General features: G+C 37.1%; 2 protein-coding genes and 1 pseudogene across 6 annotated transcripts in view; 1 reads left to right on the plus strand and 2 right to left on the minus strand.

Annotated features, from left to right (window-relative positions):
• Positions 1–334: 334 nt before the first annotated feature.
• On the minus strand, positions 335–2338 carry LOC144656331 (manganese-dependent ADP-ribose/CDP-alcohol diphosphatase pseudogene; annotated as a pseudogene).
• A 904-nt stretch (positions 2339–3242) lies between these two features.
• LOC144656323 (uncharacterized) lies at positions 3243–30086 on the minus strand. Of its 4 annotated transcripts, none has more exons than XM_078516551.1 (11): positions 29880–30086; positions 18175–18506; positions 16013–16732; positions 12416–13544; positions 11638–11805; positions 10853–10998; positions 9898–10039; positions 8763–9106; positions 6950–7154; positions 5217–5827; positions 3243–4563 (listed from the first exon to the last, which is right to left on the minus strand). In XM_078516551.1, exons 1-11 carry the CDS (start codon positions 29995–29997, stop codon positions 4528–4530), a joined length of 3951 nt encoding a protein of 1316 aa, XP_078372677.1. In that variant the 5' UTR covers positions 29998–30086; the 3' UTR covers positions 3243–4527. The 4 variants fall into 4 exon arrangements, with proteins under 4 accessions (XP_078372677.1, XP_078372678.1, XP_078372679.1 ...); XM_078516552.1 differs by lacking the exon at positions 29880–30086 and adding an exon at positions 23342–23568; XM_078516553.1 differs by lacking the exon at positions 29880–30086 and adding an exon at positions 18893–18909.
• Positions 30087–38293: 8207 nt separating this feature from the next.
• The window catches only part of LOC144656322 (uncharacterized), a 36337-nt gene continuing 18640 nt past the window's right edge, over positions 38294–55990 (plus strand). The window contains exons 1-6 of one of the 2 annotated variants that reach the window (XM_078516550.1): positions 38294–38573; positions 38831–39231; positions 42794–43047; positions 44041–44530; positions 47979–48700; positions 50784–51078. In XM_078516550.1, coding sequence (XP_078372676.1) covers positions 38549–38573; positions 38831–39231; positions 42794–43047; positions 44041–44530; positions 47979–48700; positions 50784–51078 — 2187 coding nt within the window. In that variant the 5' untranslated portion in view covers positions 38294–38548. The remainder of the gene's footprint in view (positions 38574–38830; positions 39232–42793; positions 43048–44040; positions 44531–47978; positions 48701–50783; positions 51079–55990) is intronic. The other variant, XM_078516549.1, reaches the window with a different exon arrangement.

The raw sequence follows: 55990 nt of genomic DNA on the forward strand, positions 1-55990 counted from the left end.
AGGTAACTTCCTGTGATTTATTTTAATTTTAAGGAGCCAATAATTTTTATAAACAGCACTTATCACTGATGTAAATTTTTATTGTTAATTCCATTTGTTATAATATTTTAGCACCATGAGCCATGGATATGGCGCTATATAAATCTTTTATTATATTATTAATATATAACAAAGAAAATTGAGAAGACTAGCATAGACTTCTTTTTTTTAGACTTCTGTTAGCAGTATATAAATCAGGCTTACCGTCATGAACTATCACATAAACAGAATGTTGCAGATTTATGAACATTCCCTATAATGAATCAACTAAAAAAAAAAAAAAAAGGGGCATCAGCACATGCATTTTACTGATAATTATCAGTCATCACTTTCTGCCAGAGCTTTTTAGACACACAAAAAAACATGCTCAATCAACAGCCCCTCATAGGGTCCTCACTTGATAATATGTCAAAAAGAAGGTATGCTGATATAACCTCCTCCCCACACAACTCTAATGGGAGTCTGGGTACCAGGAATCAGACCAAAGGGGGCTTATGGAAATGGTTAGCAGTCAGCTTTAATCTACCTCGTCTACTTACCCAACCAGAAATTAAGGAAAATCAAATTCACCTTTCCCTTGAAAAACACTTAGTGACTTCCAGATACATCTTGATTGTGATGTTCTTGGAAATATCCTTACCCTACCTGGACCCCACTGGAACTTTAGTTTAATGCGTTTGTTAAAAAGCTTTGGCTTTTAAAATCCCTCTTCTGTTGGAACTTCCAAGGAACTTCTTTGGAGTGCATGGTACGGATATTTCCTGGAACCATGCAATACAGGTTATTATACTTTAAAATTCTGGTTATAACCCCCCCCCCCCCCCCCCCCCCGCAACCCAGTAATAGGCGCATCTACATGGAAACCAAAGAAATATATCCAATATAAGCCCCCCTCTGCTGGATGACAGTACTGAACAGGGCTAAATGTTGCTTTAATTTGACTTTTTAACTTATAAACGTATAACGTACAACAATGCCGTGGCTCATTTCAAAACATTTTTTTAAAACCACTTTTAAGCTAGATATAAGATATAAGCCCTTGCGTTTATAAGCCCACTCAAAACCCCCTTACAAAGTTGTATAAGCTCAGGGCTTATAACCGGAATTTTACAGTGTATGACAAGAGTACACTCAGCTGCCCTTGGACAATGGTCATCCACAGAAACAAACAAGTATGTATATCCATGTCAGTGAGAGAATTTTAACTCACGACTCTCTATTACACCAAAACCCTCAATGACAATAGAATCATCTTTGACGTGCAGTGTGGCAAATGCATTGGAATATAGTGGTGCTTCAATCACTGCATCAAAAACATAGTGATGAATGCCATTTTTATCCACAGTATAGTCAGATTCGTGACAATGACCATGGAAACAGGCAACAACACAGCGACACTGCCATAACACTTCAAGGACATCCTGGTAGTTCCACAAAAGGTCCATTGGGTCTCTGTTTCCTGGGTGGATTGGGACATGACTAAACACCACAGCTTTCTGGCCATTTTCTTGAGCCTGTTTAAGAACAGTGTTGAGCCATGATAGCTGTGCAGTGCCAATTGCACCATTGATGTCAACAAAACGTCTTTCTAAGCCATTGAGCCCTTCAGTGCTCTCCAGATCTTCATTCGTGTTGTACTTGCACACTATTTCAATGGCTCTCTTATACCGGGGGCTACTTTTATCAACACCAAGGAGGCTTATGTCATAGCTATCTAAGTAAACAAAGCAAAATTTGGGATGAGGTGTGAACGAGAAATAAAATGGCCTGGTTTCCTCTTCGTTGACTGTTGGATGACTTTGATGCTTGCTGAGGTAAGAGGCACTTCGACAGCTGTTAAAAGGATGAAGAACTGATCTTGCAAGTTCCTCGCGCGAGAAATTGTAATGCTCGTGATTTCCTAAGTTATGTAGAACGGGTATTTCATAAGGAAGCTCTGAGAATTCGTTTATCACGGCGTCCAGAGCTTCTTTCGAGAAATTTCGCTTGCTATCATTCTCATCGACTTTACTTGAATTATGTTCGTCGATAATATCTCCCAGCTGAACTATAAATGATGGTGAATACTTCGATCCATTCCAATGTGCGACAGCTTCTTGGAGGCAAGGCAGAGCGTTTCGGTATCGTCGCCATTTTGTGTTTGAAGAGTTTCGCCGATCATTGATGTCAGCATATTGGATGTCGGTGATTAAACCAAAGGAAAACAAAATATCCCTCTCGACATTTACTTCACGGCTCATGGTGAGCTTATTTCCGACTAAAAGAATTAGAAACAAACCGGCATGTTATATAACCTTTCGTTGTACTCTTGTTTATAGCAAGAAATGGCAGAGCGGGCCTTGGGCACGAAAACGGCCGTGGTTGAACATTTTTCCCGCCACAGTTTGCGGGGTCGCACTTTCAGGTCGCACTCGGGATGTAAAACTTTCTCATTCTTCCTTCAACTATTCACAGCTTGTTCGATCCATGGAAAGTGTTGCCGATTGAATTCTGAAGAAAGAAGCTGTAATAACACACCGTTGTTATCGTGTATCTTGATTTTTCGCTGAATGCCCCAAAAGCATACCTTTGCCATTTCGCAAGGTAGGTAGCCTGAGGAAATCAGTCAGTTGTCCTGAAATTTTAATACCGGTTTCTTGTCATTCCAATGTTAATTTCCGAGGAATTGAAAAAGTTAATTCTGATACAAACAATAATTCCTTAAGTCTAGAGAATAACTTCCCGTGCATGATTTTGTAAGCATTTAATTGCGAGAAAGAGCTAGAAAGGCTTTCGGCGAGTCAAAGTGAACTCACTTTTTGATACCTTGCTTCTTTGCGACGTGCTTGGGGGGTTTGCTGGCTAGTCGTTTCTCATTCTGCACTAATATACACTTTTATATCTTACATTTTTATTTAATTGGTCAGGGATATTTTATGTTTATCTGGGAAAAGTCTATTCTACGAATACAGCCGCCTCTCCGAACGCAACAAGCGGGTCGGAGCGCGGAGATGCTGCTGTATGCGCAGGCTAGAAAAAGTCAGGGAATTTTGAAAACTGATGTCTGTGGCCACCATGTTACTCTGAGAATTCTGATTCGCCATTCTAGCTTGTACCCTCTTTACTGAGTATATAATGAAGTTACAGCTTGTTCAACGCAGTGGTTTAGAAACAAACTTGAACCGTTTTTCAAACCAAGAGTAATGATTCTACAAGTAAACCAGTTTTTAAATGTTACTTTATTGTAGCTTTAAAACAAACAAACGTCTGTATCTGCTCTTGCTCTATAAAGTAAAAGTCCTGTGACAGAACACTTCCCAAACCAGAAATAAATTGACACATTGTAACACAATTACAACAAAAATCTTTGGTTGTAAAACCGTTGTAATATTATCACTAAATAAACTTGCAACACCAAAGAAAATAGGTAATTAAAGAAAACTAGTTTAGTATCACTTTGACCATCAGTATTATTCTAACTATCAGTAAGAACCAATTTTATGCTTAATTTAAGCAAAAATTAAAATGAAGTAACTTACTACTTGAATTACTAAGATACAATTGCAATGAGATAACAAATTTCCTTCTATATATAAACTTCGGTATGAAAAGAAAATATACAACTTAAAAATGGGCTGAAGGAATGGTAGTTTAACTTCTATTATATACACATCATATATTAGCTATTTTCAGTTGTGCGGTAACTAAAAGAAGAAGCTTTTCTTATTAAAAGTAACTGAAATAAAACTCTCAGTTACATATTACCTTGATAAACTAAATAGAGAAAAATGAATTCTCTGACAAACAAAAGAGTCGTCACATGGTTAAATATTACGTTAAACGCCATTTTTGGCAGGCAAAACAAAGTTACATAAAATATAATGTGGATACAAAACCCTTACATTAAAAAGGAAATATCTTATAATTGTATACATTACGTTTTGAGTAAAAAAGCTTTTCATTTTTCCATTTAGACATAGGTGAATTATTGCTTAGGAACATTAATAAAATGTGGTAACAATGCTTGTTATTTGATTATAAACATATATATTGAACACGTAATATCTTCTATCCTTTGTAAGCCACAGTTAAATTTGTTCACGACACAACAGTTTAAAACCACTAACGAGGAGCTAACTTCCAGGATTTTTTACAACGCATCTCAAACCAAAATCGTTTAATGTAAATCGAAATAACAGATGGTTACGCATGTCATTAACACAATAATGTGTAAATCAATTGGAAACTTTGTCACACCATTTCCACCAAGAAGTGTTCAATCAAAAACATTTGACCTGATAATTTGATTAATGTTGATTAGTGCATTCCCCTATAATGGAAATTTTAGCTTTTGTTTTGGAATTCCAATTTGGAAGTCTAAATATCCGAACGTCTGGTTTAAAAATCTAGGAGAAAAGGTGTGACAATTGCAGTTGCAAATTGATTGACAAAATAAATTTGAAACGGAATTATTTCGCACTCCAGCAGGTGTCTTGGAAGTAATTGGCATTACTTTTCACTTGTTTTCTTCATCTGCTCAAATGCCTGAAAAATAAAAAGCATTAACAGATCTTGTTAGTTCGGGTCAGTTTAGTCCATGCGGTTAACATTTGACGCCGAAATTTCACTTTACATTATTGAATGAGTATTTCTGTATCATTTCTATGTTTGGAGCTGCTATTGACAGAACACTCCCCAAATGAAGTGTCCTTTAAGTGAAACGCTTTGAGTACCCTAATGTTTTTAATTATCATTCGTGACTCGCGTGCTATAAGAACATTAAAAGAATGATAAATTTCCATTAATCTCGCATCTCTTTGAATTTCTGTAAAACAGAAAAATTTTATGGTGCAAATAAAGTGGCAGTACACAAAGTGAACAGGGCAGTTGCTAGCTGTGTGTGCCTGACTGAAGGGACTGCAGGTAATTTTTTTTAGTTAAAAGACTAATCTGGTTGTTACTGGTTAAGGGACTAGAAGTGGACGTGTTGTATCTCTTTATTGATGATTTACTGCTAATTTGCCTCTGAAAAATTGTTACACATCGTGCACATGTCACATATTCAATGTTCCTGCTGGTTTTAACCACCAGTAACACTGGACAGTAGAACAAATGCATTACAATTTACGAATACATGATATGTTATGACTAATACGTTTAATATTGTAATGTTGAGAGCGTCTCAATTTATTTCCTACCTTGATCTGCGACAAAACGCTTCCTTTCTGGGCAAGGTCTTTTTCTGCCTCCGAAGGCGCTGCTGAAGAAACAAGCTTAGGTGCAGGGATGTCTGCTGATCCAAGCTTACATTCTCTGCTATTTTTTCGTAGAAAAGGCTTGTTTGGGTTTGGCGATGAGCTCTTTTCAGGTGTCTTTTGGTATCTTAACTCCATGACTTTCAGATTTTTTGTTTCACTCTCAATTTCCAACAGTCTTTTCTTTGTTTTTGCTAAGTCACATTGGGACTCGTGGAATTCTGCATCAGCATCTGCAGTAGCTTTTGACCTGGTGGTGGACAAACTAAAAAAGATTTTCCTGTCCTTGGCAACTCCGATCCTCTTTTTCAGGTTTTCCATCTTTTTCAAGAGCTCTTCTTTTTCTTTTAGCAAACTTTCCATTTTGGCTGGATAACTTGCATTCTCATTAGTTTTCGTAACAGTGCGAGGATCTTCGAAATTCAGTCTGCTTAGAGCGACTAAAGAAGGTTTCTTTTCTCTAACACTTTGGCTACCCTCTTTTTTAAGCTGTTTGGCGTAGTTTTGAAAAGCTTGTTCCGTTTTTTCCAACACTTCCCTTTCTCTATCAGGATCTGGAAAAGAAAGTTACTAACTTTAGTTATAAGTAGTTTTAACATGATGTAACACGATCGGTTGACACTTTTAAAACTAAGCTTAAAACGTTTTTATTCAATAATGATCTTTAGTATTTTTCTTTTTTAATGAATTTTAGTATTTTATAATGAACTTCAGTATTTTTTATGAATTTTAGTATTTTTAATGAATTTAGATTTTACGAATTTAGTATTTTATCCTATTGTAATTTTAAATATTTTTACTTGTAAGGGCATTGAGATTTTTAATGTAATGCACTAGAAATAAATTATTATTATTATTATTATTAATGGAATCAGCTATCAGCTTGATAGTCTCTATAAAACGCATATCAGCTTACACAAAAAGAAAAAAAAAACATTTTACCAAAGTTTTGGGCATAAGATTGTACTGACACGTGTTTCATAGGCCACAGTAGAAAATACTGGGTATACGCAGGGCTCGACAAACGTTCCGTCCGGGCCGCCCAGGACAAGCACATTTTCTCCTGTCAAGCAATTAATTAGCTTTCATACTCACTTGCTGCTGAGCAAAGGCCCAGGCAGGCAAGTCGTCTGCCGACTAAATTATGACTTTTAAAAAAGTAAACTAAGGCAAGCAAACTTGGGGAGTTGTTTGCCCTACGGGCAAATTCAAGTAAACAAGCCCTGTATACGAACACCAGTAATTGCGATTACCTAACAAAGTGTTGTTGTTTTTTAACGAAATATAACAAACAAAAGCCGCTGTTGTAACAACTTGTAAGAAAACTTTTGCTTCGTTATCAAGAACTTGTCCAGCAAACTAGCTATTTGTTAGTCATCAGCAGGTCTTTACTCGTCCACAATAGCTTTTAAAAGAATTCGTAAACTGGCCAAGGCAAGCTGTGATAATTTTATTAGCAATACCGCAAGATAAATAGGGGAAAAGAAGAACATGAATAAAGTACTGCATTTTTTTTGTTCACCTGGCTATTGGGACAAGTTATTGGGGAATGCAACAAGCAAAATTATCGTTACGTGACAGAACACTTGAAAAAACATTCTGAAGTTTTTATCTATGAAGCAACTAAATTTTATTGTTTTGCCTAACTACTTTGCCAATCGCTACAAATTGTTTACCTTGACTTGAATTTGATTCCTTTCTTTCTCGTTCCTCAACATCCCTCTTCTCCACAACAACTTCTTTCTTTGTTATTACCACAGTTTCTTTTGTAACCTTTGTTACACTAGTTGTCTTTTGCTCAGTGTTCGACCCGCTTTGTTGACTGCTTTCATACAAACTCTTCTTAGCCAAGATGCTTTGTGATACCTCGTGTTTCCCAATCTTAAACAGAACAAGAAGAGAAATCGATGAGTTAAAATTCAAGATAAAATGAAAACTTAAATTTGTCTTCACAAAATAAACCACCCGGTTACTAACAATTATGTAACGACACGTATTATTTATAGACACAGGCATGGTAATGTCATCCAAAACAAAGGCCCTTAAAATACACAAACAGTATTCTCTCGGATTGTTTTCTAGGAATAGGTTCCTAATATGCATGAAGAGAAAACAGAATCTTGTCTTTCGTTCGCAACAACAAAAGTTGCATATTTAATCATTAATTAACACTTAATACAAGGTAGCACATCTTTTGGTAGAGCGGTTTTCACTTGAGTGTCGAAAGTAAATTGCGTTTGCTTTGGTTTTGCATTGCTACGCTTAGTGATTGGCTTAAAAATCTCGCGCCACTTTCTCAGCCAATCAGAACTAAAACCAAAACCAATCGTGACTCGCTCGCGCACGTTTTCCCGCGCTTCGTGCCAGCTACATGTATTTGCTTCGAGTTTTGATTGGTTCACTGGATTGTCCGTGTCTTTTGTGATTGGCCGAAGTAATTACATTGGTTTTGGTTTTACGACACTCAATTGAAAACTGCTCTATGCGTGTTAAGCAATTAGGTACATGTTTAGATATCTCAGGAAGCCCACTAAAACAATGCTAAAAAAAAATATTGGGTTAGCAAGTAAATGATTAGTGTTAGCAGCTGGGTTGCCCTGTGCTAACTTTAAAAACTAATATAAAAAATTACAAGGCTGATTACTATTAAATCCGTTCACTATTACACTTACTGGCCTGCAAAAAATTTCTTGCCTCTAATAAAGTTTGACGCTTATTTTACATGTAAATGCGTATATTATGATCAATAAAAATTGTGCTCACATGATAATTATGAAAATAAATTACAAATTAATTAACAGCTGTAAAATGTAAAGCCGTCATTTACACATTATCCTAAATGCGTTTCTTTTATATATATCACTTTGTTATAAATGAAAAATTGCATACATGTGTACAGTATAGTCTTAGTAGAGCGGAGCGGTTAGGTTTCACGTAATCACACACATATGACGGTTTCATAAGTTGTTTGCATGTACTTTGTGGTTTAAATTCGATTTTGGTTTGAATTTTTTTTAACCCGTTTGATTTTTACTTTCCTTTGCTTCATATTCATTATCATTACCTGAAACAAAGGAAAATAAACATCAAACTGCAGAACATTAACAAAGCTTCAAACAGACCTCTCAAGTCACATGATTTTGTCGTGAGACTCACGGTTTTCACTTCAATCTCACGATGAGACACAAATACCACGGTAAACAGTCACAAGTCACTTGATAAGCACCTGGTTTGTAGGTATTTTTGTCCTTCAGTCCATCAATCTCCTGCTTTTTACTGAAATCTCCAGATTCAAGTGCTTTGAGGTTGAGAGGTCTGCTTCAAACTAAAAGCAACTTTAATTTACGATACCATAACCCACATCGCTCATAGAAAGCTTAAACAATAATATATAGCAATTCAGTATTCATGCTGTCGAAATAAATCATATGCTCCCTACTCAACAACTTTAAATGTGTGCTGCAGCGTATAATGCAGATGCTTACTAACCGGCTGAGAACCTTCCTCTCCTTTTTTAAGTGCCTCTATTTTCTGTTGAACTTTTAATTCAACTTCCTTCTCCTCACTGCTGGGTTCTCTAACCAACTGAAGGTAATCATCTGGCTCTTCATCATTTTCAACACCAACTTCCTGCTCTTCTGTTTTCTTTTCACCATCTCCATTCAAAAGATTTTCTGTTGCGGAGTGTCGATCAACATAACTGGCTTTGGTGTCGTCTTCATCCTGGTTTTCTGTTGGAGAGGTTGGAGTATTTTGCCTGTCAAATGATTTCTTTTTGGTTGATTTGGCGAGGGAGCCAGCAAGTTTGTGGATTCCAGCTGTCAGCTTAGAACCTATAAAGCAAAACGAAAACAAATCAATGATTTTAAAAAAACCAAGTCTTGTTTAATTATATTTTACTTATTGATGAATTCCCTTTTTTTCTAAAGAGGACTAAGTGTGATTTTAAATTAAGAGCAAAATTAAAAATTTAAGTGTGATCAAAATCTTTCTCCCAAATTAGACACTGTCAAGCAGACAGTATTTTCTTGATGTAGCACAAACTTCCGACAAGTTGCAATAAAAAAAGTGTCAGTATAACAATGTTGTAAAGAAAATTAAACTAAAATTAGCGCAAATTGACAGGCAATCCTGCAGTTAAATGAAATCATACATACAGCTATTTTGAGAAACGTTGTCGGAAAAAAGCACAAAACTGCACAAGCCAATCCCTAAAGGTAGTATGGGTAGACGTATTGAGCTACTGCACGTGTTAAGTACTAATGAGATATAACCAAATAAGCGCAATTTTCAGGTTTTCTTTCTTTTCAGACATGTAGACACAAGGTACGTTTAGACCCCTGAAGTTCAGAAGAATTTTTCCTCACTCAAAGGCATGCGAGAGTAAAAGTAAAGCTACAGATATAGGCCTCCTGAGAAGAAAAACAAATTCTCTACGTGCAAAAATACAACTTGTAAATTTCCTCTAGGCCAATATGCAAAATTCCAGTGAATACCCAGACCACCTTTCGGTCTTGTCGCGTGCACTTTGATGTTTTTTTCCGACAAACTTTCTCGAAATAGCTGTATATAAAGAAAAATAAACTTAATTGACTATTTTTAACTAAATTTAAGGTATACTTACTGGCTTCTCCTTTGTAGACCTCAACACGCATTGCTATATGGTTGTGCCATGACTGGGGCTTAATTCTTACGTAATGAGCATTTACAGCCATCTTAAGCATGTTAGTCACCACTGTGTCAGGATCGTTATTACCCTGAAAAACCTGTAACCAGACACAATAAAAAACTAAGAGAAACTACATAAACACCAAATCTTTAATGGGGTTACCATGGCAACCAGCGTGTTTTTGAGAAACTTAAAAAAAATTAATTGATAGTAAATACCCAATATACACTTTCTAGTACTGCCTGAGTTCATGATATATAACCAAATGCTCAACAAAATATTGCACTTTGGTTACAGTGTATGTTACGAAAATTGCCTTGTCTCACAGTCCCTAGAGAATACCACTCCTGTATATTTTATAACACTGAGTTGTTGTTATTAAGTTACTATGCAATGGTACTAAAAACAGATCTTATGGAAGGTTCCAAAATATTGTATGTTTTTCTATAAGTAAGTGCTTAGAATGGCTCGTGTAACGAATATTAAGATGCGTATACAAGTAGCGGTGTGCTGAATACATTAAAAAGTGTGTCAAATTAAAAAAATGCCAAGTATAGCCAAGTGCCTGTATGCTGGGCAGGGAAAAGAATCTAACACAAGTTACCATGACTTGTGAAGTGAGAATAAATCTGCTTGTTGTTGTTTATAACAATCTTGAATTATGTCTTCAAAGATCCTCTTTGGACTTAGTTTAAGATGAACATGTACATGTACCAGCAGACCATACCAGTTACAGTTGCTTCCAATCTACTTTCCAAGTTCATTTACAATTACAATAGTAACAATTTTTAGAGTGTATCTATTGACATGCAATGCCCTTCAATGGTTAACTCTGTTCTGACAACACAGATCTCATCTGTACTTGTTTAATAACAGTCAATGCCCACAAACAAACAAAATTTTTTTTTACCTTGGCTATCCCAAATTCTTTGTAATTTGTCCAGTTTTCACCATCCTTGCTGTACGCCAGAGTATAAGTCTTTACAAACCAGCCTCCTTGGTCTATGAATCCTGGTCTCCCTTGTGAAGCCACTCCACATACCTTGGTTACCTCACCTGAAGACAGAGCATAATGGTACATGAATTTTACCTTACTGAATGACTTCTTTTACTGCTGGCTCACTCAGGCACAAAGATACATGTAGGTAAGTAACAGGCAAGGATGGCATACAATGCATGATATACAATGCAGCGCTGACAATACAATGCAGGAGTATAAGCCTACAATCCTAGACAAAAGTCCTTGGGACAATTACAGGAATAGTGCTCAGTGACAAATCTTTTAGCGTTAAGAATTAACTCATTGTTTAATTTTACGAGCCCCCCTTCCCCCTAAACAATGTTGAGATATTGTCACCAGTATGGTGGATGGAAATCAACATTGAATTGGGGGTGGGGAGGGGGAAGTCAGTACAATGTCAATTTTTTGTCGAATTGGTTAAGTGTTCCAAGACTTTTGTCTACGATTGTAATTCAAACTTGCAACTTCTGGATCAAAAAGCTTACAACACTCCCATTTCTGGTGGATTTCCAACAGTCATTCAATCAAGCAATTAATCAATCAAAAAACAAAAACTGTACTTTTTATTGATCGTTTCTTGTTAAGAAAAGTTGTTTACTTTTATTCCAGTGTTTTATGTGGTAAGCCTGACCAATCTCTGAAAAAAAAAAACATATATTTTGCTGTACTGTTACCTAAGTCAATCTGAAGATACTGCTGCTTGTCATTGGTTTTTGCACACCAAGCTCCATCTGACAAATTGAGTCTTCCAGCACAGGGCTTTGAAGAACTGTCCAGAAATGATGATGCTGTGATGGCACTGTCCTCTATACTGCCATCTGATACACCAGCTGGCATGGGACCTATAAGAAGAGTGAATGTGTTCAGGTTGGTCTTAGGTTTATTTCACAGTCATATATTTTAACCTGTTACTTGTTATTACCTCCCTGTAAAATAGCTACAGGAATTCAAGATATACCAGTAGTAATAGTTTTAACCTCCACTTATGGACAGTTCCTGAAGGTGGACATTTCCTGAAAGCAGACACTTAGTCATGGTCCCAGCCATGTACAAACACTGCATGTGTGACTGCCTGCAGCACTGGGCAAACATCGATGAAACTAAATTTTGTCAAAAAATATAATATTGTTGCCTGGTATTTGTGTAGTCCTCATCTGGTAGGTTAACAGTTTAACTGTCAAGCTTGTCCATATACTTCTTGTATTTTACACCAAAATATGTAATTTACACACATTCATGCATATAAAGGTTACATGTTGTCCCAACTGGTAAATAAAGGTAACTGGATTTAATAAGGCACTACCCCGCATGACTGTACAGGTACTTCCATATTAAAAGATGCCACATCTCAAGTTTCTACAGTTGTACATGTATTTCCCAAATGTGGTAGAAACTGCAGTCCTCTAATGTGACAATTAATGTGACTACAAAAATAGTGCTTGGTGCACTGACCTTTGCTTGCTTTATCTGTATGCTTGTTTTGAACACCAGCAGTGGTTCCCTCCAACTTGCCACTAGTAACACCATCCCATTTGATAACTTTGTCTGCATGTGCTACTGAACTGGTCACCTCTTCATAAATTTCATCCTCATACTCCCCTGAATTATCGCCACTCTCCCCATCAGCTTCCGCCTTTGCTCCTTCTGGGCTTCTTGGAGGTGGTAGATCAGGCGGGACAGGCGGGAGAGGTCCCAACTCCAACTGACTTGACGATGGAGATACTTGCTTTAAATCGCCAGCAACAGTGGTTGAGGGTACAACCTCCATGTAAAGATCTTCATCCTCTGTATCCATGCTTTGATTGTTATTTTCTAGCTGAATTTGAATATTAGGCTTCTCCGTTGCTGTTGGTGACTTCTCTAAACCTGGAGAAACTATAGGAGTCACATAATCATCTTCATCTTCTTGATCAAAAACCCCAGAACTTGTATCTGTTGGCGATACAGCAAGCTTTATAAATCCAGATTCTATCAGGAAAGCTTTCTTCCATCGCTCCCAGTCTTTTGCACTCTTGGCAACAAGAGTAAACTGTGTTGAACCATCTCTGACTACCTGAATGGCAAGCTTGTTTCTTTCTTCCTCTCCTGCTTTAATTTCACATCCATCCAAGTCCACCGTTGTCTCAGGGTCATCATCTTTTATTGTCTTATAACAATGCAGCTTTTGTTCTCTGATCAAGAACCAGCGTTTGGTGCTATCATTTAACTTGTGCGCATACCCTGCCAAGGCAACTCCATCCTTGGGGCTGGAGAAGAGCTTGCCCTTTTTCGATTTTTTCTTAAGCCAGTGAAAGAACTGTTTCTTCTTTTTAGCTTTCTGTTGTACTGGTTGTGTTTGAGGACTTGGTGATACACCACCTTCGTCTGAAGAGCCTGAATCAAATTCATCTGTAGCAAAGCCATCATCTTGAAACCCTTCACCTCCAGTCTTTAAGTTTACCACTGCTTCATAAATATCATTGCCAAATTGCTCACCATCAACTTCATCTGGTCTCTTTGGTAATTCAGGAAACTCTTTTTTCACAGGTCCATTTTCCAAAGGCTCTGCATTCACATAACTTACAGGTGGATTATCTTCACTCTGGAAAACCAAGCAAAATAATTATGTTCATGAGCTTATTCTAACAAGCAGAACACAAAGGAAAGAAAGTTACTTATTTGACCATTTTAATTACAAATGTTAAATTTTGTTCATACAATTTAGTGCAATACAATGATTTTAAACAAAAACTGGTTTGCAGTTTAAGAAGTTTAAATGTACGTCTGTACACAAACATAATACACAAATAGTACAAATGAATGTGAAACAGGAAATAGCTGAACAAATTAATTGTACAATTTCTGATAGGCATGCACAACAAGAATACTGATAATTCTGTCAAGAAAAGACAAAAAACAGCTTGGCTTCATAAACTTGGGTTAGAGAAAATTGATTTACATGATATCACAACATCCGCTTTGAAATTTGCTTCTTTCATCCACTTATAGGCAAGTTGATCAAATTTTCTGATACAAGGAAAAACTTGCTCCTTACAAAACAACAGACTTCTTTCCACCAAGCACGCACCATCTTCTTTTCTCTAAAATTTACCATAACAACTGCAGTAATGTTGCGAAAATACACTGTAGTTTGGTGACATAAGTCTTATCAATACATTTCATACGAACTGCAATATTTCCAAATATCACTTTTAAGATCTGGTAAATTCAATTAATGCACGTACACGTATCCTGATAATGAACCTCTGGAAATAAGCAACAAACTTCAATTAAACCAGCCATTCCCAAAGACGATGGTTGACCTTTGAAAAAGTAATGTATAAAACAAATCCTTATATTTAACAAATTCCTTCTCGTGCCAACAACATTTTGCAATTTCCAAAGTGCCACATTTGCATATTATTTATCCCAATATAGAAACTCGATATTGAAATTGCTTTACTTAGAAACTTGATATTGAAATTGCTTTACTTCAGACATGTGGCTGGACGATGTGGCAACAAATTGATTCTTGGAATCTGAAGATCTGTGACACTAAGAACTTTTGGTTTGTGGGCAGGCCAGTAGGAATTTATCCCAATATCACATGCAGGAACATTTTGCTCATTTAATTGCGACAAATCGAAAGTTTGTTATATTGTTAGTAGTTTTGTGCATACAATGAACAAAAGTTTTGAACCAATTATAATAGCGTTCACTTCAGGTAGTAAATATTACATTTATTCTTGATTCAGTATCTGTTGCTAACAATCATAATTTTAAGCAAAATATTGCATTAAGTGTATTTTGACCTACAGTGTAAATTCATCTTAATATAAAGGTAAGAGTTATTTTGATGATATCATTATATTGTCAACTTATTGATAACAGTGATATACTTAATATGCTATTAAAGAGTAACCAACTCTTTTCCGGTGTAGTGCTGATTAGGCTATCACTGTTTTAATTGGTAAATGATTAGAGCTGCTTGGTAAAAAAATTTAGGAGAAACGGAAGAGTATAAGGTGAACCTGAGGTAGGGCATGCCTTTTATCCAAGTTGGTTTGCAATTTAGAAGTTTTGTGGATAATTCAGATTTTAACACTTGCCAGAAAATAAATCTTAGTACAGTTTATCCATTATTAAAGGAGCTCATTCCTGAAACTTGAATCTTAATAAGTCATTATGTATTTTTTGCTAAGAGCACATTTGCTTGGGATCTATCTGGAAAAAGAATTATTGGAACAACGCCAGTATAACTAAGCAGTTGTTTGAGAGTAATATTTCTAAACTGTCAGCTTTTCAATCTGCGACTGGGAGCACAAATTAATACCACTGAATATACATGTATTCTTATTGTGAGTTTGCCAGAAAATATCCATACCCAACCCACAGAAGGTAAATTCCAAGGGCCAACTTTTTTAAAGGAAAGTATCAAAAGGTAAGTGCAGGCAGTTCAAAACAAAAAACCTTACATGGGGGACGTATGGATATTTTCTGGAACAACACATTCAAAAAAACATATTGTAAGAACATAGTCTTATTCTGGAATATCCCAAACAACACACCCTAAAATAAGTCCAAATAAACACCTCCATGTATATTAATCATTTGGAATGCAATCTTGGATCACGCTTTGATCCATAATGGTCAATACAGAAAATCAAACTTTTGATTGCAAGGCCAAAATTTAGACTGGTTAAAAAGAATGCTCTACACAGATAGAATTTATAAGTGAGACTGTTAATAAAAGAGGGATTTACATGTAACTTTAATAAATATTATTTAAAGTTTTAAAGGGGTTATAAGACTATCAATTTTGATTCCTTTAAAAAGCCACAGCAATTTTATAACAAAGCCTTAAGTTCTTCCCTAAAATGATCAAATTCTTTACTCTCACAACTTGTCAACTTTAAGAAAAGTTAGGAATAAATCATTACAAGCATTCCAGTAGGTTAAAACGTCTATAGTTATAAACAGTTGAGACAAAGAAGAATTAAATTCAATTTAAATCATCATTAGTCATGGTTATCAAAGATTTTAAGCATTTATACAGTTAGATCCCTTTACCTCATTTACCCCAGAAGAATTCTTGTACAACTGAGATGAATCGGGATTAACATCTGATTTTAAAAGGCAAAGAGGTGCTTGATCCTCTTCGTCCACCGGCTCTTCCTCCTCCTCCATTATTGATTGCATTAGAGGTGCTTGTGGGGCAACAGAGAGTTGTTTTTCATCCGAATGTGAAGCCTGAGTGGAAGAGTGTTTACCAGCAGAAGCTGCTATTGTAAGAACTTTCATCCACTCTTTCAGTTCATCATTATTAGAAGCAACAAAAACCCATGGTGCCATGCCAGACTGTGTCAGTCTAAACACGGGCGTGCGCATAAGTCGGTCGTCCAATGCAATCTGACAACAAGGCATGATGATAACATCATATGCTACTTCATCTGGATCTTGTGAAGGAAATATGCACAGGTGTTGATCAATAAGAACACACCACCATAATTTTTCACTGTGCTTTTCTTTAAGAATGCCTGCAAAGTCTGGCTCAGTCAGATCCTCAAGGGAAATGTCAAACAACGCTGCACTGTCTCTCTTGCGACTTTTCCGTTTATTGACAGGGGATCGATTAGATGTGTTTAATCCACCCGACACATTTAGGGCTAAATTACTTTGATCATCATCATTATCATTGTCTGATTCATCGTCCTCTTCTTCAATTGGGTGATAAATAACAAGTTCACGTAAGTCATTTAGGTTTAATTCCTCATGATCCAAATAAGAACCCTGTTTACGTTAGAAGTTAGAAGGAAGAAGAGTAAGTTAGTGTTAATCAGTTTAAGTTTTAAACTTTAGATTGGAAGTAATGTCATAAAACAATTACTTAAATCATTTCTTTACAATTTTTGTGTTCAATTTAAAATCAGTTAGCAGGGTACCCGTAAGTCTGCTCCAAGTGTAATGTTTAGTGTTTTTGGTTATATTTTTTTTGTTTTTTAAAATTTTCATTGCTTCCAGCCTGGAGTACCGATAGGAAGATAAAAGAAGGCGCATGTAATTAGCTTTGAAATTGACATCTCTTTTGTTAATTTGTTTTAAATGAACATCGCTTTTAAATTGTTTATGGTTTGAATATACTGCACTGGTTTCGGATTAGTGACTTTCTTACTTGAAAACTGATGCATAGCTGCCAAAAACCATTTTTTATAATTGCCATGGTGACTAAATTATGGTTGCAGTCTGGAGCAACAAAATTTATTTGCATTACAGAATTAATTAAGGGTTTATTGCAGGTGAACCTTATTTCTTAGGGAACACTTAAATATGTTTTAATTGTGATGTTATTGCACTTTATAATTTGAACAGATTCTAGTTCACCTAATATTTAGTTTAAGAAGGATTTTCCAATAATTTATCATATTAGGTGGCTTAAAACTTAGTACAAAGCACTTTGTTTAAGATTAGTTAGAATGAATTAAAGCAGAATCGATTCCATAAATTTGATTGACTCAATACCTCAAGTTATAGTGACCACTGGTAAACATTACTCAAACATTTAATACCATTGATAAATAACCCTCTTTTCGATTCTCAGAAGATAAGTAACAAGTAATGGCCACAAACGCCTTTTTTGGAGCCTGTTGTAGCTCAATAGGCTAGTGCTTAACTCTGGTCTCCATAGCTTTAAGCAGCCAGCTAGGGTTATTGATGCTCTCCCTGAATGGGATACAAGTTTTATGGTTCACCCCCAGCATTTTGCCAAGTTTCCTTAACATTTTGCCAATACCCATTTTATACTCTAAGATGTAGAGAGACACTGCAAGAGTAATCCCGCAGAACACAACCCAGTGACTCTAGCCAGCACTGACCAACCCAGGCCACTTGCAGATGCTGAGCCGAGGCAGTAACTATTGGCCACCCCATCTCCCAACAGGGGTCCTTACATACAGAAAATGAATTGCAATTGAATTAAGCCCTTCTCCAAGTCATATGAGTACAAGCTACAGTAGTTATAAATATATGTAATATTTTTGTGCTATCACAACATAAAGAAGTTGAGAGTTTTCAACAAAAAAAGTCCTATTCTGAATATAAATTAAGGCTAATGGACATCAGCTGAAGACAGATTCTACTTCTTCCTAAAATTATTGATTACCTCATATAATTATTATTACAGTAACTGTTCATATGAAGTACAGTTGTAACAAAGCAAACCTAAAAATGCACACCTTTTTTGTTCTGCCTGTTTGCCAGGATTCTGAATTCTCAGATTGTCCATAACTGGACATATCTGGAAGAGAACCACTACGAGGAATCCCCTCTTCGCCAATGCCATTGAACTCACTTGTTTCATTCAGGGATTGACTTGAGAGTGACAGCCCAGCATTAAGAAGACTATCATCCCTCAGATTGTTGTTCTTCATGTTGTTTAGAGAATTATTCATTCCTTCCACAAGGGTGATACATTCTTTTCTATGCGTGTCAGCTTCATAGCTGAGTGATTCCTTTGGCAGAATGTTCTGAAGAAAAGTACTTAATTTGGAAAGCCCTGTATGAAATTCTGTGAAATAGAAAGCAATAACTGGATTAGTTAAATTTTCTGTCAGATGATTGCAATTTAAAATCAGTTCCCAATAGGAGAGAAGGTAGAAATTGAGTCACACTTTCTAAAATTTTATGACTGTATGGTTGGCCATCCATATAATTTACCAATCATGCAGTTTAGACCATATATTAAAGAAATGTCATTGTATTCAGTGGTTATTGGTAAGAGGTTTTCCAAAGTCAGCTGACCAATTGGCCAACAAATTACCATTTACAAGTCATTTCAATGTCAAAACAAATTAATTATAGGAAAAATAAATTTAACTTAATTAAATAAAATAATTAAATAAAAATTAAAGTAGAAATTTAACAAAATAAATCTAAATTATAGGAAATTTTAACCTCAATCCTCTAGCTATCCACTGATTCCACATTACACTCATCTGAACAAAATATTAACCTCAGCAATGGATATCCACAACAATGACTGATTGCTTTGATGTTAGTATTTTACAGTATAAAAAAGCTGTTGAATTATATTTAACAACATCCCTTTGAGATTCACAATCTTTTAAATATTACGATGTAGGAATATAATTATTAAATAAAATAACATTTATTGGGAACTTTAAGTGTTTCTTTTTTCTATTAATTATTCCAGTCGATCACCTAATTTATAACAATTTTGTTGCACCAAGCAGAAGATTCCGTAGTCTTTAAGTAACCAAAAAAATACACAACTCTTTGTTTTGGTTAAAATATTAAAAACTAGAGATTTTTATCAAATATAAAATTTATTAGCTCCTGAAAGTATAGAAGCAAGGGTTTAGAACATAAATTTAATAAAGTCATAAAAATTCCATATTCAAAAGATATTCCAGTTGACAAGTCTATGTTGAAAGAACACAACAGGATAATAATATTTTAAGGAATTAGCATATTTCCCCTTTAAAAGTAAAATAAATATATGCATGAATAAACCGACTAAGCGTGAGAGATTTAAGAGCCAAGCAGCAATTTTTGAAACTGAAATCTACATATGGGAAAGAAATAATACAATGTACTGAATTACCAAATTGCTTGCAGCCACGTTACCATTTCACATCTTACATGTTTGAATGTGAGAAGATTTATGCTTGCAAACACATTAATTATTAATCGCCTCCAGTTCTATGTCTCTGAAAAAAACTATTCAATTGTTAATACTTGTGAATTATTAAAGGATAATAAAATTGAATTCTCTTTTAATTGGGATAAATTTTCACAAAATAACTTTTTTTTTCCAAATGAAAAAAAAGAAAAAGAAAAACAGACTGAAACATATATACAAAATAAATATTAAAAACGTATAGTGCTAATCTTTTCAAAAACAATATTCACAAATTAAAGTGAAATGACGAGACATAGTCATAATAACTTGAAGTAAATATACAGGTCCCTGTGAATTTATTGTAAACAGAAGCTTAATACCCTAAAGCATCTTTTTATAACTATTATTAGACCCTGCCAATTTTTACAAACCAATCAAAATTGATTTCTCGTAGGAGACCCGTCTCCGGCACCATAGGAAAAACTGAAACAAAAAACGAACCCACAAAAAGTGTGCCATGAATGTGACTATGTTGTGGTCTAAATTTATCTTTGGGTTTAGACTCATCCAAGTGTTGTAAATAATGATCCACAAATACATCTATTTTTGGCCAGCAATATGGCATTGTTTTAAAACAGTAAACAAAAAAGTGGATTTGAATCCCACAAAACTAAGAGCTGCCATCCATATGACTATATTGTGGTCTAAATTTATCTTTAGTTTAAAATTTTTCAAACCAGTTTGATTTTGATTTTTCATTGCGTCTTATATTATTAACTGCAATCATAATCTCAAACAAAGGGAAATAAAAATACAACTGAATTGAAATGTTTTAAACCAGAGGGGGGCACAACAACTGCAGTAATTTCACTTTATGATGTTATTTAATTAAGGTTTCACTTTTGACAAGAGCATAGCCAGGGGGATCCTGGGATTCCTATGACCACCAACACCCCTCCCCCCTTTGTGAGATATATTTTTTTAAGTCAACAATATACATACAGAAACCTTACAATTCAGGTGGCAAAAACATGCGGAATCCGAAGAATCAACATGGCATTAAACCTTTCTTTTTCAGTGCTAGATACTCCATCAATGCAGCTGATTTTGTTAGCTTGTACCCTCACCCCAAGACTCACTAGCTCATCCAAAAAATGTCACTTTTAGTAAAACACAGCGTGGATGTTAACACAGTGTGACACCCTTGTAAGTACCCTCCTAGCTACTCCCCTGTTTCAGTTTGATGCAGAATCTGAGAGGACTAAAAAAATTGCTGAATTTTGCTTAGATTACAACGTCGCTAGGTAAGCGAAACAGAGTATGAGGTGATGAAATCTGAGACATGAAAGATCTGATGAAATTGATTGAGATAATAATTAACTACTTTGTTCCCTGATCAAAACAATACAATTTGTCAATTCAAGTTGATAATTAACGTGAAAGATTGAACATTTTTTCGCCATTATTGTTCAGTGAGCTACAAGAAAAAAAGAAATAGTTCACAAACTTTATAATTTTTGTGCTTTGGTTAACACCATTGGCTTTAATTTACATTATTGAGTTAAAATTTAATTAAATTGTAGTATTTCATTTATATGCTTGTTTATAATTACAAGAGGAAATATAATTTCGAAAACCATCAAACCCATTACTTAAAGCATAAAAGTGTGCCTAGTTTTAAATCTATTACAACAAAAAAAAAACAATAATAATATTACCATTAACAAACACCTATAGGGGGATTTGAGTGTAAAAGATTATCTCTAATCTGGAATATCTAGTTGGATTTTCTAACTTATCTAAAGTAAAATCTTCAAAAATGAAACAGCATAAGGAAAAGCTCAGAGCCAAACAAGCATGTTAATTTCTATTTTACTAAATAAAGATTTAATTAGTCAAAAATACAAAACCTTTTTGAAAATTGATATTCACCGCTTTATGTTGCTAGGAGACAAGAAACAACAAACCCAACCCCATCTGCAGATTTCCCATATTACACAATTGATATTCTAATAAGCTTGAAAAAGTATTACTGTTTAAAAACCAAATGTCAATATTTTCCTTCATAACTGCATTGCAGAAACACTTCTTTCAATACACAGCAGAGCTTAAAACTGTGTTAATATATCTTAGTTTTTTTTTTAAAAAAAAGAAACATTTTCTGAATGGCAGCAATTTGGTTTGGCAGTCAGCCATCCAATTTTGCATTTTACTTGTTCCTGTTTACATTCCCTTAGTTTGAAATTTTTCAAAAGTTTCCAAAAATATAGTTTTTTTAAAAACTAAATTATTATTTTCTTTTTAATTTTATATTCAGAAATTTGAATTGAGTGCCACTTAGATTTCTTTTGGTATCTTTTCCCTCTAAGGCACATTGGCCTTTTCACATTAATTTACCAGATGAATGAACGAATGAAAATCTGATAATTAAATTTTATGTATTTCAATATGACTGTATATCCGACGTCAAATTGACAATACAGAAAACGTTTCTTCAAATAATATTCTCTTTTACACTAAAGATACACATTTCATATAGTGGCCTTGAATTTTGACGAGACAAAAGGAAACTAATTCTGTTTATATTTTATTCAGATATTGATTCACAGTGCTGCCGCATATCTCATTCTTAATATCATAAAATAATATTTTAGGCCTTAGGGAGTCCAGCGATTAATAAAGCAGAACTTTTCGTGGAAAAAGAACTTATGCTTTCAGCTGGCAATTTTGGCTAAAAACAAATGAAAGACGCTTGTCTGGCGAAGAGGCGTGAAAAATTATAAGAAGGACGCTAATGTAGGTTTTTCGTCTGTGACCATGAAGAAATCTCAAAAATATATACACAATTATATTTTCGATTTCGGGTTTATAAATAAAAATACGTTTTTATACGAAAATGAAACAGATTTTTAGAATATGGAAAGCAAAAAAAGTAGTTACTTACTATTTAAAGAAGCCAATGATATGCAAATAAACTGATTTCATATTCAATACAAGCAAAGGACACGAACATTGTTATGTCTTTGAGGATAAAACACCGTGCGAGTTCCGAAATAAATTACTCAGTTTTGTTTCTGTAGATCTTGGCGGGTGTCACAAACCAAATTGTGGGTTAAGTTCGCAAAAGAAAGCTTGTCTATTCCTTATTATACTAGCAACTTGTGCATTCATGCTTGCTTTAGAACTAAACTGAAATATTTCCTCATTGGTTTGACAATTCGTAATATAAACTGTGAAAGAGAGATTTTAGTTTTCGAATTTGCACGTGTGGCGAAATCGCAACAAGCTAAGATGCATAGATCACACATCAAAAAGTCGAACCTGAAACTTTTTATAAAAGAAACCTCCCGTTATTCAATCGGTAAAGCTTAACGCCGTCGAAGTTTACGAAAAAAGAGAATCAAGTCCTTCGCTTCGGTTCAATGATATATAAACAACCGTTTGTGAATAGAAGACAATATTAATAAGTTTAGGCATCCTACTATTTCTTAGTTTTGATGCTTGAATAAAAACCCTGTTGGAATCCCGCAAACATTCAAGAGCGATGCCGCACAAACCAAGAAAAAACCTACTTAAAACTAAATGATGTATCTAATTTTGTAATGCTCAAGTGCGTTCGCTCGCATTCTGTATGTTCACACTTCCAAAATCCAACTAGCGAATGTTATACGGGTCATGTCAACACATCAAATAGTGTATTCCAGGCCAAAATTCCAATGCTTCGCATTGAAAAATAGTGCTACACAACTACGACAACTTACCGACAAGTACATCCGCAGATAGTTCTGCCATAACTGCAAACTCTTTCAACGACTGTGGCTTTAGGGATGGCTGATTTCGAACAACACAAAACGTTGTATATCGCGCCCGCCGCTACGATGCAATCAATAGTGACGTTCGCATCAAAAATTTCACCGTAAATTTACCTGGCTATACAAATCTGAGAATCTGATTCACGCGTACCGTTCATTCAGCTTAATACCCGATCAGACAAATCAAGCAGGCAAAGCTGACCTTCAAGATTGAGTATTTCGATTGATTTACAGCAGGGGTGTTACTTGCGCCATTAATTAACCCCTGAGAGAATGAGCGACATTCTTGAGGGCTTTTATTATGTTCTGTCCAACGTGATTGGTCGTCAATGACGTTAAAGAAGATAACTGTCACACCACAGGCGAGAACATGACGTCACGGTCACTTAGCGTGACAGACGTTGACTATATTAAGTTCGACGTTTCTGCAAATTTATTAAAAGAACTCTTTTTATTGCGCGTGAAAACCACTGAGAAGCGGGAAGTTGCGATTATGCAAATGCAAACGTGACTATTGCGGACGTCCTTGTGAACTTAGGAAGCCATATAAGGGATGTTATGTTTATACACACTGAATCGGGAACAAGAATAAACAAATAAACAGGAATTACGCATTGATGTCTTTCTTTGCGGAATTTTTGTTAAGTAATCGTATTACATTCCTTTTACTAAAAAGATTTGCAACTACAAATCACGGTTAAAATCAAATATCCCACAACTCGATTTATTTACTGTAGATCATTACGCAAGCCGGTAAAGCTAATATCAAATTTGTAATACGCGAAGTGCAGTTTCCTGAAAGGTGGATTTAGTTCGTTCACGACAAATGCAAAACGTCCGCTTTAAGTGATTTTACTTGAAACTTGATATCTTTACACAATTCTATTCGCATGGTTCAGTATACATCTCATCACGCAATTTCTTATCGCCAGATTTCGCAGAACTTCGACACATTCTCAAACACGATTGTGTATGTAAGGCTTGTGTGTGTTGCATTAATTTCATGGATTATTGGCAGTTGAATTAACCCCTGATTAGTGCTTTGACCCGTTTCCTGACATTTAAACATTCAACAATCCATCAATCAACATAAACATCCACCCGCGTCCATTTATTAACAGCAAGTATCAAGTTCAGGTCACCGCCGGCAAAGCTGACCCGCAAATGCGCAAAAGCAGCTTGGCGCAGAAAAGAAAACTATTATGCTTCATAGTTTATGTCAACATTGTTTAAGTCTGGCCTGGTTAACCAGACTGAAAAAATGAAATCTAATAGTGTCCACGGGCGCGGCACATTCAGTACAACCGACTTGACGTATGGTGCAAGTATATGACGTCATAAAATCCATAGTCAGTTGAAATCAGTTGAAGGGGTTAGACAACAGTTAGTGTAACAGCTACAGATACAGTGGTAACCTTGTCGAATATTGCAAAATCCACGAGTGCTAATCTGTCATAAAGATATGGGCAATGATAATCTCAACTGCGTTGTCAGGGACTTTCTGAAATGCCTTTTGAGATCTGGCCTTGTTGAGATCGAGATTCCAAATAACAATTTTCCATTACAAATATTTTCACATAAAAGATAAATCAATCTTATCGCAGTTCATCTATTCGACGTTCTATTGTAAAACGTAATATATTGTGAGCGACACCTTAAACAACCATATGGATACACAAGGTTTATTATGCAACAACCAATGGGGATTTCGAAAAAATTATTCAACTGAGAGCCTTTACTTCATTTAACAGAGTCTTGGAGAAATGCACTGGACAAGGGCCAGAAAGTGGGTGTCCATCGATCGGAAAGCTTGACACTGGAACCATACTATCCTAAAGAAAAGCTAAAAGCCATGGTGTATCAGGTGACCTGCTCCTGGCTTGATGATTATATGTCTGCACGTAAGCAGTTTGTCCAATATCAGAATCAGTCCGAGCCCACCATACGTTTGGAGTCCCCCAAGGCTCAATATTAGGGCCCAAATTTCAATCTCGTAACGACCTTCCTGAACGATAAAAGTGTTATTCATGTTTGCGATGATACCACAATTACACAAGGCAAGGACACGACAATATCATCCACACTCAATCTAGACCAGGCACCTGTGTCTAACAGAATAGCCCACGAGAAGAGGAGCCCTGACAAGACAGAGTTATTGTCCCCTGCGACTTTGACTAGCAGTAGCACATAGTACAAAAACATCCAAATGTCTTGGTTACAGACAAGCAAGTATGACACGGGACGTTGTCCTCGCGGAAGTTCCTACCAAAACCAGTCTTGAACAAAACTCATCCCCAGTTCTATATGTATCAGTGGACCCCAGCTTCAGCGGCCCAGCCCTATCAGATACCTTTGGACGTGACTCTGCTACGAGCGGTGTTTGTACAAGACATAAGGGTTTATGGAAAAACCAAAAAAAAAAAAATTTTAAAGTTACTACCCTATTTCGTGCGTCACTCTACAGTACAGCGGAACGAGAGGGGAGAGAGAGGAGCTACGACAAGGACGCGAACTGAGACTCAGCGCACAGGGACCCTAGGACAGTGCCCTAGGACCACCCCAACCGATCCTCTCAGTAGCCCTCCTCCTCTCCTTCCACCCATTTTTATAGGTCAGAGGAGCCACAGGACTTACGCTTGCCAATTTTTTGTAACCTGCTTTATCAAATAAACCATGTATGTATGTATGTATGTAAGAACTGAGCCTATTGTTCTGTTGCTTTTTGGTTCTATGCCGCGGTTTTTGTGTAATTGATGGTTGGCTATCATACTCTCTTCAGAAGATGTTGTATGATACAGTTGAATGTTAATTTGTGGCTTCCTTTTTGTTTACATGTTTCTTGTTTTCTTTTTCCTTTTTTTTTTTTTTGCCTCGATGTCAGTAAAGTGTGCTCCTTTTCTTGGCAACACCCAAGCTGGAGAGCCTTGTTTAGTCGAAATGATCCGAAATCCTCCCTTCCCCACGACAAGTACCGGTGCTAGAACCGGTTATCATGGGGTAGACTGGGTATGCAGAGCAAAGGCCGCCTCGCCGCTCAAGGGACAGTCTGCTCAGTGAGTTAGCATGGTTAGGGAAGCTGGCACCAAGAATATGACGTCATGGTCGTTAAGCGAGACGACCATTTTGTTTGGGGTTTGACGTCTTCCACTAATATCCATAAAAAAAGTTTTAAATCTAACGTGAAAACTACTTATGGTCTTTTAGGAATTACATTGTAACCTAACCACATCATTACCTGACCGTTTGCATTTCCGGACACTTCCTGAAACTGAATCACGTAATTGTGCCATGTAATACTAGGGAAGTTAATGTTTATACAGTGAATAGAGGAGCTAAATAAACAAGAATTAAACATTGCTGTTCAGCTTTGCGGTTTCGTTGCTAAATACACGTGTTACATTCTTTTCATTGAAAAGTTCTGCGACTATAAAACACGGTTTGAATCAATTACCAAGAACTCGATTTATGTTAAGATTGTTACAAAGGTACAGCTGATATCAAACTTGCCGACAATTTTAAATACTCGATATTCTACAGTGCTGACAAATTATCACTTTTTATTAGATAATTAGGAATGTCGTCTCCATCACGGTTTAGGGTGTGGCGGATTTTACAGCTTAGTGCATGGATTAAGTCTGGCTATATCTAACGATTAACACTTTTTAAGTACCGTACAACATTCACGGAATTAAGAATACCCTTTTGCTAAACAAAATTGAAAAACAAAAATAACTTTGTCGGCTCAGATCAATCAACTGCAATGCCGTCGCAGAATTCCAAACGAAGCTTAGTAGATGACGTCAAACAATGTTCGCTCTCATTGGTGTTGACGTCATATTTATTTATAGCCGATGGTCAGGAGATGAACTAAACAAATTACTAAACGGACGATTATCTTGCTTGCCACTGACAATCAAATGAAAATGTGATTTTTTAAAAAAAGCTTCGGAATTCCGGCTTCAAGTTACTTCTGTCACTGTGTAAGCTTATGTGGTTATTTGAAAGAAAGGGAGGAAAAATATGTATTGAAATGTTTTCTTTTAACTGAAAATAACTTGCATGTCCAATATTAAATGTAAGTTCATATTTTTAGCATCCTACTATTAGAATCATTACAAAGAGTTAAACTATTTCACGATATATATTTCATCTCTTGCAGAATGCTAAATCAACTTCACTTCAAGGAAATCAAAAGATAGCTAGTAGTTTATTAATAGCGGAAAAGCACCAAAGCAATAATATTTTTACCGGGAAGGATGGTTAGAACTGAGAAAGTTCGACCTATAAGGAAAAAAGAATTTGAAAATGAAAAACGATGTTCCAAGATGATGACATTATTCAAGTGGATACTGCTAGGTGGGAATTTTTACAAAAGGTGTCCACCCGATTCTCTAAGTCCTCAATCAACCTATTTCAGGCATTACCTCTAAATTTTAATCCTGTGTGAAAAGAAATGCAATGGAAGGCATTTGATTGTAATTTATCAATTGTAATAGCCTTTAGTTCCTTGTTCTTTTGCGGTTCGAGGGTGACGTTTAAAACTATATTGGTCTTGTAGAACTGTACAAAAACTACGCCCTATTTCAGACCAAAGGCTATACAGGGGAGTACCACACCTAGGGCTTTCCACAAGTTGCTCGAAATTTTTCAAAACGTTGCTCGCAATTTCTGAAAAAAAAATCCAAAACGCTGCTTCTATTCAAGAAATTTTTCTCCAAATATATGCTAATTTCCCTTTGAAGGTAAGATTTGTAAGCAGTTTCATGCAATTTCAATGCAACAGAAGTATCTAAATAACATTTTAAGGAAAGAAATTGTTGAATTTTATACAAGGATTTCTTTCACTGAGAAAAATCGCGAAGATATCGGTAACGTCTGTTACTGACTAATTTTGTAATGTTTTAATGCGCAATGAGTCGAAAGTCGAAAAGTCTTCGGATATTCCTCGAAAATCTTCGGCAAACTTCGTTAATCTTCCGAAACGTTTGTATGGCCTTCGAACAATACTTGGACAATTTTCGGAGATCTTTGGTCTAGAAATTGCTCAAAATGCAACAAGTTGCTCGAAAGGAACAAAGTTGCTTAAGGTATGAATTGTCAGCGTGGAGTTGTGAGTAAACTAGCTATACACATTTTTCTTATAAAGCTTATTAATAACGTCATTCTTTTGATGCCGAAAGGATTAACACACAGACTTGAAAGAGCAGGACTTTTTCGATATTTGTGGGTTTACAACGTTTGCGTATTTGAGGTTTATTTTTTTCTTTTATATAAAATTAAAAAGACTAATCTTGTTATTTGTTTGCTTGTTTATTTGTTTTTTGGATCGGTCGGGATCCCGGGATTTTAGATCGGTCAGGATTGCACAGCAGAAGTTGATGAATTTAAAAAAGGCCGGTTGTGCGTGATTACACGATAGATCCATTTCCTTGCGTTCATGAAGACTATTTTTCTTGATTTTATGGCACGACTTTTGGTTTCTATTTGTCTGGATCAGACAAATATAGAAAAGGAGTTTTCAACACGATTACAATCGCATCCGTTTACAGTCGCGTATAGATCGACTCTTCCTAATCAGTTTTGCGCCGCAAATTTTTTTTGTTTATATGAAAGTACGCCCGCATCAGACAACAATCCAAAATTTATTTTATAAACATTCTGAAAAACGAAAGAAGAAGCACGCGGTGTAAATATTCATTGAAAATGCAAAACAAGAAACACATTACGTGCTCTTGGGTAATAAACGACTGAAAGCCATTTCAGCATTAACATAAGCTAACCACAAACAACCTTTTAAGGTTATAGTTTATTATTTCTATATTTAAGACTACCCGATTCAGTAGCAATTACTAAAAGCAACAAGTTCTAGTATTCCTTTTATGGGTGATTTTTCCTCTATTACTCAGAGAGCCATTCCCTTAGGCAAGCAGATGTTTACAGCACATAATCTTTCGACTTCTGTATTAAATGGCCTTCGACCTCATTTTACGAATTTTAAATGTCCAGGCGAGGCTTTTAGTTTTGTCTTTTACTACAGAATCATTCCGAGTTTAATAAGCGACAAGCTGATGCGTGAAAGGAGACTGAAAATGAAACTCTTTGAGTATTTAGCATCAGAATTAAACCTAGACAATATATTTCAACGATAAAAAGAAAACAATTTTCATCTGCGGCAGTGTTTGGGGGATTTGTCGGAATGAAAAGCAGAAGCAAGCCGGAAAATTAAATGAACTCAGAGAATGAATGAAAAAGCATCACCGCATCGAAGCAATTACAACTTCCTGAGGTAACTAAATAAGAATTTTTTATCATTTGCTAAAAATCTAGTTTGTTTTTCCGATTTATGCAAAGCTTGGTTAGCAGACACAAAACTTTGTTTCCGCTCATAGAAAACAACCGATCGAACGTCTTTCGTTCTTTGTGTTTAGCGAGACCCCGTGCGAAGATGGTGGTCGTTTTAAGCAATTCTAAACCATTTTTATCTTACCTTTTATCTTTTCTCTTCCCTTTCTGCCACCTACTGGAATTTTTTCTTTGAGCTTTCCACTAGAATTTCTGTATTTGTTCGATGAATGACGCTCGTTATTAATCCATTTCACCTGCATCTAGCTGAGCTAAGGCTGATGGGATTGAATCTTGCCGTGACATCTGCGCCGCGGCTGACGTTTGGCGGGAAATATGTTGTTTTGTTTTGTTTTCCTTTATTTCATAGTCACATACTGTTTTATGACTATATCTTTCCATTTTAAAATATTAACACATGGCAATATCTCCACGGCAAGTCCATCATCATTTTCTATTTTATTTTATTTTCTACACGCACGGTACGGATCGGGTTGCACTGTTTGTATTGTGAATATAAAGTTGTTCAGTTTTTTGGTTAAAAATCGAAGATAAAAAAAGTATGTTTTATTTGGAGGGGAGCAAGTAAAACTTTACGGTCTGTCAGGTCTAGTGTTACTCTATTAGTGAGACTCGACTATATCAAGAAATCTTAGAAACAGAAAGCTTGACTTATTATTCCAAGTAAATGGCCGAAAAAGTAGTTACCGTATATAATTTACTCCAATAAGCGCCGCGGCGCTTATTTAATTTTTCACGCCTCAAATGCGGCTCTTATTTAAAATTTGGGCGCCACAAAAAATCTAATCTTTTACAGTAGCTGAAAATAGCGTCTTTTGATTGTTAGTATTCATCTCTTGCTGAAGAAAGAAGTGGCGCTAGCTGTCCTGGCAAAGTTTGCAGCCTTCACAACATTTACAAAACTACGTGTTGTGAGAATGTTCGATAGAAGAACAAATGGGCGAGCGGTAAAACAATCACTTTCAACTGCAAAACATCGCCTTTGATAAAAAAGAAATGTCCCAAGTTTGTTTTAGAGTTGCTTTGTAGAGCTGTTTTTAGTTAAACGGTATTCCTCGAATACGCGCCGCATCGGGACTGCGGCGCTTATTCGGGGGCGGCGCTTATCAACTTTTTTGTCACAAATGCGGCGCTTATTCGAGGGCGGCGCTTATCAAGTAAATATGGTAGGCACTGATCATAGAGATCCAAAGACGGTCATCGTAGAACAAGGGGGTTTCCCCGAAGACTATGGGCAAGACTACGGGGAAGGTATATTATACTCTGGCGGTCGGGCGGATTAAACCGATTTTGAGTGTCTTTATTATCTGGCGGTTTACAGTCAAGAAAATTCTGGTGGCTGTCTTAGTTTTCAGAAATAACTAAAAGAAATTTGCGGTCTGGGAATAAAAAAAATATGACGATCTGCAGACTGAACGATCCCCTATAATAGACCCTCTATGGGAAGACTATGGGCAAGACTATCCGGCAAGAGTATGGGAAGACTACGGCAAGACTATGCGAAAACTATGGGGAGACTATGGGAAGCTAAGACTATGGCAAGTCTATGAGCAAGACTATGGGAAGACTATGGGCAAGACTGTGGAAAGACTATGGGCAAGACTATGGGAAGACTATGGCAAGACTATGGGAGAACTATGGGAAAACTATGGCAAGACTATGGGAAGGCTATGGGAAGACTATGGCAAGACTATGGGAGAACTATGGGAAAACTATGGCAAGACTATGGGAAGGCTATGGGCAAACTATGATAAGACTATGGGGAAGACTGTGGGAAGACTATGGAAAGACTATCGGGAAGACTGTGGGAAGACTATGGAAAGACTAATCTATGGGGAAGACTATGGCAAGACTATGACAAGACTATGGGCAAGACTATGGGGAAGACTATGGGAAGGCTATAGAAAGACTAATCTATGGGGAAGACTATGGAAAGACTATGGGAAGACATGGAAGATATGGGGAAGACAGGGAAAGAGGGAAGGCTATGGAAAGACTATGGGAAGACTATGGGAAGGCTTTGAAAAGACTATGGGGACGACTATGGGAAGGCTATGGAAAGACTGTGGGGAAGACTATGGGAAGGCTATGGGAAGACTATGGGGAAGACCATGGCAAGACTATGGCAAGGCTATGGGGAAGACTACGGTAAGACTATGAGCATACCTATAGGAAGACTTAGGGCAAGACTATGGGGAAGACTATGGCAAGACTATGAGCAAGCCTATCGGCAAGACTATGGGCAAGACTATGGGCAAGACTATGGGGAAGACTATGGCAAGACTATGAGCAAGCCTATGGGCAAGACTATGGGCAAGACTATGGGGAAGACTACGGCAAGACTATGAGCAAGCCTATAGGCAAGACTGGTAGGGCAAGACTATGGGGAAGACTATGGCAAGACTATGAGCAAGCCTATGGGCAAGACTATGGGGAAAACTACGGCAAGACTATGAGCAAGCCTATAGGAAGACTATGGGCTAAGACTATGGGGAAGACTATGGCAAGACTATGAGCAAGCCTATGGGCAAGACTATGGGCAAGACTATGGGTGTTTGGGCAAGACTATGGGGAAGACTATGGCAAGACTATGAGCAAGCCTATGGCAAGGCTATGGGCAAGACTATGGCAAGGCTATGGGGAAGCCTACGGCAAGACTATGAGCAAGCCTATAGGAAGACTTAGGGCAAGACTATGGGAGGACTATGGGCAAGACTATGAGCAAGCCTAATGGAAGTCTATGACAAGACTACGGGAATACTATGGGAAGACTATGGGAAGACTATGGCAAGACTATGGGAAGGCTATTGGGAGACTATGGGAAGACTATGAGAAGACTATGGGAAGGCTATTGGGAGACTATGGCAAGACTATGGGAAGGCTATTGGGAGACTATGAGCAAGCCTATGGGAAGACTATGAGAAGACTATGGGAAGACTATGGCAAGACTACGGGAAGGCTATGGGAAGACTATGGGCAAGACTTTTGTCAACTGAAAAAGGCCCCAGCGTACACTTAATAATGGGTGAATTGCTAACGATAGAAGCAACCACTCGGTAAAGCCAGCATTGTCGAGCTAAAAAAAAGGGGATCAAATCAAGCGAATATGGGAGTGTAGCTGTTTAGGAACAAAGCGTTTAATTTTGCTTCATCCCAAGAGCTGCAAGAGTTTTCTTGTGCGCATCGAAGAGCTTGGCTGACATTGAAAGACGTTACAGTGAGACGGAGAAAGAGACACTGGCTCTGGTCTGGGCGCCCGAGCAGTTCAACATACACGTATCTGGGCAAATCTTTGAGCTGGAAACGGATCAAAAGCCCTTAGAACGCATTTATCACTCACATCAAAGCTTTGCGTCCGAATTGAGAGATGGGTGATGCAGTTACAAGGGTACGATTTTAAAGTGGTGCACCGGCCTATAAATACGAACATTGCTGATGCTTTATCCCGGTTAAACTCTGTGGAACAGTTTACCACGGCGAAGAGTATGATGCCATCAAAGCCATTGTGGAGAGTGCGTGCGTGTATCGTTATCACCGAAATTGGAAAATTGAAATTGAAGGGGCAACACACAATGACGAGGAACTGTGCCTAGTGTTGAACTGTGTTAGGTCTGGGAGCTGTGAACGGTGCACCCTAACGTTATATGCACATTTCAAGGATCGGACGAATGTTGTACCTATGGCGAGCTTTTCTTTCGTGACACACGGACAGTGGTACCCAGGGTCTTGCGAGACAAGATGGTGAAGTTGGCGCATGAGAGTCATCATGGTATCGTGAAGATCAAATATCGACTTCGAAATAAGGTTGTTAGCCAGGTGTGTAGAGGAAAAATGTAGAGAAGATTTAGAGAAGGCGTGCAAGGTTTGCCATGGCTGTCGGTTTTTTCAAGCTGCGATCCACCTCATACAAAGTCTCGCGTATTGCCTCCAAGTGCTCCTTGGCAAAATTGCAGTGCAGATTTGTTAAGATCCCTGCCCGAAAGAGAGTAGCCTGCGAGCAGGCTCACGTTGGGGCACGCGCGAATCGCTGTCGCGGCTTCGCCGCTCTCGTGTACCTCTCGTGCGTGCCCCAAGGTGAGCCTGCTCGCAGGCTAGAAAGAGAGAGTCTTCTGGTTGTGGTCGATTGTTTCAGCAGATTTTTAAAGGTTGCCATTTTGAAGCGTGCTACAAGTATTAGGGTTATCGAGGCAGTCGCTCCCATGTCTTGCCAGAATTGGCGTACCGTTCTCTTTGAGAACAGATAATGGTCGCCAGTTAGTGTTCGATGAATTTGAGTCGTTTCGACAAACACATGGCGTTGAGCACAGGAGGACGACGCCCTGTGGTGTCAGGCTCATGGCGAGGTCGAGCGCTAGGATCGTCCCTTGCTTAAGAATCTTCAGATTGCAAATTTTGAAGGAAAGAACTGGTGAGCCGAGTTAGTTACCTGGTTGACAGTGTAAAGAGCCACATGACAAGCAGCCACAGACGCCACAAACTTTTACCTGATGTTTTGTCGAGAGATGAGATCAAAGGTGCCGGAGGCCCCTAGCTGAGGAAAGAGACCGTCCAGGTACCAAGGGAAGAAGTTCGTGATCAAGATTGTTCGAACAAGTTGAAGGAGAGAGTTAAGGCAGATACTACAAGAAGAGTTGTCACACCCAAGTCCATTCGAAACGGGGCAAAGTGTTGCTGAAAGCGGAAACGTCAATAAAGGCTTATCTCAATCTTCTTTCGTCCGAGTTCTTTCAGTGTTTGAGAAGACGGAGAGTGAAGTAACAGTCAGACACTGAGCTGGTGTGGAATTTTGCTAAACCGAACGCGGCGTTTGTTAAGAAGTACATCGCGCAGCGACCAAAATAGCGTATCTGGAGAAGGTGGAGACGGAAACCTTACGGCAGATAAAGATTCGCAGAGACAGGACGTTGTACTACCTACACTGACTGGAGTACCTGGAAATTTCCCAGTGTCCCCCGAGAGTTCAGTGGAAAAGTAGGACTGAGTACAAGCGAAAGGTCACATGTCGGTGGCAAGTCAGGGAAAGTGTCCGAAAGTCGTCGCCAATTGTCAGGAAGCCTTCCACAAAGCTCACTCTGGTGGCCTTAGTATGAGAGTTCTCCACTGAAGTCCAGGAAATGAAGATGGCTAGATTCGCCAAATAATGGCCGGCGGCGAGTGAAGTAACATCATTCCGCGTGATCGTTCCTACGGTTTTCCTGAACATTGTCTTACTCAAAGATTTCGAAATTTGTTCAAGGGACTACATATTCAACAGATGATAACATCAAAGACAATGACTAGTGGAATGAGTATGAGTATAGTTTGTTTTGTCAACACTTATCCACTGAAAAAAGATTTATCGGGTGGACAGCGTTATCAATCTTTTGAATAACTGCGCCTTGGTCGCTTCATCCCAAGAGCTGCAAGAGAGTAAGGAACCTGAGTTGGTGGGTGAATACAGTAAAAACCCGCGAGTAAGAACCTATTATTTTTCAGGTTAGCCTAAACAGGTTCTTACATAAAGGATTATTAACACAAATTTAGGCTAATTAGTTTCTTAATTTCTGACGAAAAAAAATTCAATATTGTTATTGAATTTAGAGTATCCTTTTTGTATTGTTTAGATCTGTTTAAACCATTTATATATTTTAAGCTATGACCACAGATCGCAGATCGCTAGAGGTTTTAGTGATATTCGGCGCTCTGCCAGTGCCGCTTATTCAAGGCAACTGAGTTCATTCTTTAACCAATTCGGGCCGGGCTTATACACCTTGTTGAAGCTGTTGTTCCTACTTCAGTTCATTATGGATCTGAGCCTGACATAGACCACTACTATGCATTTTACAGGTGCACGTGGTTCTAAGACCCTTGGCTTGAACGTTCATCAAGTGTCCTATGTTAACGCCGCCGCATCCCATAGCATGATAATGATGACGTGCTTATTAGGTCTGAGTTTTCTTGAATTGTATGATTAAACTGATCGCAAGGAGGACATCCGTGTGCACGCAGCCGCTCCTAGGCTACATCATTGAACAAAAATACCCTGAAGGATCAGCTATAAAGGGTAAATCCGGCTCCAACAATGTAAGATTATAGGCCATCATGATGGGAAACACTATTCTAGGCAGAATCTTGTGTCATTTCTGGGGAATCAGTTCTGCATTTAATTATAGAATAAAGAAGTACTGACTACATCTGCATCAACTAAACTGAAAAGTATCTAAGATACTTTGTTGAGAATTTGTCTCGTTTGAGGGAGCACCAAGGTTCCGTCAACCAAGTGATTTCAAAGTGAAATTTTTGGAACGTCAATGGCTTATGACTGCATTATGTCGAACCGGCGCGCGGCTACGTATCGTTTATACAGTTATTTAATAATATTAAAAAGTGAAAGAAGGATCGATTTCATTTCTTTAAAGTGTGCACTAAACGAATCCCAAAAGGTTGTTTGGAGCCCTCTGGTCTTGATTTTTCGATGTCAAATTCGCTTCTCTTTTGAGGTTTTTCGCTTCATGTCAGATGGTTATGAGGAATAGGAGTGGACAGCAGAGTACGCGGGAAGCGGCTACTGAAGCGCAAGCTACTAAGAATAATAACGTGGGCGAGGCGAGGAGAAACCGGAAAGAGTTTTCCCGCCTTACGAAGTCACGCGATTCTCGCACGCGAATCACGCGATCGTCTTGTTCATATTTCATAGAAAAGGAAGTAAATCGACGGACTGCTCGCGTGCTATTTCCGTCAGTAAACACTTCGAGCTAGACTGTATCGCTTTAGATAAGGTTTACTGTGGTTATAAAGACCATATATCGATTATAAATTGATCCCATGCCGTTCAAATTCCTGAGCCCACAGAACTGAAAATCAAGGCAGCCAGTTTTCATCTTTATAGGGAACTATCTTTTCCAGAAACGGATATTAACAGTTTCATATTGACAGTTTCCTTCCTCAAATATAATATGTTCAGTACATCGTTTAAGATAAAGCAGATCCTCAATTGAGGCAGGACAGGAAAAAAAACCTCCTTAATAGAGCTAGAGGAGGGCGGGCTTACGCGACAGGAAAAGTGAAAAGATGATTCAACAGTCGCCTTGTTAACCAAGTGGCCGGAAGCAGATATATTCTGTTGCCAAAGAGAACAGTTTATTTTCGTACATTGAGGCCAGACAAAAAGTATTATGTTACGGCTTACCACTGACCGCAGAAGAAGACTGAGTTTCGCGGTTAACAAAACTACCCTGCGACCCAAAAGTTTTCTGGGTTTTTATGGCGCGCACGCCCAGTCAGTTCTGTGTGCCTTATAAAAGGAACTTGGCTTTCTGCTCCATTAGTAAAGGGGTTGGAGCGCGTCCTGCGCCAACGTAATTTGGGCTCGTCACGCCTCTAGACACGAAAAGCGGAATGTATAAATTACATGCTGACGTAGCCACTTACTGCCTTGAAAGTGATACCCAACGTCAAAGTCAACGTTTTCTAGTCATGATACAAGATTTTTTATTCAGAATTTTAAAATCCTTTACATCATCGTTGACGTTAATTTGATGACATCATTTAGTGCTAATTTGTCTAATTTCTTAGTGGAAAATGCTTTTAAAATGCTCCAAATGATTTCGACGGGCTTCTCTCGTTCAAGTAGGTGATTAAAGGGTTTACATGATTCTTGCGTTCTTGGGTTAGCCAATGTCAAACGAAAGTCTTTCGATAATTTCAAACTTGTAGGGATTGTTCGGGGCGTGCCGCCTACTCGACTTCCGGCCTAGATGGGCACGCCAATAAAACAATATTCTGTTAGCCTGCGTAGCAAGCGTTCCCGTGCTACGCAGGCTAATATTCTGTGGGATAAAAAGAGAGAAAGGAAAAAATAATCATTAAAAGAACGTGCCGAAAAAATAAAGAATTTCGTCATGCCAATTGCCGATAAGCTATTTCTGATAATATATTGAACACAATAAGTTGACCTGACTCGACCGGGACCTATATCATACCATTATTGATCATGCATTCCATTTCGCCTGAAGTCAAAATTTATGACAAGCCTTTAAAATCTAATCAATCTTGCCTTTGTGTATGTACGGGTGTTGTGATTTATCGGGGAGAAAACGCTTCGCCTGAAAACAGTAAAATCAGAGCCAAAAGTGAGCAAGAAGTTTCCTGCAACCGTTTCTTTGCCTGTTTGTAAGATAAACTTTTGTTTTTTCCTTTCAATTTATTTTCTCTGTAAGCAATTTATAAGTTGACATCAGTTCCGGTGATTTTAATTTCAAATTCAGTTCCACCTCGTCTCCTTTCTAATCTGTTATGTTTTCTACAATTTAATTTTTCCATTTTCGCTTTCTTTGCACCTTTGTGACAGCTGGATAATTTCTCTGCTATTGTTGCTACCAAAATATTGCCAAAATAAACAGAATATAAAAAAGGCGCTAACAGCCGCTTTTCAAAACCACAAACCCGCTTTATTTTTACGTGAAAAAGCACTGCAATAAAGCATTTGAGCTTTGGTAGATACATTTTACATGTTCTAGAAAACCAGTTTTCTGCCATTTGTGATTGTGTAATATAGGAAATCCGTCAGTTCTGATCAGTCGTTCCAGGCAGCGGCGAGCCGTCAATAAGCAACGACCAATCAGATCGCGAGTTGTCGGTCATCTGATCGCAAAGTCAACACTCGACAGTTTCCTTTCGAACAAGAAAAACATGGCGGTGAAATTGATGACTCGTTTGTTTTTTAAGTAGAATTTTTAACGTTGTAGCCGTGGAAAAAGAAAAATATGGGTTGATTTGTACGATGCAGTGTATGGTTTGGCTAACTAGACCAGAATGGATAAACATGACCGCTTCATCGGTAAGATTTTCGTCTGCGAATTTGTGCCTATTTACAGCGAATACGTGTTTTGAATCGTCCCCTTCGCTTGTGATTTCCATATTTCTTATTTGTCTTCATAATCTTCAAGGCTTGGGCTTGTTTATGTTACTATATTGAAAACATCTAATACTCAAGCGATCTTTTAATCTACATTGTTTTTTGGAGGCTTTTTAAGCGCCATCCATCGTGTGTAAACTGTATTCTCACCATACCACTCTCGCCCTCTCTCTCAACAGCAATCAACCAAACTCTACCAGGGCTGGAAGATTTTCTCAAAACGGTCCTAGGTAGCGAGCCATTGAGTGAAGAAGCTAACAGACAACGAATCGAATTTCTTAGGAGGTTAGAAAGTGTATCAAGGCCGCCATCACTGCCCCCAAGACCTGCAAATTTGAGTGAAATTTATCGCGCGCGTATCCAGCAAAGTGAAGCCCCCTCCGGAAGCGGCTCACAAGATGAAAGCAATGTGTACAAAAACGACAGAACAAGAGATCCAGTTGAATTTGCCTCACAGCAACGTGAACTATCCAGAGTTGCTACCTTGTATAAGACCTATGTTCCACAAACAGTGATTTTCGGTGAGAAGGGAAGTCGAAATGGAGGCTTGTTTGTTCCAAGACCGGGAAACACAACAAGGGTAAGTTGAGGTTTCTGTGAAGTATTAGAGATTAAGACTTTCTTGAAGTTTCTTGATGTGTGTGTCTACGCATAACCTTATAGATTCGTCTGTATTTTGAGTTTATCGCTTGTACGTGACTATATTTATTATTCAAAGAAATATACTAGTCCTCCCTGCGGCGAATTGCAGTACAGGGACATGAATAATTTCGTTAAGGTTTCCTCGCGTAACGAAAGCCTATTGAACTTCACTTCGAGTGCGGCGTGAATTAGAGACTCTGTGTACGGTGTGAATATCGCTTTTTTACGCATAAATTCATTTAAGATTAATTTAACGCAGTGTGTCGAATCGCCTCGGGGATTAGCATATTTTGTATCTGATGAAGTTATCGCGTGAAAATAACCGATCACCTCAACATTCAAGTGTAGATTTCGTTGCTGATAAAGGAATCGAAACCAACAAGGTCAATTTGGTGTGGATTCCTTCTATGCAATTTCTACATTGAATTTTAAATCGTTTTCTTTGTCGAGTTAAAACTCTATTTATACAATTAGGTGTTTTAAATAGAACTTTTAGTCATAGTTTTCTCTTCAAAAGAGACAAAAGATCTTTTGTTTAGTGCATGCGAAATTAACAATAACGGTCCTAAACCTTGAAATTTCCAGTGGTTTTGTGAATAGAAAAAAAGTTTTGTTTCAGCAGGATGTTACAGTCACCTCCAGAAAATTCTATTCTAATTCAATTTTTAACCTTTCGGGAATTCTTTGTATACCAGGTTAATTTTAATTTGCAGTTTAGATAAAATACCACTGCAATACATTTCTATGATTGGATTCCAGTGCTTAACAATTTTTCTTGTTGATGTTTTAGTCCATTAAGAACCAGTTAGTTAAAAAAGCAGTATTTTTTTTAGTGAAAATCAGTTTAGAAACTGAAATCGAAAATGTTTGTCATTGAGTTGCTTAAACCTGTAAATTGAGGTTTTATTAATTTGACTTAAACTTATTAAATCTGTGTTTTCCAATGAATGCAGTGATGTTTTTGGCAACTGTCTGTGTATGATTTCAAGCACATCCCTCAGATCAGTGTCTAAATGTAATACTGGAATCTTCATAACATTAACAAAGATTATCTGCAACCACGAACTTAAGAGGCTTAAAAATTCCTCAGGTCTTGTTTCAAGTATGGAGCTGAAACGTCTGTAGAAACATCTTATTACTCATATGTATACAGTTGAAACCTGTTATTTTGAACCATCAGAGGAAACAAAAAATAATTTGAAACTAGCGGGATTTCGAAATAGCCGATAGTAATTGACTGAAGGGCTAATCTAAGGGAAATGGGTTTTAGTTAGAAATAACGGGGAATTCTAAATAACCAAGTTCGAATTGGAGAGATTCAACTGTATATTCTTTTCTGTCTGAAACTGTTGTTTGTAATCTTTGGCTGAACCATTATTGTGTAATTAATTAACTTAAAAAAATGCCTTATATATTTTTCAGTTGAATTTGTACACAAAGTGTGTGTAAGGCCAATGTTTATAGATAGGAAATATTCTTTACTGCATATTTATTTGTTGACGTGTGTTACACTGTATCTTGCTCAAGAGTGACATTTAAATCTTGAGAATTTTTGGAAATGTTTCTTGAGCAAGAGATCCTATGCAAATAATTTTATGATTTGAAGTGTGTATTGTCACAATGTCATCAGACCATGTCATTGAGGTAGACTTTTCAGCCTAGTTACTAAAAGCTTTGAGTGGTAAATTTAGAAACTGTGAATATTTACCAGTAGTCTTACTTAGTAACAAGATGTGAACATCAGCCATTCTTTTACACATGAAATTTATTTATTAAATTATTAGCACTCAAACATTCTAATTGCCGGGGGTTTTTTTGCCTTTGTGGATTTTTTACGTGAAGAGTAAAGGCTCCCAGTCTTCCAGAGTAATTAAGATGCCACACTCTTATAGCCCAAGATAACTATGATGTCATAGCAAACAAACGTCCAGTTTCAAGTTACCATAGCCTTAAAAAAAATTATCTTATAGAGTGGCTGGTAAAATGTGTAACCTTTCAACTTGGAAAAGGTTGTGGATGATTTTCTGACATTTCTTCAATTAGCTGTGTTTGCTTGTGGTGTAAACCACTGTCTTTGCCATTGTGTGTGTGTTGACCTTGTTTGACGTAATTAGCATTTTTGACAAGCCTTCTTGAACTGCGGCAATTAATACCACATTTGAATTTTTTAGTGACTGTCTATCGCCTGTAGTCGATTCTCCTAATGATTGAACTATGTTTTTTTTTGCTCTGCGTCATCATAAACTGTCAAATCTGTTTTTCCCAAGTTTTCTTTGAACTGTAGGATATTGCAATTTTTTTTAGGGATCCAAGAAGTTCAATTTGTAACAAATAAATACTTGATTTTGGTGCCAAAAGGTTTAACTTTGTGATCTGCAAGTGATATCTTGAGAGACAAAGTGGTGCCAAATAATCCTACAGAAACAAGTTAATCTTAGTGTGGATTAACCTGCCGGCAGTGAGAAAGCTGAAATTACATATACCAAATCATCTAACAATAATCCCAGAGCTATAATTTGCAATCGTAATAGAAATTAACAGAATTCTTTCTTGGAATAATCTGGAAGGGAATTTTTATTGAAATTGTTATTTGTAACTTTATTGATAGTTCTCCTGTAACTTGTCCTTTAGATTCTTTCCATGTAATTATCTGAGGTCTGTGTGATAAATAATTATGTTGACTTGTAGAACTCTTTATCTAGAATTTCTAAGAATTAAGTAATGATCCTGGAAATTGCATTACTTTGTGTTTAACTGATAAGGTAGATTCATTCCTTAAAAGATTTAAAATAGCCATTGGAATTGAAATGCAATTAAAATATTGGTCCTGTAATTTTTGATGGCAACCTGGAGGGGGGGATATGTACCGGTAACTAAATTATATACTCAGGTTATCTAGATAATAAACATACAAACTTTTGTGCTTGTTCTTAATTGCATTTTGTGGCACTGATCATGTAGTGGGTGATTTGAGCTGTAACAACAAATTAGCATGTTCCTTTAATTGCCAATTGGCTTTCAAATGAAATAGCAAAAGGTCAGTCACGCACCTTTTTATAAAATAGTTACTGCCATCAAAAGAAAAAAAAGCCTCTCAGTGAAGTAAAATCCAGCCCCTTTTCCATTTCCCTGAGAAGAATTATAATATTATAAACTGTAATGCAGATTTTTCATCAATATCTTTGTGATAAATCTGTTGTTAACCTGGGGGAATATCAATTCAAAGACTGTTCTGTTTAATTTATAGCTCACTGCACTGTCGTTACTGTTAAGATGGCGAGTGTGAGCCCCTTTATCTCTCAGCAAAACCTTTATGGTGCATTGTACATGTATTTGATGACTATGTGATACTTTTGCATGGTTTTCATTTGGTTTTGGATAAACCCTATTTTGAGAATTTAGACAATTTCCTGTGACAAGGTACATGTACTGTATGTTCCATTATCTTGCTTGCACAAGTACTGCTTTGATTATATGGTACCTGATATTTGACATTGCAGGATGGTGGTCGAGACTCCATCGTGAGTTCAAGCAGTGCTGAAGATGACATCTATGAACATCTTAGTTTAAAGAGTGTTTCTCCCAGTGATCCCGTCAGCACACAAGATGGTAGTGGAAGCACTAAAACAGAAGACTCGTTTGTGTTTCCCAGCCCTCCTAAGACCCCTCAGGAACATTCCACTTCTATTTATCTGCCAGCACGGTCAGGCAGTGTAAGGAGCTCTGGAGGCAAAGGCAAGCTCTCCACAGGATGGTAAGTAAAGTGCACTATTTTGACTCGTGTTTACCATAGTTTTTAAATTACTAGAGTTGTAAAACCGCTGTTAGGAATATGAACCGGCGGCAGCACAATTCATATCACATAATCAAAAAAAGTTGTCACATGGACACTACTTACCTGTATTCATCGGGAAGCCAACATACATACGTACATACATAGACTTTATTTCCTCGAATTTAATATATAATATAATAGAATATAATATTTATATAAATTGTAGCTAATATCTTCGAGAATTATAATAAAATTAATAATAATAATAATAATAATAATAATAATAATAATAATAATAATAATAATAATAAAGTGAAAATGTAACATGTGAAAATAATAGTAAATGTGTCTACACAAAAGTCATTCCCTGAATTCCCCAAAAAAGCTTCATGATTTTCGGACTGCAAAACAGCATGGAACCTTTTAAAATTAAAAAAAAAACTGTTTTTCTTAAAGGTTGAATACATGTTGATTTTTCTGACCCTGTTGCCTTGATAGTGTCATTATTGATCATACAAATTCTGGTAAAACGATGTTTACATGGCCATGGAGCGACCGTTAAAAGTCACATTATGGCTGACAAGACGCTTGCAAACATGAACCACGTGATCAGTTTTTTTGGACCAATGACACTTTTTTGATCGCGTGATAAGAATTGTGCCACCACCAGTTCAAATTCCTAACCGTCAGTGGTTTTACAACTTTTTTAAGATTTATATGTAGTCAGCAAATGACCTGCCTAGTCCCTTGCCCATCAGGCAAGCGAGCATAAAACGTTACTTGCCTGAGAGAAAATTCTACCCTTCCTGGATAATCTGACCCTAACCCTAAGTCCTGCTTCAATAGTAGTACTGTTCAAGTAAATATAACTATATGTCTGCAATCAGTGGGCATTTATTCTTTTTATCAGTTTTGTTGTGATTATTGTAATTGTCTTTTATACTGTTATAAAGCCCCTATGTTTTCTTTCAGGTTTAAGAAAGAAACAAAGTTAAATGAAGAAGTGTATGTGTCAAATTTGAGGGAACCAGTAATCAAAGGTTATCTTAAAGATATCAAAGCGAACAAAAGACGCTGGTGTGTTTTACATGGTAATCGCTTGCATATCTTTAAGAATCAAGAAGATCCTGCAATCATGATTTTGTACTTGCCAGAATGCAACATTGGTGTGGATGACAAGAAGAAGATAAGCTATAGTTTTCGACTGATCCCACCTGATGGGCCAAGTGTGACATTAGCTATAGAAGATGGCCATGACCTTTCTCCTTGGATGAGTGCAATTATGGCCGCAGCTGTACGACGAAGCAGTATTGACCGGCCTGTCAGTCCGCTGGAAGCGTTATTTACTTTAGAGCAAGCTAGAGCAGAAAGGATGCGTGGAGCTGAAGTGGATGGTGGAATAGAAGAGGAAGAAGAAGAGGAAGAAGAAGACTTTTATGAAAGACCTGTGGATCTTAGTGTGGTAAGTCTTCGCAATAAATGCAAATTAATTCCTCTTTAAAGGGACATTGTCACCAGCAGGCTTTTAGCCAAGTTTTAAAAAGTGGGAGTCCAATATTTTTATAAGGCCTGACTTTTATCAGCATGCAAGGTGTTTTTCTGCAGTTATGAGTGCAAAGGTATCGGAAGCCTGGTCACCAGTTTCACTTCAAAAACTCACGAACCTCAGTAAAGACATATGGAAACTACGAAATACTGGTCCAATTTGTATACGTAATTGGACTACATGCTGTCCAATTTGGAAATAATTTGATGAAAAAAATTCCGAGGGCAGCCAAAATTGGACGAGGCTGTAGGCCGAGTCCAATTTGGCTGTCAGAGGAATTTTTTGAATCTAATTATTTCCAAAATTGGACAAGCATGTAGTCCGGTTACATATTAATTATATAGCTTGTAGTCAGTGAATCCAGCATAAACAATAAACTTATGTCCAGAACGGGAAAAGCATTCAACAATAGTAGGCATAACACAGCACATGCAACTCACTCAGAGCAATTTTATTCACCTGAGTTTGCGAAGCTTGCTACAAAGTGAGTGAAAACACTGCATCAATCAATGAAAGTCGTAAACAAAGTGTCCGAAGAGCTTAACAACTTCTTGAATGTGACATACTCCTTTCCACTATATCGTTCGTACTTCATCGCCGTCTTTTCTTTTCGAATTTCAGCAAAAAACGACAAAGAATTGCATCTAGCTCATGCCTCATGGCGATGAATATCTGACAGATTTCTTGCTTCGCTTCGCTGCACTCACGTTCACCCAAGTTTTGTACTATTGGAGGTGTTTTGCTCTTGGTTTTTGCTTCTTAGTGTAGCTAGCTCCTCTTCTGACAACGTAGAAAATTTCTCTTTGTTGTTTCTATTGCTGAAAAGCTCAAAAGGAATAGAAAAACGTAGCAAACTTGCTCCATAAAATTCCGCCATTGTCGACTCACAATGCGACCACTTTACAGCGCTGACGCTATGCTTTGTGCTAATTGGCTAATATCCATCACATGTTGTGTTTTCTTCGATTTGATTGGCCGAGACGAAACTGTCCAATTTATCTTAAATTGGACAGATTGTGAATTTTACCAAAAAATCCTAATTGAAACTATCCAAATTTAATCCCAAATTGGACAGTTCCCAGAAATTAAGGAAAAATAGCTGTGCTGACAATATAGGATTTACTGACGGCTATATAATTATGGTAAAAATCACCCTGCAAGTGTACTGAAGCGATAAACAAGTGATATTATTGATGCCATCAGGAACTTCAAATCTTAACTTGAAAAAATCAGCCTGATTTTTTTCAAGTTTTGTCCTTGTGGAATGGAAAAACACCTAAAAATTATTATCAATAATGGCTCCCTTCTTCCTTCAACAACAATTAACTTAATACCATATTTTCTCGATTAAACGCCAGGCCCCGAATAAACGCCGGGTCTCCAAGGTAAAGTTGTAAATAAGCCCCTCAAGCATTTATTCGGGGTGTAGAATGGTTTAGGAAAAGTGGCAACATATATGGCTGTCAAAACTAAAGAACGGAAACCCTTGGTTACAAACATCCGGCTTGAATAAGCTGCAGGATTCGAATAAACGCCGGCTCCATGAGGCCAAGTTTGAAATAAACGCCGGGGGCGTTTAATTGGGAAAATACCGTATCTCCATCTTGATGTCCTAGGTACATTTCATGTACGATAAGACCTTTGCCAATTTTAGTACTTTTTACCAAAAAGCATCAAAATCCCTGTGACAGTGTCCCTTTAATTAAATAGAAAGGCTACTATTCTTGTTCATAATGAGTTGGGATACTTCTGAAAGCAACTAGCCAATTGTATTTATAGTGAGGGTTTTTAAAATGTTTTCAAAGCATAACTGACAGAAATTAAACTCTTGGCTATCCATTGTAACATACCAGTACTACTTGTAGAAGTTTGCTTAAAACAGAAACAGATTAAACCTGAAAACTAATGTGACCTACATGTACAACATCATATCAGGGTTTTTAGTGATATGCGAACTCTGAAGTTCAATCCTCAACTAATGGTTGACGCTTTTTGCTGCCATCAATCATCTTAGCGAGCCTCTCAGGAAACAGAAGTTCACTTCTATCAGTTGTAATTGGTTGATTTGGATCTATTTAGTTTGTTTCTGTTTTTCATGTTTCGTTGGCTGTCACCATAATTAAGATTGATGGCAGCGAAAAACGCAATCGTTAGTTGGATTTTGAATATCATAGTTGGCATATCACTGAAAAATGCAATAACAAGTTATGATAATGTTTGAACAGTCATTAGTAAAAGTAATTGGACTGAGTGGAGTACAATTCAGGAAGTAATCAGGCGAGTAATTTTAAAAAATCGGCCGAGCACATAGCGCGAGGACGATTTGAAATTACGAACACGATTTCTCCCTGAATTGTTCGACACAAGGTCCACTTACTAATTAATCGTATCAATAACAAAATTCGAGGTTAGGAAGTCTTGGAGAATCTTTGTTAGTGTGAAAAGGTCAATGGTAAATTCAACTGGTTAAACAAACAGTGGAAAAACAGCAAAAAAGAACCCATTTATATGCCCGTGATTGACACGCGAATGGGGTAGGTGTCCAATTACAGGTATTCAATTTGAAGTTGTTCAAATTGGATACCTGTAATTGGACACCCACATGATCGCGTGCCGATTACGCGACAAATAGGCGCGCGCAGAACCAATCAAAATCGAGAATTTTGTTATAGATATTTTTTTTTTTTTTGAAGATAAACACACTTTATTGATACACTTAAAAAAAAAAAACACGTACATTACTTACAATTACATACACTATTGGAGATTATACAATGTAACTTTTCTTAAAAAAAAAAAAACAACAACAACAAAAGTACGAAAAGGAGTCCATGCATTACCTTAAAGTATTACAAGTTAAAAAAATTATATATACTTCGTTTTTGAGAGCAATTTTTCTAAAGTAATTCGCTACGGTGACCTTGTATTATTATTATTATTATTATTATTATTATTATTATTATTATTATTATTATTATTATTATTATTATTATTATTATTAAGATAAACAGCCGTTACGTTTGAGTACATTTTTCTAGTTTCCATTGTACAATTAGTTTATTGGCAAGTTCATCTAGAGACATTTCTTTCTGAAGATATTTTGAAGAATAGATATAATGTTTGGCCAAGATGATGAGCAAATCTTTGTTATAGATATGATAAGCTGAGAAATTGGAAAACCATTGGCGATACCTCTAAATTTGACATCTGAGTAAAAATTAAATTGGTGTAGAGATTAGGACTGGTGCAACGCTTTGTACCCTGGAAACAAATTATTGTGAAGAAACAATTCCTGTAATGCCTAATTTATCCTTCCTTTGCTGAGATTTTCTTGACTGTAGCATCTCTGTTTCTGTCCTGATAGAGTGGAACACCATCTGCTCACAGTACTCCTGCGACAACAGAATCTAAGGGGGAGGAGGATGAAGGCTATGATGCACCCCTCCCTCCCCTCCCTATTGATGATGATGACTCTTCTTCAGAAAGCAGTTCAGATGAAAATGAAAGCATGGAGAAAAAAGAGGAAAAGGCTGCGGCAAAGAAGAAAATTTATGATCAAATTCCTCCTGATCTGCTGGCAGAACTTACAGCAGGGCAACACAAAGGAGGCAAGGAAACAAACAAAAGCCAAGATTCTATTTGCGGTGATGGATCAACTAATGACCAATCATTGGATTTTACAGACAGTCATAGTGAACACAGCGGGAATATTAGCAACAGGCATAGCTACATTGAGCCTATAGCGAGTGATGATACTGGTAGCTCTGAACCTAAGGAGGAAAACATAGAAAGTGGGTCACGGAAGAGAACTTCCACCGTACTCAGTATTAGCATGGAGTCAGTGTGTTCTGATACAGAAGACCCTACATGTAGAACTACTTCAGTTACCTCTGAGACAAGTGTAACTTCTAAAGGTTTAGGTCCCAAAGTGAAAAGGAGAAGAAAACTTGTTCCTGCTGAAGCCGAGCTGCAATTTCTTCAAGATCCCACTGCAATGCACAGTGGGATCTTGTATCAGAAGCGGAGATTAGGAGTCTGGTCAAAACGCTACTGCAAGATTATTGATAGCAGATTCAAGTGTTATCGGTAAGTGGCAAATCCTAGTATCTTTATTAATTACAGCAAAAGGTTAATTTGAAATTTGGAAACCTGCACACTGTAGTTAAATGGCAAAATGTGGATTGAACATCTTAAGTAGATGCATGATTGTCAAGCGAGATCATATGATTTCAACTAGGGCACGCGAATCTTTGATAGTGCCGCGTTTCAACACGCGATACATGAAAGACTCATTAAAATACCGAGGATCCGTGCTCTGGAACACGCTATCAACAAAACACAAAGATCTGGCTTATGTAACACGTCGAAAGGACCTTGTCCGCATGCTGAAAACTTCGGATGCTTTTATTGATTTCAATTTTAATGTTTTATCTGTATCAACCACGAACTTTAAACAAAAAGATTTTACCTACTTTTAGCGCTAGTTTTTAAATTAATTCAAATGTAAATAGTTTTATAAGTTTAAATATTTTTAACTTTTAATAATTTTAAAATCAAATACAAATGTAAATGGCCTAATTAATTGTAAGTAAATATTTTTAACTTTAAATACTTAATTTACACGACCCCACAAGCTGTAAGCTTTTATCCATATCGTGTTTTTAAATAAAGGCAACTACTACTACTGCAGAATTGAGTAATACCCCAAAAGGAGAAAACCCAAAAGGAGATTCAAATGCATGACTTTCCGAATAAGGGGGTGGCGCTTTATCCACTAAGCTAAGGAGAGAATTAATGTGAGCACTTGAACACTTGAAAGATACAGTACTGTGCAAAAGTAGTGCAAATTAAATTCGTTCTTTGTTCTCGTGAAGTTTCGCTCCACACGAAAAAATTGTGAACTTCGTTGAAAATTCGAAATAGCCAATTTTCGAGGAAGACAAACAATGACTTACATGTATCGAAATTTGAAGCAGTGAATTCGATGCATGTAGCTTAGGTTCAACATAATAATAAGCTTACGCGAAGCACGTTCCGCCAAGTTCATAACATTTAAATAATTTATTTAAGCCGCAACAAAGTAAAATATAACTGAAACATTGCTAGAGGCAAATGAAAGATGCTAAAACTTTAAAGTATAGGACTGTAGAGGCTATATTTGCAATATAAACAAGCACGATACCAATGTTTTCAAAAGGTGACTTCAAAAAACAAGACAGGTTATTCCGTTAAAAAGTAAAAGGTTTACTACTGAAAACATTTCAGCCTCTTGGAGATGAGCAAACTTTATTTGTACCTCTACATAATTCAACCTAACGATTTGTCTCGAGTAAGATTCTTGTTTACATGTCGAACATCTTACCTTGTAAAATAAGTCGTACTTTGTACCCAAAAATATTGAGAAAGTAAAAATCTTTCACCGCCTCCATATCTACACTTTCCTTTTAATCAAATGGCTCAAACAAATGGTGTAACATATGCCACACACGTTCACCATGTGACTTGTCTGCCATGTTTGATACACTTGCTTTGGGCACAGGAAAGTCTGGGTCCCTACTTCTTGTATCGCGGATTCAATATGGCAGATATGTTTATATGTGTGATTGAAAAGAAGGTTATGAACTTCGCCACTTAAACAGAGAAAAACAGGAATCAAGTTTTATCTTTATTACAGACTAAGGTAGGGGGCTAATTGCTTGGTCGAGTTTTAAAAGGCTTTCTCCGATAAAACGATCTGGTCATCGTCTTTTAGTTTTAATAGCAGCACCTCAAAGAGCCATTCTTTATAGTCATGAAGCAGTGCAGAGCCATAGTTTTATAAATGGCCGAAAAAATTTGAACACAGCGAAAACAGAGCTTGAAATTTCGAAGGGAGTATTTCAAACACAGCAAATTTTCGTTCAAATTTTCGAAGTCAATTTTGAAGCAGGTGAATTATCATGCGGAGTTTCGTGAGGTTTAAAACGATAGGAGTGAAAAAAAGCCACTTTTTCGCCATAAATTTCGCTCTAAGCAAAATACCGCAATTTTTTCATCAAAAAGCCCCGAAAAGTTACAAATTTCGACAAATTTCGTTTGCATTACTTTTGCACAGTACTGTAGCTGCAGATGTTTTGAGTCCAGATGCAGGTTCAGAATCTGTTAATTTTGTGCACTCTTGTCTTCTCAGGAATCCAGCTGACCAGAAACCATCCCTAAACTTCCTAATCCTTGGTTACGATGTTAGTTTGATTGACAACAAAGAGTCTAAGAAAAGTTACTGCATCAAGATCTCGCACCCTACCCAGGAGACATATTACTTTGCTACTGATTCACGTGTCTCAATTGAACGATGGATTGAGGTGCTGTCTTTGGCCGCCACAGGAAGGCTTGATGTGATCGCTCCATATCCACCATATTTTTGTGCTGAGCAATCTGGAGATGAGTTAAAAAGCAGATCAAGAGAGTCACTGCTTAGTAGCGAGGTAGGATTAACAGTTGCTGTCGTTGATCTGTATTTAACATAGAATATACATTCCTCCAATTGTATTTTTTCCATTTTCATGATTAACACATTTTCTTTTGTTATTCAACAACCTTTATTTAACTAACAACCCTGTTGAATATTAACTAACTGAAAGTCCAGGGAGGGCTTGATAATGTAGCAGAGAAGAGCGAGGCTGATGAATTGAATTTATGATTATTAATGAGGGATTTATCTGTATAAATCCCTCCTTTCAGGGATTTATCTGTATAAATCCCTCGCTTCAGGGGTTTATACAAATAAATGCCTCAAACGAGGGATGTTCCTGTATTATTTGTAAAACCACTCATTAGTAATTTTTTCCTGATCAAATCAAACCCTTGTCTGGACAAATTTTACTCAACATTTCCAACAATAAAGTTTTTAGAGCAACCTAATACAAAACAATTTAAGCCATACAGGTAGCCCAAACATTTCTTAGAAATTAAATTTAGAAATTAATTTAGAAATTAAAAGCTTTCTTCTGTTTCTAAATTCATTTTGGAAATATAAAATTCAAGAAAAAACAGAATCAACAAAAGCGATTTCCTAAGCTCAGTTAAATTTTTTTGCTGCATATTGCCTCAGTTAAAAATTCCTTCTTTGAATACAACAACGCGCGTCTCATTCTTGAAAACATGGCATTCCTAAATGTTTCCTAACAACTTATCTGGAATTCAATTCCGCTGAGAAGCTTTGGCCACAGTGACCATGTTTCTGTGGTTGGCTCAACTCTTCGTAAAATGTCCTTCCCATTGCTCTGGAGGTTTTGTTTTCTTCGTATGTTATGGACGCTGTACAAAACAAACTAACCTGCTCTTTGCAAAAATCACACAAAGCAAAAAAAAAACATCAAAACAGTCCTGTGTTATTCAAATAAGCTTGACAAGTCACAGTGAGTCGCGAAACCGTGAAAAGGGCACAATCAACCCATCCTGAGATAGCTGTACAATGGCAACAATAAAACAAAAGGAAGACTATGTTGTTTACGATCGGAGCCGAGGTACCACTAATTAGACAGCTTTTGTCCTGCTGGAAACGGGCTTTATATAATGATCCCTCATAAATAATAACATAAAATAAGTCAGATAAATACCTTGAACGTCGGTATTAATCCATATACATCCCGAGGGCCGGATTAATACCTCCGTTCTGGGTATTTATCTCTTACTTAGTGGCCATTTGACCACCAACTACTCAAGTTTGGTCACTAAATTAAGCTCACGCTTTCAATCCTTCTTCTTAATTTTAGTCGACAGACTGGTGACTTCGGTTCCAATTAAGTTTTCAGCTCCGAAATATTAGTTGCCATGGCAACTAAAATGGTCTTAACTTGGAGGGTTGATATTGATAAAACTAGTATAACTCCCCCACACCATTAAGAAACACTTGTGTAATGTTTCCTTTTTTTATTTTTCACCTGCCAACAGGGGAGACTTTCTGATGATGACAGTGTTGATACTTTGGATGAGTTGGATCCTCCTTCAGAGAGAGGCCATAGCCTCAGTAGACTCCAAACAAGTGAAGAACAAAACAGACTTGCAGCTGAGAAGACAAATGCATTGCTGCCAAATGATACAAGGTTTGTAATTTTTACTGGTGTGCCTTGAACAGTTTGTTTAGTCTCCTTGTTTCTCTTGAGCCATGTGTCTTGTCTCTTGTTATTGTAATTTTGTAGTAAGCTATGAATGCTTCTCAAGGTTGTACAAATTTCAACGGTTTTTCAAATTTTCGTTGTAACATGATGAGGTGAGCTACATTGAAGCAACCAGTTAAATCTGTAAAACGTCATGTTTTATAGATTTAAATGGTTGTTGTCTTTCTTTAATTTGTGACTTATTTAGTGCTATTTTAAACATTTGAAGCTGCCAATCTATTATTATATACACGTACATGTATAATAACCAAAGGAAATAAATATTATCCTTGCAGAAGTCAGTATAAAAAACGAATAGATAAAATATATATAATAAATATAATGTACATGTAAGTTATTGCTAACAAAATCTTGATCAGCTTAACATTATTTTTGTAAAGAAGTAGTATTTTAATAATTATTGGTCACAAGTGGTTAAAATGCAGTTGGTGACTTGTTGCTTTAGAGAGTTAAACCCTTGTACCTGGAGACCTACAGCTGTAGTACTTTACCCAAAGAGAATTTTAACAAAGCCATATTAGAGTTCAAAAACAATAAAATTTTCTCCTTGGAGAAATGTTTACTGTTTTGTTGTTAAGGCTACTAGTATAGCTGTCGTAGAATTTCTCTATATTGTTCATGGTGTATAAAAAATAATTTGTAATGTGACAAGTGAAAAGTAAAACATCAGTTCTTGAAATTAACCACATGAATTACATAATTTCCAGGATTGTGGAATTTTCTGAGTCAGTCGAGACTCAAACAAAGGCTCAGGAAAGTGGAGCTCAACAGTCGCCAGAGACAGGAGTTAAGGAGAGGACACACAAGAAAAGGAAAGAGAAACCAAGAGAAGGAACAAGTATGAACAACTTGAATAATCAATTAGATTTGACTAGCAGCTCATTAAATGATGGGAAAGTAAACGCCATTAAAAAAAACATTGCTTGACAGATAGAAATAAGGACCAATCAGAGACACCACACAGAGCTGTGTGTTTCAACCGGACCCATAAACTGTCACTCGAAGAGAAATTTCTGTTGACTTAGGCTGCATGTACTCTATATGCCTTTGCAATCACGTACTACATAGCATTGTGTGGCATTCCAAAGAAAAATTGAAGTACCGTATTTACTCGAATACGCGCCGCATTTTGGACAAAAATGTTAATAAGCGCCCCCCCCCCCCCGAATAAGCGCCGCAGTCCCGATGCGGCGCTTATTCGAGGAAGTCCGTTTAACTAAAAACTGCACTACAAAGCAACTCTAATACAACATTTCTTTTCATCAAGAGCGATGCTTTGCAGTTCACTGTGATGGTTTTACTGCTCGCCCATTAGTTTTCTATCCAACATTCTTACAATACGTAGTTCTGTACTGATGTTGTGAAGGCCGCGAACTTTGCCAGGACAGCCAGCGCTACTTCTCTCTTCAGCAAGAAACGAATACTGACAATCAGAAGACGCTATTTTCGATAAATGCAAAATATAAGATTCTTTGTGGCGTCCAAATTTTAAATAAGCGCCGCCCTCGAATAAGCGCCGCACTTTTAAAGGCGCGAAAAATTAAATAAGCGCCACGGTTTTTATTCGAGTAAATACGGTATTCCCTCCTGTAGCTCAGTAGTTAGAGCATCTGAATGGTTTGCGGAAGGTCATGGGTTTGTCTCCCATTTAGGCCTCAGAAGTTTTCTTTGTCCCATGCTTGTGGCAACCTGATTACAGTAAGTTACTTATGAGCCCTTTTTGAGAAGTTTATTTATTTATTTATTTCGAGGGGGGGGGGGGAATGTGGTTTCATAGTTGCAAACAATTTTTACCAGGATGAAGCATTGATCATTCATTACTAATATTGGATTGTTGTTATCATTTCAGAGACTCCCTCAACCATGAGTCCTCCTCACAGCATGTTCATCAGTGAGTCTGTTGATGGACAGGCCAAACCTGAACCAATGAATGAAGAATACGCTTCTCGTCCTCAAGGCAGTGCAAAGGTCAGTTGATTCACTCCAGAATGCTGCCGTGTTCGCATTCTCCAAGTGTTATGCTACTTGTAGTCTAGTGTGTCAGAAACATTTTTTTGTTAAACTGATAGCGAGATGTTCTGTAAGTGGAATGGGAAAAAAGGAAGAGGTGGACATGAAATAATTTGATAGTATATTTTTAGTTACTGATATTTAAAAAGGCGATGTGTGTGTTCTGCCTCTATTCGTCAGTTAAGAAACAATAAGGGAGCAGTGAGTACAAACATTCTTTGCCTGAAAGCCTAAAAGAACCTTGCAATTAAAATTTGAAGCAAGAAAGAAAGAAACACGCAAGCCTTGTAAAGTGTTTTTCTTTTTTTTTCTTTTATTCACTTCCCAACCTTGTCAATTTTGGAATTCAGTGGAACGTCTCCTTAGGGACACCTCCCTATAACGGTCGGTTTACTTGGGCCGAAAGAGATCAAAACTCGTATGAACTCTACCAATACAGACACCTCCATAAAGGGAACACTCTTCCGTGGCCCTTTGGTTTAAGAGGTTCGACGCTGACTTGTCCCCAGTCGCCTTTTGAGTCTGTCTTGAGTATAGGGAGACTGGATGAAACTAAACACAGATGGAATCATCTTTCGCGTCTTGCAATTTGCACATAAGAGACGACTGGGGACAATTAATGATTTGACGTATTCGATTGAATACCATTTTTGAGGTGCATAAAACGGACGGATGTCATCTGTTGCTCATGGTGTATTAATTGTTTCCTTTTCTTTCGTTTTTAAACAGGAAAGCAGTGAAGATTCTTCCCCAAAGAAAGACAGGCGTTGGACAGAAAATCTGAAAAAGAAAAAGCTGTCACGTGCTCATACCTATGATTACAGATTACGTGAGAATGTAACATCTTCCAATCATCAAACGAACGCCAAGAACAAACCTCTAAGCATGAAGCGAAAAAACTCACAGACATTCGTGCATTTAATGAGTTTATTCGACAAAGAGGGTCGATTCTGCGGGTACCTCACCGAGGTCAGATACAAACATTTGGGAACAACGCATTTACGAAGGTGGTGTGTTGTGAAAAACGGAGTGCTAATCCTTTACAACAGTGAAAGTGAAGATTCTCCTCAAGGAAAACTTTCGTTAGTGGACATGTGGCTAACGGATAAGAGCGATGAGGCTCGAAACAAGTTTGCTTTTACGCTTGAGGACAAAGAAGGCAAGGAGACCACGTTACAAACGACAATCAAAGAGGATTTTCAGAAAT

This window comes from Oculina patagonica, chromosome 6 (assembly GCF_052425735.1).
Source record: "Oculina patagonica isolate OP01 chromosome 6, crgOcupat, whole genome shotgun sequence".
NCBI lineage: Eukaryota > Metazoa > Cnidaria > Anthozoa > Scleractinia > Oculinidae > Oculina > Oculina patagonica.

Coding starts and splice junctions, on each gene's coding strand:
- LOC144656323 (XM_078516551.1), bottom strand. CDS start 29,997: ATGCAGGTGAAATGGATTAATAACGAGCGTCATTCATCGAACAAATAC. Junction 9,107..9,897: donor GGTCTACAAAGGAGAAGCCA/GTAAGTATACCT, acceptor TTTGCTTTATAG/GTTCTAAGCTGACAGCTGGA. Junction 5,828..6,949: donor GGAATCAAATTCAAGTCAAG/GTAAACAATTTG, acceptor TTTCTTTTCCAG/ATCCTGATAGAGAAAGGGAA.